Below are 60,948 nucleotides of genomic sequence, written 5' to 3' on the forward strand. Positions count from 1 at the left end.
ATGCCTTCAAGACAGTACTTACTTTAATAGATTAACTGGTAAAGAGGTGAATGCATCAAATAGGAGACTTTAATTGGAGAATTCACATCCACCTTAACCCATCTAAACAGCCTCACTTCTATGCCTGGGCCCAGTGCACAGAGAGTTAGGGCTCAACTCTACAAATGCAAATGTGCAATAGATGTAGTCATCTTAGTGAGGAGACAGGAAGAAACAATACATGGCTTAGCCCTGGGCAGGCAAAGGGCCCCAAGCCTAGTGAGGCTCTGATCTTTTACTGCCTTCCTTGGAACTATCTAGCTCCCCTTCCCCAGCCCTCAGTGACTGGAACTGGCTGCAGCCAGGAGTGCCATCTGAGAGGGCTCCTCAAGCTGAGACCAGGATACAAAGGATTCAGTCCCAGTTTTTCCCCTTCTCAGTGCTCTCTGACATTGACCCTGAAATAGGGGTCAACCAGATGTCCAAAGGAGCTCTGGGACTCATGCATATATGCCCCCAGTTCTACAACAGCAGCCGGGCAAGCATATCATTCTTATTAGTTGGTACAGTATTTCTCTATGGAATCATGCAAGATTAGGCCCTTAAAATCAGGCTAACATGCTGATTTTGAGTGACACATTTTTCACAGAATAAGTTCAGGACTCTGAACTACCAAAAGTTCATTGCCACATGTGTGGGCCCATGTGTCAAATCTCACCCTTCTACATTCTAGTGTCAGTGCTGCCTCAGGTCTACAACATCTGATCACAGCAGGTGTCATTTACCCTGTGTGTTCCCCACTGCTGGGACCAGAGCAGTTAGCCAAGCCCTCACAAGCTCCATGCCATGGATACAGCAGTCCTCTGAGGATAGTCTTACCTAACTGTATTCTTACAGGGCTTTGGAGACCCTTGCTCTGCCACACAAATGAGCCCTTCTGATTTATGTCCTCTCCTGCCACCTATCACTGTGGTGACATAGTGTTCTCCCAGGTCATTCTTCAGCTATGATGGAGAGTGTACAGACATGACTGGCACAATGCCTAAGCCTTGATTTTCTCACTCTGCCCATAGACCCCTTGACTATCTTGTCTGCAGGTGAGAGTGTGGTCAACATTGAAAGAGATATACATTCTAGAAATGCAATGATGAAAGCCTTAAAAAATTCAAGAGAAGATATGATCAGAAGATGTGTCATTCTACATTTGTGTTATAGAATTCCAAATGGCCGAGTAAAGACAGTCTATTCAGTAAACAGTGTTGGGGAAATTAAACAGATACATACAAAAAAAACTAGATCACATCCTTACACCATACACAAGAATAAAGTCAAAATAGATTAAGATTTAAATGTAAAACTCAAAACCATAAAAGTCCTAGAAGTAAACATAGGCAGTAAAATCATAGATATTTCTTGGTTTAGTAATTTTTCTGATCTTTCTCCTTGAGAAAGAGAAACAAAAGAAAAAATAAACAGGACTTCCAACCAAGATGGGGTGCTGCCTCAGGTCTACACCACCAAAAGAAAGACAACTACAAATTTAAAAACAAAAGCCAACCAGAACTGACAGAAAATCAAACTGTATGGAAGTCCAACAACCAAGGAGTTAAAGAAGAAACATCTATCCAGACCTGTAGGAGGGGCAGAGATGGGCAGCAGGTGGAGAGGACTTGCAGAAAGGCAGCAGCTGGAGGACCAGGGTGGGCAAGGTGGTGGTTGGAGGACCAAGTGAGGTAGTGGCTTGCAGACTGGGCAGTCCCACATTTGAATGCAGGTAAACCAGGAGGAACAACTGGAGAGCATGATAGACCACACAACCCAGGGTTCCAGTGGGGGGAAATAAAGCCTCAAAGCCTCTGACTGAAAAAACCTGTGGAGGTTGTGGTGGTGGGAGAAACTCCCAGCTTCACAGGATAGTTAATTGGAGGGACCCATAGGGTTCTAGAATGTACCCAAATCCACCCACACGAGAATCAGCACCAGTGTGCTTGTGAGTAGTGGGGAAAGTGACTGAAAACTGTCGGAGAGCTGAGCAAGCAGCATCGTCCCCCTCTGGGACCCCTCATCCACATATAGTGTCACAATGCAGCCACATGGGTTTCCCCACTCTGGTGAACACCTGAGGCTATGCCCCTGACTATGTAACAGGTGTGCTGAGACCCAAAAAATTGACCCAAATGAAAGAACAAATCAAAGCTCCAGAAAAAATACAACTAAGTGACGAAGATATAGCCAACCTATCAGATGCACAGTTCAAAACACTGATAATCAGGATGCTCACAGAATTGGTTGAATATGGTTGCAAAGTAGAGGAAAAAGTGAAAGCTATACAAAGTGAAATAAACAAAACTGTATAGGAAACCAACAGTGAAGGGAAGGAAACCAAAATGCAAATCAACAATTTGGAACAGAAGGAATAAATAAAAATTCAACCAGAACAGACTGAAGAAATGAGAATTCAAAAAAATGAGGAGACACTTATGAACCTCTGGGACAACTTTAAACATTGCAACATCTGACTTATAGAGGTGCCAGAAGAAGAACAGGAAGAGCAAGAAATTGAAAACCTATTTGAACAAATAATGAAGGAGAACTTCCCCAATCTAGCAAAGGAAATAGACTTCCAGGAAGTCCAGAAAGCTCAGAGAGTCCCAAAAAAGTTGGACCCAAGAAGAAACAGACCAAGGCACATCATAATTACATTAGCCAAGGTAAAAATGAAGGAGAGAATCCTAGAAGCAGCAAGAGATAAGGAGACAGTTACCTACAAAGCAGTTCCTGTAAGACTGTCAGCTGATTTCTCAAAAGAGACCTTGTAGGCAAGAAGAGGCTGGAAAGCATTCCAAGTCACAAAAGGCAAGAACCTACATCCAAGATTGCTCTATCCAGCAAAGCTTTCATTTAGAATGGAAGGGCAGATAAAGTGCTTCCCAAATAATGTCAAGTTAAAGGAGTTCATCATCACCAAGCCCTTATTATATGAAATGTTTAAGGGACTTATCTAAGAAAAAGATCAAAAATATGAACAGTAAAATGACAACAAACTCACAGCTATTAACAACCAAACCTAAAAACAAAAACAAACTGAGCAAACAACTAGAACAGGAACAGAATCACAGAAATGGAGATCACATGAAGGGTTCTCAGTAGGGAAGTGGAAGGGAGAGAGAGGGGGAAAAGTTACAGGGAAGAAGTAGCATAAATGGTAGGTAGAAAATAGACAGAGAGAAGTTAAGAATATTATAGGAAATGTAGAAGCCAAAGAACTTATATGTATGACCCATGGACATGAACTAAAGGAGGGGAATGCGGGTGGGAGGGGGTGTGCAGGGGGGGAATAAAGGGGGAAGGAATGGGACAACTGTAATAGCATAATCAATAAAATATATTTTAAAAAAAGAAAATATAAACAAATGGGACTACATTAAACTGAAACATTTGTATAGCAAAGGAAACCATCAACAAAATGAAAAGACAACTCACTTGAATAGGAGAACATTTTTTTTGCCAATGACACATCTGATAAGGGATTAATATCCAAATTTTATGAAGAATTAATACAACTCAACACTAAAAAAGTAAATGATCCAATCAAAAAATGGGCAAAGGACCTGAGTAGACACTTCTCTAAAGAGGACATACAGATGGCCAATAAATATGAAAAGATGCTCAAAGTCACTAATTATCAGAGAAATGCAAATTAAAACCACAGTGAGATATCATCTCACATTTGTCAGAATGGCTATCATCAATAAATCAGCAAACAACAAGTGCTGGTAAGGATATGGAGAAAGGGAAAACTCTGTGCACTCTTGTTGGGAATGCAGACTGGTGCTGCCACTATGGAAAGCAATATGGAGTTACCTCAAAAAATTAAAAATGGAACTTCTTGTGATCCAAAAATTCCATTTTTGGGGAATATATCCAAAGAAACCTAAAACATTTGATTCAAAAGAGTATATGCACCCCTATGTTCATTGCAGCACTGTTTACAATAGCCAAGATTTGGAAGCAGCCCAAGTAGCCATCAGTAGATGAATGGATTAAAAAGCTGTGGTACATTTACACAATGGAGTACTATTCAGCCATGAAAAAGAACCATTACCTTTTGCAACAGCATGGATGGACCTAGTGGGTATTATGTTAAGCGAAATATCAGAGAAAGACAATTACCATATGATTTTACTTACATGTGGAATCAAATAAACAAAATAGAAACAGATTTATAAATACAGAGAACAGTATGACAGCTGTCAAAAGGGAGTGGGATTAGGGAGTTGGATGAAATAGATGAAGGGATTAAGCAAAAATAATAACAAAAAGACCTGATAGACACAGACAGCAATATGGTGATTACCAGAAAGACAAGTGGGTAGGGAGAGAGAGGTAGGAGAGGGTAAAGGGATAAACGGTGACAGGAGACTTAACTTGGGGTGGTGAACACACAGTCCAAATGATGTACCATGGAACTGCACACTTAAAACCTATATAATTTTAGTAAACAATGTAACACCAATAAATTCAATTAAATATCTTTAAAAATCAGAATTATGCTAAACCTATAAAATAAATAAATAAATAAAATTCCAAATGGTAAATTTAACAAGACCAGGAAATAATCATTCTCCTTTTCCTGTGTACTGTCAACAAGCAAATTCTACAGCATTGAAGAGAGTCACGAGAAGCCGGTATTCAAAAGTGGTGTGATGCACGTGCAGCATCGTATGTGACAGTGTAACGAGCATTAAATAGCAAGTATCAGGAAACTGCAGAGACAAGTAGATCTGTGTAATGTTTCAGTACAAACAGCCACAGTGTAGAGAGTAAGGGCAGCATTGCTACCTTTCCTTCATGGTGAGGAGTATAAAATTAGGTGGGAATGGTACATTTGGCAACACAGAACACAGAGTGGTGATTCCTGGACCTGAGCGGGATGAGCTGGTGCCAGGACACTACAGAGTCTTCCACAGGCACTGACTGGACAATAAACAAATTCTAAGTACATCTTCTTCACCCATTTTTCCATGCTGCTATCGATAAATCATTGTATTACAGGTGAGCCCATAAATTCTATTAATTCTTTGTTTTAATCAAGTTGTTTATGTAGACAGCCCATAAAAATAATTTCCCTATGGCCCGGCACACACAGGGGTGTCCAACCCATGGCCTACAGGCTGCATGTGGCCCATGATGGCTATGAATACAGTCCAACACAAAATCATAAATTTACTTAAAATGTTATGAGCTCTTTTTGTTTTGGGGTTTTTTTTTTGTTTTTTTCTTAGTTTTAATTTTTATTTTTCATTCACAGTTGACATTCCATATTGTTTTAGTTTCCAGTATATAGCATAGTGATCAGATATTTATATAACTTATGAAATTATCCCCCTGATAAGACTGTACACACCTGGCACCATACAAAGTTATTACAACATCACTGACTGTATTCCCTATGCTGTACTTTACATTCCCATGACTGTTTTTTAACTGCCAGTTTGTACTTAATTCCTTTGCTGTTTTCACTGATCTTTTTGTTTTCATTAGTGTCTGTGTATTTAATGTGTGGCCCAAGACAACTCTTCATCTTCCAGTGTGGCCGAGATGCCAAAATGTTGAACACCCCTGGCTCAGAGGTTCTCCAGGGAAGGAGTGCATATTTCTGAAGCAGAGCAGAGGGTGTTGTGGGAACAGTTGGACAGAAACACTCTTGGGGAAGTGCACGCAAACCTGAGGACAGGAGAACCTGGTTATAGAGTTTATGTTCCCTTCAAATAATCTTCATTAAACCCCCAACCCCAAGAGTCCTCTCAAATATAATAAAAATTATAAAAAAGAAAAATAGACTAAATGTTGGAAAACTTTAGGCTAATGTCAAGAGGAAATCTAGCAATATAGTTAAAAATAGTAGCTACTAAAGTTAATTTTCCTGGGTTCAAACCCCACCACTATCATTTATAGTCATGTGACCTTGAAACTCTCTGAGCCTCAGTACTGCACTCTGTAAGTGGGGGAATAATAGTACCTCAATGAGTACTAAATTAGTCAATGTAAGTTGTTATTATTTACTTCTGGAGGGAAGTGGCCAATATTATGCACACACAAAAAAAAAAATCCTATAACTGCTTCTAGAAAATCCAGCTAATTTCTTTTACCTTTATTTACCTTTCTTTTTGGTATACTTCAATTGTTTTTTAAATAATTTTAAAGAAATGATGCCTCCAATTTAAAATCACACTATATTCCAGTAAGAACAGACAAAACAAATAAATTCATACTTATAAACACTATGGTGAAATTGTAGAGTTGCAGAAATAAAGAGAACATCATAAAATTAAATCAATGAAAAAGGCAGATTGACTACAAAGCAACAGCATTTGGGTTGATAATAGACTTTTCCAGAACACAACAGATCATATCTTTAATGTAACAGTGGATAGCAATTACCATCTTAGCATTTTATAGCTAAATATTCTATCATTTAAGAATAGAGTGAAATCTTTTTACTTTTTAATTATAATAGCATACAATCCAAGTAAAAGCATAAAACTTTCCTAAATTCATGCAACTTCAAGATGGGTCCTCTGGTGCCTTATCCCTCAATCAGATTGTCACCCCCAAACCCTTTCTACATGGAAATTAGCAAACACCTTTGACTGAAGACTGTCTTGAGAATGCCTAAATCCACACTCTAAAATGAGAAAAATATAAAAGTTTTGGGGGGTATTAAACCTATGTATTTTGCCACCAGGCTGAAGCAGCTAGTGAATAAAATTATGTGATCAGTTATATATGGCCTCATTCCAAATATTGATGGTCCAAGCCACTCTACCCTTCCTGAAGTAATAGGAAGTCCCATTTTTTACTGCAGCACCTACCCCAAACTTTTCAGATTTATTGTAATTTACATGTGAAACAAAATATACCTAGATCTGCCCATTGGTGGGTCCTGGGTAAGGTCATGTTCTCCCCCAGAGGGCCCAGAGTGCTTACATACACAGAGAACCTCCCCTGCATCCGCCCCCAGTTCTCACCCACCCTGTGACCTGCCACCTCCTGCTCATCTCATGGATGCTCCTCAGTTCCTCCACCCTGGAGACCAGACTACCATTTTCTGGCTTCTTCAAGGCCACCCTCAAACTACCATCTCCACCACTGCAGGTCTCCATCTGACCTCAGTGGCTCCTTTCTCCCCAAGAATGTGGCTGCTTCCCTTCTGAAATCCAAGTCACTCACAGAGGTATGTGGGCCCTTTGTAGTACAGCTGGGAACCACATAATTCCTAAAGGGCTTTTTCAAAAGTCATTTTGTTTCTGATATATATTAACGACAAAAGAACTAATTCTAAAGAAAAAAAGAGACAATTATGTGACAAACAGCTCAGAACCTTGAAATAGATGCTGATTATAAATATAGGCTTTAGGCATTATGAAATGAGGCAGCTCTAAATTTTCAAAGAACAAAGAAAAAGCCAGAGGATTTTTTAAATAGCAAAAGGACTTTCAGTTTATATTTAGTAATTGACTAACCTTTTTAAAGGTAAAAGTGAATTTCTAAAGCCTAAGGCATTCATGGGATTCTAGAACACTGTCTATGAGACCATCGCTGCCAATCTCCTCACTTCACAGGTGAGGAAACAGAAGTGTACATGACTTTCCCAAGGTCACAGAACAGTTTCATTGCTGTCAGGATTCGAATTAGAGCTCTTCCCTATTTCAGGTTTTTCCCACTCATTCTACAATAGGAGTTGCTTTCTCAAATGGGCAACAATCCCCAGAATTACATGGATGAATATATGATGGTGGCTGTTGTGGAGGTGCTGATAGTATCATGTGTATGTTCTGAAAAGTTAAGCAGTAGGGGACAATTAATGGACAATTCAAGGGCAACTCAAGGGCACATCAGCCAAAGCTGAGATTCACTTAAGATTGGGCATATCTAAGAAATTTTTGGAATGGGGAACGAGATGCAACAGGTATGAACAAATCAATTACATATATCTATAAACCAGAGAAATACTACAGCAATGGAGGAAGCAATAAGGTCATAGGATTTTTCAGAATGTTAAATTGCCATGCATGTTGGATATTCCCAGGATGGGGGAAAACCTAAAAGTGGGCTTCTTGAGAGCATAATTTCTGGAAACACATCGATATTTAGTGATTGCCTTTCCCTGCTAGGCCTGGGCAACACAAAGGTAAGCAGGAAAGCAAGACAAGTTCCTGTTATATACCCTATCTTTAAAAGTTTTTGTCTTTTGGGGTTTTTTTAATCATAAGGGAGTTGCCTGGCTAAATAAGACCATTTGCCAATTCCTGCCCACCTGTCCAGGAGTAGTGGTGCAGGCTGGGAGAACCCTGGTTATCTCTTGCAGGGAAGTCCACCCCTTTAAAAACCCATCCACTTTGTGGCCCACAACGCCACCATGTGGTAAGCACCTGTTGATTGATGGTGCACAAAATACAACTTGAAGCAGTAGGCTACTGTCCAACGGGAGGCCAACCAGCCACATACAGCCCAGGATGTCTGTGAATAAGGCCCAACACAAAATCGCAAATTTACTTAAAACCTTTTTTTCTCATCAATTTTCATTAGTGTTTGTGTATTTAATGTGTGGCCCAAGACAACTCTTCTTCCAGTGTGGCCCAGACGCCAAAAAGTTGGACACACTTAAACCAACATATCACTTCCGGTCCAGAAACTCAAAGCACCTTGTATGGATATTGTAGTGAACCATTGCAAAGAAAAGGCTGTTGAATCTTGTGGTGCAATGGACCCTTCACGATTAGATGTCAGGCCTAAGTTCTCACACATCTCCTCTGTAAAGTCTCCAATTATGGTCATAATCATGAAATCAATGAGCAGTGGGCAGCTCCCCACTCCCTCAGACCACCCATTTGATCTGTTCTGCTGATGGTCTCTGTTGAGTATGAAACACAGCTTCATCTTCCACGAGAGCCTAACAAGGACCAGCTAGTGGTAGTTGCAGAATGGTTCAGATCATTATTTATTCTGGGATCAGTTTCTTCCATTCACCACCCTCTACCTCTTGGAAACATTTTTTTCTGTCTGGCTCCTTGCTTAGGTTAACTCTTCTCTCTTGTCTTGCCATTAGGGGAAATAAAGTATGAAGACATTCCTGGCACAGTGAGTAGGAATTCTCCCAGTTCAGCTTACCAGGTGGTGAATGTCTGCTCTGTGCTGACATGACTGATACAGAGGTCAGCAACACATCCTCCCCACTTACAGAACTTAGAAGTGTTAGTGCCTGGCAGCCCCATTTTCTAAACATTGTGCCTGTATCATTACCTCCAGCAGGGAGACAGGCTTGTAACAGCCACCTGCATGAAAAGAGACATAATGCAGGCCAGGCAAGTGCTGTATGATTCCTTTCCTCCACAGTCTAGCAAGGACTTGATGGATCTTTGTAGCTCCCCACAGACACAGGGAAGAGACAAAAGTGCAGAATCACACTTGACATTCTGTTGACTTTAGAGGTTGCTTTACTTAGATTCTTTACAAACTTAGAGTTTGAGTGTTATATAAATCAACTAATTATAATATACATTTCACTTTAGATTTTACTAAGCTGAAAATGGCCTTAATTTTTATCTCAGTTACACACCACTACCAGGTTCCAACCACGAGGCCAAAACATCTTCTTTTCCCTAAATTGTGGGTTCAGATTTTTAGGTGGTAAAAACCATTTTCAGATTGTAACCATAAACCTATTTCAAACTTGTAGTCAATGTCATAAGATCAGTTCACCATTGAAGTTAACTCAGAAAATACAACAAATTAAATCTCTTTTTATATTGAATCATGCAATCACAGAATATAAGAGCCATCATGGTTCATAGATACAAACCAGTTCAGTGGTTCCCAAGTGCCAGGCTGTGGATCAGAGCTGGTACTCACCACGTTTTAATTTGTCCAAGGCAAAAAGAGAAAAACGAGGGGTGCATGTCATCGTGAGGGGACAAGTGTCTATTCTTGGGGAGTCCTGTCATTTATTCCAAGATGACCTCAACCTTACTTTTCTGGTATTAAAATGCCTATTATACAACATTTTACAATATTATAATAGTGTTAGTAGGTGGTGACAGTTGCATCCTTTCTTTTATGTTCTTACTTGGCAAAGCAAAAGTCAGTAGCCTTCGGTTGCCTGCAAAACTTTTTGTTAACAAGACCTACAGCACACTGCCACCCCCACACTACCAGGAATTTATACTACCAAATTACAAAGAACAAGCCCAAAGAGAATCTAGAATTTGAAGTTGGGGCATGCTACTTAGAAGTGTTCAAAGGAATCCCCCACCAATAAAGCTCCAAGATAGAGTTTTGTCAAGCCCCAACTTCAAATAAGAGTTCTAATTAGGATTCCATGCAGACACATGCCAGAGTCATTCAATCTTCATCCACACACAGGGATTGAGATGCCTTCATAAGAATATGAACTTTTTCAAAGTTCAACTTTGAAAAAAAGCCAATATAAAGATTCTGAAAAATAAAAATAATTAGGACATTTTTGTCTTGCAAGATGATAACATTTTAATGACTAAAGACATTGTAATACCAGTGCCTGAATAGTCAGATTAATACAGAAAAAGTCCAAAACAGACTCAAACACATATAACAATTTACATTATGTAAAGGGGATATTTTTAAAAGTAAAGAAAGAATGAATTGTCTAGTAGTAATGTTGAGACAAGCTAATGGAAAATAATAAAATAGATCCCTAAGTCACAGCTCACATCTCCCCCAAAAGTCTAGATATATTAAATATTCACATTTTAAAACATTTAATAAAAGTAAAAGACAATGGAGATGAACATGTATTAATCTTAGAATGAAGAAAACCTTTCTAATTCTGACATCAAAGAAATTATAAAGTAAAACATTGATTAGTTAGGTATATAAAAACTTAAAAACTCCTTATAGAAAGGAATCCATAAATAAAATTAAAAGATAAGTGACCACTAAGGAGAAAAAATGGCATATATAACAATGAATTAAGAACAAGACAAGGATGCCCATTTTCACCACTCCTGTTTAACATAGTACTAGAAGTCCTAGCCACAGCAATAAAACAAGAAAAAGAAATAGAAGGCATTCAAATTGGAAAGGAGGAAACAAAACTGTCACTGTTTGCAGATGACATGATAGTGTACATAGAAAATCCTACAGACTCAGCCAGAAAACTACTCAACTTACTAAATGAATTTGGCAAAACAGCTGGATATAAAGTCAATACTCAGAAATCAAAGGCATTTTTGTACACCAACAATAAAATATCATAAACAGAAATCAGGAAAAAATCCCATTTGATATAGCACCAAGAAAAATAAAGTACCTAGCAATAAACCTAATCAAGGAGGTAAAAGACCTGTACTTGGAAAACTCCACAATGCTGAAGAAAGAAATTAGTGAAGACACAAACAAATGGAAACATGTACCCTGTTAATGGATTAGAAGAACTAACATTATCAAAATGTCCATACTGCCCAAAGCAATCTAGAGATTCAATGCATTTTCTACTAAAATACCAATGACATATTTTGTAGATATAGAACAAACATTTCAAAAATTTAAATAGAACCATAAATAACCCCGAATAGCCATAGCAATTTTGAGAAAGAAGAACAAAATAGGAGGGATGGCAATACCTGATATCAAACTATATTACAAGCCACAGTAAACAAAACAGTCTGGTACTGGCATAAGAACAGACACATAGATCAATGGAACAGAATAGAGAGTCCAGAAATAAACCCAAGTCTCTATGGTCAATTAATATTTAATAAAGGGGGCAGAAGCATAAAATGGAGTGAAAATAGCCTCTTCAACAAATTGTGTTGGGAGATTTGGACAGCCACATGAAAAAAAAAAAGAAAAGAAAAAATGGAATGTCCATCAAATTACACTACACACAAAAATAAACTTAAGATGCATAAAACACTTAAATATAAGTCATAACACCATAAAAGTCCTAGAGGACAACATAGGCAGGAAAATCTCAGATATTCCAGGGAGCAATATTTTCACTGCTATGTTCCCTAGAGCAAGAGACATAAAGGAAAGAAGAAACAAATGGGACTTCATCAAGATAAAAAGCTTCCTGCACTGCTGAAGAAAATATAAACAAAATGAAAAGGGAACCATTCGTATGAGAAAATATATTTGCAAATGATACCTTGGACAAGGGTTTGGATCTCCAAAATACATGAAGAACTCAATCACAATCTTGAACCCATCAGGGAACCAAATTCAGTGGAGGAAAAGCTGCTACTTGGGAAGGGCAAAGTCTCCTTTGTGGAGACTTCCAGTGGAAGAAGGGCTAGAAGGCCATCCTGCTGGATATTATTGGGCACATACTCCATTTTCTAGATCAGATCTGTTAAGCTATGAAAGCTCAAACCCTTCTCACAGTGATGATCCTGCTAAAATGACTGACTTGGTTGTGTCAGTTTTTGCAACCTATCATCCCAATTGGGCAGACATACTAGACTTATTAAATCCTTTATTTATGGGGGATGAATGGAGGCTGGTGTTCAGTAAGGCAAATGAAGAGGCTTGGAGTTTGCACCAAGAAAATCCAGATGGGGCTCTTGGCCCTCCCAGGACAACACCTCTAACTGAGCACAACTGGGACCCTAAGGGGAATGGCCTTCCTCTCTCAGAACATTACAAGAGATGCCTCCTTCAGGGAATGGGGAAAGGTATCCCTAAGCAGAAACATCTGAAAACAGTGTAGGCAGTGCAACAAGGATCTCACCCAATACCAGGAAACAGTTAAGGAGATTCCTGGGAACGGCAAGCGACTGCCGCATTTGGATTCCAAACTTTGGGCTCACCTCTAAACCACTGTATGAAACTCAGAAGGGACTGAAATATAGCCCTTTAGGCCGGACAAGGCAGTGAACTCAGGCTTTTGAGTCTCTGAAGGTACACCTGGCTTCTGCACTGGCATTGGGGCTTCCAAACCTACTGAAGCTCTTTCAATTGTAAGCTCATGAGAAATAGGGCATTGCCCTAGGATTCCTCACCCAAATACTTATTGACATTTCACAGCCCATCACATACTTGTCAAGGAAACTAGATCACACTGTCCAGGGGTGGCCAGCCTGCCTGAAAGATGTGGCAGCCACCTGTGAGCTCTTACAGGAAGCTCAAAAGTTTTCTTTGGGACAGCCTGTACCACTTTTGCACCCCAGCAAGTGTGGAACCTGCTGGAGCAAAAGGAAAAATTTGGCTCAGTGCTGGAAGAAGGGGCAGGTACCAAGCCATTCTTCTTGGCAATCCCAATGGCTCCCTCAAAACTATAAGTTAAATCCTGCCTCTCTACTCCCCAGAGTCTGGCTTGGCTACATTAATACATCACTGTGCTAAAATAACTGATGAAGAGTATTGTAGCAGAATTGATTTACAGGACTATCCTCTAGAAGAAGCAGACTGGACTGTCTGTGCAGATGGAAGCAGTTCTATGGATGAAGGAAACACAGAAGCTGGGTATGCAGTTGCGGCTCTTGAAGGAGTAGTGGAGGCCAAGGCCTTGCTGCCAGGAACCTCTGCTCAGAAAGCTGAACTGATTGCATTGATGAGGGCAATGGAACTGTTGTGCAAAAAGAGCATGACTGTATATTGACTGCAGGGAAGCTTTCTTAACTTTGCAATCACATGGTTCAATCTGGAGGGAAAAAGAACTGTTTGCCTACAAAGAAAAAGGAGAATAACCATGCAGCAGAAAATTTAAAATTATTACAGGCTGTTCAGGTACCTTTACAGGTGACAGCTATGCACTGCCCAGGGCATCAAATAGAGGAAACTGAAGTGGCCAAAGGAAACAATCTGGCTGATTAGGCAGCAAAAGAGGCTGCTAAAGAAATGTATTTAATGACTTTGATACCTGTTCTGCACTTGTCACAATCTGACCCTGAATATTCCACTGCAGACTAAGAGAAAGCTAAGGGTTGGGGTTTTGATGAAGAAGGTCCTGAGAATGGATGGAAAAGACAATAAGAAAGGAGTTGTACTGCATTCCTGAACATCGAGTAGAGCCAGTCATGAAGCATTTGCATGAGGCCATGCACTATGGAAGAGACTCATTGACTACCTATGTCAAACTGTGGATAACAGGTCCTGCAATTTCTAAACCCATACGAAATGTAAATGCTAGATGTGTGTGTGCCAGAGAAACAACCCCATGACAGATCCGTACAATACCAAGGACAGTGCCCACTTGAGGACTGGCAAGTAGACTTTACTCAGATAGCAAGGGTCCGACAGTGGGAATATTTGTTAGTCTTGGTTGACACCTTTTTCAGGATGGATAGAAGCCTATCCTACCAGAGTGGAGAAATCCTTGAAGTAGTGAAAGTCTTACTGAAGGAAATAATCCCTCACTTTGGCCTCCCTGGCAGCATCCAGAGTGATAATGGACAGCTTTTGTTTCAGAAATTACACAGAAGGAATGAAGTGGAAACTTCAAACAACATGGAGACCCCAGCCTTCTGGGAAGGTAGAGAAGATGAATCACACCTTGAAGAAAAATACAGCCAAGCTGTGTCAAGAAACTCATCCCCATTGGCATCAAGCCTTGCCTATTACCCTGCTCAGGATAACAGTGGCTCATCGAAGGGGGATTCACTTTAGTCCTTATGAAATTGTGTACAGGTGACCATTTCAGGCTATGATTGGGTGGGTGATATGTATATAGATCAAGAAGTAAAGGTAAAGAAATATGTACAACATTTAAGTCAGAACTTAGGTGTAATGAATGGCCTCGACTGTATTAACAACTTCTCTGCCACAGGCTGCTGCCTTGTTTACATGCCCAACAAAAGAATGAATACTTCCATATTGAGCTGATCTCATAGAAATAAGAGTTTAATAATAATGATAGAGAATGACAGGGGACTCAAGAGTTGGAAATTTTTAGTTTAAGGTAAATAGTTAATATGTCTCATAGCTAAAGCATATGGTAAACCTTTTGTTTCAGAAACTACAGATAAGGACCATCCTGACTACTTGGTGAGAAAGCCGACCTCCTGGGGCACTGCTAGAGGCCACGACCTGGGGAACAAGTGGAGGCACCTGGGCCATTGTGTTCCGGGGAGAGACAGACAACCACCAGCCCCTGGGAACAGCTAACTGCCCAGAACAAGAATGCTGCAATTTTCTTTCACCTAATTTTCCCTGAATTTCAACACCCCTCACTACTCTTTGTTTATTCCCTGTTATAGAAACACTGGCTTGGAAAGAAAGTGTAAGACAGATTTGTTAGGGGGCTAACCCAATGTCTTCTCAGATTTCAAGCCATCTGAATAAAGTTCCCATAAGGTTCCCCACCCCCCAAAAAAAGAACTCACATGACTCCACTCCAGGAAGACAAACAATCCAATTAAAAAAGGGCAAAAGACCCGAACAGATACTTCATGGAGGACAGACAGTGGGCCCAGAGGCATATGAAAGATGCTCATCATCACTAGCCATTAGAGATGCAAGTTAAAACCACAATGAGATACTACTTCACACTGATCAGAATGGCCATCATAAACATATCAACAAACAACTTGTGCTGGAGAGGCTGTGGAGAAAAGGGAACACTAGTACATTGTTAGTGGGAATGCAGACTGCTGCAACCACTGTGGAAAACAGTATGGAATTTCCTCAGAAAATTAAAATGTACTGGCCTTGTGACCCAGCAATTCCACTGCTGGGATTATACTCTAGGAATCCTGAATCACCAAGTCAAAACAACCTATGCATCCCAATGTTCATAGCAGCACAATTTACTATAGCCAAGTACAAGGAAACAGCCTAAGAGCTCATTAGTAAATGAGTGGATCCAAAAACTGGTACATTTACAGAATGGAATACTATGCAACAGAAAGAAAGAAGGAGCTCCTACACTTCATGACAGCTTTGATGGATCTGGAGAGCATTATGCTAAGTGAAATAAGCCAGGCAGTGAAAGACAAATACCATATGATCTCACCTATAAGTGGAACCTAATCAACAAAACAAATAAGCAAGCAAAATACTACCAGGGACATTGAAATTAAAAACAAACTGACAGTCACAAGAGGGGAGGTGGGAGGGCATAATGGGGGAGAAAGGGAGGAGGGTTGTCAGGAACATGTATAAAGGACACACAGACAAAGCCAAAGTGGGGTAGTTTCTAGAGTAGCAGGTGGGGATGGATAGGGTTGAGATGGTGGTGGTGGGGAATGGAGACAACTGTACTTGAACAACAATAAAAAAAAGAACAAAAAACATTTAAAAATAAAAATAAAAAGGCAAATGAAACAGGTTAACTAAGACTTTGCAGAAATCTTCACAAGAGTTTTTCACATCATCATATTACATATAATTGCTGAAGGCCTTGTAAATGATAACGGCTAAAAGTTATCAAAAAATGTCCTAAACCCCAGCTGGCATAGCTCAGTGGATTGAGCATGGGCTGTGAACCAAAGTATCGCAGGTTCGATTCCCAGTCAGGCCACATACCTGGGTTGCAGGCCTTGGACCCCAGCAACTGCGCATTGATGTTTCTCTCTCTCTCTCTTTCTCCCTCCCTTCCTTCTCTAAGAATAAATAAATAAAATCTTTAAAAGAAAAGCGTCCTACATTTTTTATAATCTACACAAATGATTAAAGATTGGTATTATAATTATTCCCATTTTTCAAGTGAAAAACTAAAAGAATGAAGAAATTCAGTAATTTGTCCAAAGTAAGACAGGCAGAAGTTGATTTTGAACCCAGGCAATCTGGCTTCAGATAGCTACTCATTTAAACAAAACCATTTTGGTAGAAACTGTATGGATTAGTTAGTAAAGTGGTGATGGTTAGGGAACTAACCCAGAGACATAGAAGCTGGCCTGAATGTGGGCATTGAACTGACATCGGCCTAAAACCCAAGAGCTGCCCCCAGGGTGAGCACCAGACAGGGCATTAGGGTTCTGGTTCCTCACCCTGTCCCTCCCCCACAGGACTCAACCCTGGGCATCCTCAGGGGCTACACTTGCCAAATCAGTGCAGCACACCTGGTGCTCACCAGCAGCTGATGACACATTGGGCCACCTGAAACAGCTGGCCCCCAGCTGTTCTGAGGTGGCCTCTCTGGGTCAGCACATGCCACACCCAGCGCCTCCCCCAAAGGCAGTGATGTAGTGCCCAGCAGGACTTCAAAGCTGTGTCCCAAGGCCCACCTTGTCCCTAACACCCAACATAGCAAAGTTGAGGCACAGCTCAGAGAAACCCAAACTGTATTTCATGAAACATTAGTTCCAAGAAAATATTTACATCATCGTGAAAGAAGGTCTAAGCTCAAATAAGTTTGGAAAATGCTGGTATGAATCACATTAAAGTGTGTTTTGTTCAGAGCCTTTAATCTCCTCATGTGCATGATTAGTTTCTGAGAAATGAATGTAGTATGTAGCATCTCCCACCACAATTTGAGTAGAGATTTCTTTTCCCAAGGAGCAAACAGTTTGGGTGACCTTAGTTGAGTGGGGCACTGAGGCAGCAGGCTACCTGCTTCTGTACAGTCCTGGAGTGCCCTCTAGTGGGCGGGCACTGAGACCACAGGGACCCAGCAGGCACATGTGTCAGGAGCATGTGTTCCTGATATAGTCTTTCCTGTGAGTCAGCTGAGCAACCCCGCACCAAGGAATAGACAAGAGTCACACACAATAACTATGCTATTCACTCAAAGTAAAACAGAAATATATATTAACATCATATTCAAACTCTTATCTATCTAAGGGAAATATAACAAAAAGGAATCATTGGAAATAATAATCCCAACTCCAAGTCTCATCTATACATCCAGGAGGCAGCATGGTGGCAAGAAAGTGATCATTGTCTTTCAAGGCAGCTTTCTGGAGCCAGGTGGGCAGCAGGGCAGACAGGTGGGACCAAGTTCATTGGCCCTGCTCTATACAATGTGCCCGTCCCAGGTCCCTCCCCACCCCCACCCCTGAAAGTGGTCCACCCTGCCCCAGCCCAGGGACACATTAGTGGCCATTTGTTAGGAACCCTGTGCTGGCAACTGCAGTGAAATCTCGGTCTGGTGAGCACCTCCTCCTCACAGGTCCAGCTTTGAGACTTCTGGGCTCTTCAGAAGAAAAGGCAGGAAGCCTAGGATCTAAAGTCACATGGGGCAAGAGTGAAACAGATTAATTCCCTTCACTCCCCTTCCCCACAAACACACAGTCCCACACTCAGCCCTGCCCCTTATTCTAGAAAATGTCTCCAGATGACAGCACCCAGGGGCAAGTGTGTCCTCCACCCAGGAAAGCCCCAGGGGAATGAAGCAGGGTGGGGCCAGAGTCTCCCTGATTGAGACCTGAATACTGAGCTAGGCTGAATAACGGCCATGCAAAGAGGTATCACGTCCTGAGTCCTGGAACCTGTTACCTCTGGAAAAGGGTCTTTGCAGATGTGACAAACTGAGGATGGTGGGATGGGGGCTCAGAGGGGCTCCCATTCATCTTTCCTAACTGCCTGTCCCCTCTGTCCTCTGTACTCCCACCACCCTGGGCTTGGCTCCATCACATCACTGAGTTCTGTGTCCCAACAAAGATGGCAGGACCTGGTGCAGATCAATCTCAACAAATACTGTGTGAAGTGAGTGAGTAAATGAATGAACATTTGAGCCAGAGAGCTAGGAACTCAAATGGAAGTGTGAAAGGCAAGTTAGCAAGCAAGACAAATACACATCTTCTGATTTCTGTGCAAGACTAAGAACTGTCCTTTCTTCACACACTTTAAGACCAGAAGTTTAAAATGGACAGACTTTCCCATATTATGGACACAATTTAGCATATTCTCATTCCAAGTGTTCTGTTGTCTATTTGACATTTTGCATAAAGTGAAACTACCTTTAAACATAAAATACCCACTTTATACTTGTCCTCAAAATAATTTCTGTGAGTTCATGGATGGCTGTTACTAATATTCTTCTAATGCACATGAACAAGCAAAAAGATTAAATTTTAAAATTATTCATCCATGTACCAGACAAAATTATATTCCCTATTCCTAGAGAAACATAGGCTGTAATCTGGAAAATTCCTTTGCATGAAAGGGTCAAATTGGACATGCCTGGACACAGAGAGACAACAACAGTGACCTTTCTCTGGCCACATACATCCATGGATAAGGAGTTGCAGTGGAAGAAGCTGGGCTATCACCCTGCATGGGTGGACACAGACCCACTGAAGCCCCTCTACCCCACTCCAATCCTCCAATTACAGTAGCCCAGTGGAACTGGGAATTCTCTAGAACTGGGGAGACCCCCAAACCCAGAAACACAACTTCCCTTGTTCCCAAAGTTCCCTAAGGGCAGACATTGGAGGTTCCTTGCCCATGTCCTTTAACCCTCCACAAGAACCACCTGCCTTCCCTTGTCATGACCCCCCTGGGCAAAGCAGCAGCAGTGACCTCAGACAGGGAAAAGTCTGAGCTCTACAAGAGTATTTGTCCACAGACAGGACTGTCCCAGCCTTTTGCCCTCCCCCTGCTTCAGAACAGTGTTCGTTGATTTTTACCTCTGCCTGCAGCCGCAGCTCCCAGGCTGTGGGCCTTCTACCAGTGCTGCCTGGCCCTCTTTCGAGAGCCTGAAAACCAACGAGCTGCTCTCTCTGTGGGAGCAAAGTTCAACTTGTGGTCAAAGCAGGTGAAGCAAAGCAGAGCTAAACTGCCCAGCAGAGAGCCGATCTGAGCAGGAGCTTTTGGGCAGGCCACCTGCTGGAACTCTGGCTGTCCTCTGCTTCCCTGAGGGACCCTAGTGTCCACCCTGCCCCCCCCACCTCAGACTCTGTCTGTCCCACAGAAGGCTTTTGAAGTCACTCACCTGTGGGGACCCTACCACTGTGTCACCCTTTGGAACCACCCACCACATGTACAAACAAACCAGGACCCTCCCAGGTCAGAGCCCCCAAGCAAGCCCTCTCAGCAGCTTACCTGAAGTCTTGCTGCACCACTCAGAAAACTTCCCCTCCTTCTTCTCTTCCCTGACCTTCATGAAGTGTCTGAAAGTCCTTGTGGGGACTTCCTTTGCATCCTAGAAGAGACAAAAGGTCCCCTTTGGAGACAGCGGTGCCCATTCTTGCTCCCCTAAGTCTCTAAACCTGCTGTTGACCCAGGAGCCCCTGGAACTAGTACCAGCCACTGTCTGGGCAAGCAAGACAAGAGCAGCAGAGCAGGGCAAGCAGCAGCTTCATGCGCTGTAGAAAGGGTGCTGCTTTAGGGTCTGGGAGTCTCAGCAAAACACGCAGAGCAAGATGGTACAAAGGTGCTGCTCAGAATCCCACGGACATCATAGCATACACAGCTTACAGCATGCCTCTCCACCACCTGACTGAGTCCTCAGACAGGAGCCCATGGCTTCCTCCTCTTTGTATGTTAGGCACTATCCTTATGCCAGACACATCGATATTAGCAGCTACCAATGTTTGAAAAAACTACTTCCAAGAACAAATGCCAGGTACCCTTCTAAGACCTCCTGAAAGTTGCTTGGACATTTGACATCTACCCAGAGTCATGGGAAGTTCTTGGGAAGCATCTGAATTCAAGATGAGGATTCTTCCAAGGTTACAAAGAAAAGTTTTAGTTTTATTTTTTTAGAAGGACAACTTTTTTTATTGTTGACACTACTACAGATGCACCCCATTCCCTCCCAGACCCCACCATTGCCCACCTCACCCAGCCCCCAGCATTCTTCAGCCTTCTCCTCATTGTTGTCTCTGTCCAAGAGCTATGTGTATATGCATATGTGTTCTTTGACTAATCTCTTCTAGTTTCACAAAAGAAATGTTTTAATCAGGCCTGAACATAGGGCCAAATTTAGATTAAGCAGAAGTTGGAAACAGTCAAAGGTGAGAGCATCATTACTTCAGTAACCTAGGTGCCCAGCTTTCTACTAATCTGAGTGTACACAGATAGTATTTTCAATGACATCATATCCATCTTTGTTAGTAATAAGGGTGTTTTTATTTAACAATATTAAGAGATTTCAGCAATGCCTTTAATGATAATATGCATGCTCTGGTTAAGAAGGAACATGAGGAAGCAAAAGCATTCAAGTTCTAGTCCATACTAGACACGGCTTTCAGTGCCTGGCTCACCCACAGCCACCTGCTCAGTGTGTGCGGGTGCACTGGTGATGGACACTTAGCCCAAGAGACCCATGCAGAGGCCAGACTAAGCCAATTAAATTCCCTTGGTCAGAAGGAGAGACCTAATAGAAAATAACCAATGAGCAGGTAGCACAGAGGTCAGCACACAGGGGGGCATCTGAAGCAACCATTGGGAGAGACACCCCACTGCCATTGGGATGTGAGAGGAGAAGCTGTGTGGGTTTCCATTCCTAGACACCAAAGGTGCCCCCGTTGGAACAAATAAGATGAAGAAGCCTACAATGTAAAGAACCATGGTGCCTTCATCAGTTTAATAACTCCCTGTGTGGAAACCATGGCCCCAGCACTTACTCTCTTTCTTCTTCTGCTTCCCTGACTCTCTTGCAGGTCATTCCCGGGGGTTTGCCCAAACATCTTCAGTAAGCTGATGCTCTGCCCCTGAGCCTCCAGCACCTTCTGCTGTTCATCTTGGGAATCCTCTGACTCTGTAACATGAGACAATCACCAAGGTCAGCCTCGGGTACCTGAAACCTCCATCTCCAAAACCCCACTGTGCCCACCTGGCCCTCACTTCCCCAGGGGTCCTGGTTTTTGGCTCATGACCTCAGGGCCACTGACCCAGTCCACATATCTATCCTGGGTCAGAAGCTGCGGTGTTTCTCTTTCTGGGCACTTCTTCCCAGACCCCCTACCCACATTCGGGACTTTTATTCCCTTCCACTCTGGAACTCTAAGATCTTGGATCAGTCCTGCTCCCAGGACAGCTCAGGGCTGCAAGCTTTTGCCTCACACTTGAGCCCTGGCAGCAGCTCTTTCCCCGAATCCATTCTGATTCCAGATTCCAGGTCCTGTCAGCTGTCAGCTGCAGCCACAACTGGCCCCTCCTGATACCCTCACCCCATCACTGCATCAAATTTTATCTCTTTACGGGTATATCATGTTGTACAGGATAGACAGGTTCCTGCTCTCTTCATATTTATTGTCTAGGTCAAATGCTCTCCCTCCTATTTGGATGTAGTAAACATCCAAATATGCTCTGGAACCATTGGTTCTCAAGCCTGGATGTAGTAAACATCCAAATCCAAAGAGGTTCAAAGGGACATCATTCCCCAAGCCCCCTCCAAAGATGCTGATTCCATCAGCCTGGGGAAGGGCTCTGGAATCTGCATTTTACATTGCCCAGATGATTCTGGTGAAGGTAAGCCATAGACCACAGGTTAAGAAATACCCACCCAGAGGGTAACAAAACTAACAATTACAATGAAATGTGGCAACTACTATGAAGGGGCCATCCAGACTGAGTCTGGGAAGCCTCCCTGAGTGTGCTTTTTGTCCAGTGTGGGGGCCACTGCAGTTAGAACTAGACCAGCCCTTGGATTCACTCAGGGGACATTTACTGACAAGTCACATCAGTGTGAACAGGCCAGTGCTGGGTGCAGGGCTACATGAGAAAGCCCTCAAACAGTCACACTCAGACGTGGTAACCAACCCCAGCTGTACATCTGAACCATGTGGGCCCCAATCCCAAGCTAGTTCCATCAGAATCTCTGAGGGTGGGCCCCTGCCCTTCATATTAATTTTTAAAACTCCCCAGACCTTCTAAGAAACAGCCAGGCCTGAGAACCAATGGTTCCAGAGCAGTGGTTTTCAAAGTATGAGCCAAAGCATGAGACCCCGCTGCTAACTTGTGGGAAATGCAGATTCTCATACCCCACCCCAGCCTTACTGAATCCACAGTTTGCAGGGGAGCCCTGCAGTGTGGGAGAGAGGGGACCCCCTTCTCACTGTGTAGCCCTCACATTCATGCCTCTAGTTCCCTTCACTTCAAGGTCAGGAGGCCAGATACACTTAAGAAGAGACCATGGAAACAATGAAGAGAGCAGAAACTCTGTTTCAGCCTTGGTCACCAGGGAAGGAAATGAGGCCCACCTTCTATGAAAGAATCCTTGTCCATATTCACAGCCTTCGGGCCCTTAGCGCTCCCTGAAGAGAAGGAACACTTAGTGGCTCCAATGCATTGGACCCCATCCCCAGCTGAGAGAAAGCATTTGCGAGCCAGTCAGGAGAAGTAAGGCTACTGGTCACTTCCGTACCAGAGACGGGCAGATGGGCCCACTGGTCACAACCACAGACACTGGAGGCAGAAGGTGCAGTATTCACAGTCCAGTCCTGCCCCTCACTGGCTGGGCAGGACTTGGCCAATCTTTGAACCCCTCTAAGCCTCAGTCTCCTCTTCTAGAAAATGAAGATATCCATGCTCACCCCACATTAAACCATGGGGACAGGGTAATGAGACAATGAAACTGAAGTGCTGATGAAGCACATGGCGCTCATCTGAACCCCAGGTGGGGGAAGTTCAGGGCTGCAGGAATAGTGTCTCTCTGACACTACTCCTATCTAGCCTCAAGGCAGGGCACTGGAGGAGACTTGTGGGTTTGCAAGAAAAAGCAGAAGGGTAGTTACAGGCATAGGCAAGGGGAGGCGGGTGGATGGGGTACAAGAGGCCAGTTTCATAAGTGGATGGAGTACAAGGGGCCAGTTTCATAAGCAGAGGCCAAGGTCTCCAAAAAAGAGCAGTGCCCTGTAGTTTACTGCCTGCCTTTAGATGCCAGCACCTACACTGCATTACACACTCATACACTCACGTGCACACACACCAGCACACCAGAGTACTCAAGAGAGGAGAATAATACTCTAAACAGGCCTCATTCACATAGACCTGGGGTGAACTTGCTATATACCAGGAACAAGGTCAAGTCAATGGCCTAAACCACAGGCAAGGTGAATTAGAAGGACCCAGTTTCTGGACCCTGCCCATCAAACACTGCCCCCAAGAATCTTCTCCTGTCCATGTCTCCATCTTCCTACAGAGAAAAGGCCAGCCAAGCAACACAGCAGCTGAGGCCAGCAGCAAGGAATGCCCTCAGCACAAATGCCACATTGGAGCCCTGTCTGTCAAAAAGCAAAGGTCTTCCCTCTCTCCTTTTCCTACCTGCACAGCCTGGCACCTCATGCCCTCAGCCTCATCCTAGAGACTGACTGGTGAGGGACAGGAAACAGAAAAGGCCAAGACAGCAGCCAAGATTGTGACAAACCACCCCATGCAGACTTACCCTTCAGCTTCCTGTGCAGTGAGTTCTGGGTCTGCAAAGATGGAGAACACAGCACGTTACAAACAGCAGGGAACTCTGCTCTCAGCAGTGATTCTGTCTAGCTCCATGAAAAAGGTACACTCACTATTTCCATACCACCTTTTGGAAACTGGAAAGTGCTCACAGTTCACCAGCCCAAATACCAACACATCTCATGACGTCCGTATGTGAGTTGGATGGTACCGAGGTTGAATGGCAGCAACCAGAATGGCACCATGCTTAATTTCCCCCGGTGAAGAGGCAAGAATACCTCCTCTTCAGAAAGGGACTGTGGTTGGAAGATCAGGACCCCATGGGAGCAGAGTGGCACAGTTAATACTGGTGGTACACTGCATAGAAAACACACAGGGCAAAGTAGGCACCCCTCCTGCAATGTGGGCATCTGAAGTGAAGCTCCCTAGGAGGAAGGAGGCATGATGTGGACACTCACTAAACCATCTGCTCAAACCCCCTTTTCCAGAAAGTGCTTCTTACTCCTCTTCTGTCACAGTGAAACTTGCAATGGTGGGATATTGAAACCTACCCCACCATTCTTTTGTCATTGTTTCTGTAAGTGTTGACTCTGACTAATACATAGCTTATAGATAAACATGTGCATGTAAAATTCCCAGGAACTAGTTTCAGAAGATACAGACTCTGACCATCAGACATCCCAGTTCCAGGTTTGCTGACATTCATCCATGGAGCCAGGATGACATGAGGCCAGTATGATGTGAAGCCAAGATGATTAAACCAGGATGATGCACACTGGACCATCACTTACCTTGTCAGAATGGACTTCACATTAGCACCTGACTCTTAAGTATTAGCTTTCATAGCAACAGAGTGCCAGACCTGCTTTCAGCTACCCGTCCATGTGGATAGGGCAGACTCATGTGACAGCATGACCACACACCATAGTGAAAGTTTTGTCCAGGTCCAGGCAGGGAATCCAGGACTTGTAATGTGTAAAGCCAAAAGATGATGGCAGCCAACTGGTTTTGGTTTGGGGTTTTCTTGGTTTGGTCACTTGTTTGTTTTTGTCACATGATAAACATAACAGATAAGGAATGGAAGCTGATCTTCAGAATAACATAAAAACTGACTCAGACACACAGGAAAGAACAAGACACACAGCAGAGGAAAATTCCTCACCATATTCATGTCTCTAGTTCTACCTTATTCACACACTCAGCTGCTCTTCTACATTGAGTTCCAGGGACACCATATCTACCCTCATCAGAGATTCCCTCTTCTGCTTAAGTTGAGTTGTTTTCTATTACCTATAGGCTAAGATTCATCCATTTTCTCCTTTGTCTCCATCTTTTTTAGACACTATAAAACAAATTATTCATTTTCTAGGCTCCCTTGCAACTATAACTCTGCATGAGATAGAGCTGTATTGTTAATACAATATTAACAGAGGTCTTGGAAAAAAACATTTCCACAAACTTCTTCCATAGAATATGGTTGCAATCATTCGGGCTATGGCAGCAATCTTGCAACTATGAGAGCAAGCCCAAGAACAAAGAGTAAACATGTAGAAGATGGTAAAAATAGAAACAGAGTCTGGATTTCCAGTGGCATAAATGTGCTGCTAAAACAAGGACAGAAACACTCACTTCATTTGGTGTTAGGATTTAAAAAGCACCCTACTCTCTTCTGTTTAGCCAATATGTTCCTAACTGAAACATTTACAAAACAAAGAGTTCTGAGTAACATAAGGAAGAAACCTCTGGACTGAGACCTGAGCAGTTACAGCACTGAAGAGCTTACTGTTTTGGGGGTGACAGTGAAAAAAACAGCAGAGGAGTAGGTAGTATACGTGACTCAGGGAAGTGTGGGTGGGAGAACAGAAAAGCATCAACAGCAAGGGGGCAAGTACAGAAAGAGTAGACTAGACAGGGACAGTGGCAGCTCAGCCCCTAGGAAGTTGTGGGGAGGGTGTTGTCAGAACCAGGGCCAGGACCTGAGGCCACAGGAGGGGCTCAGCTGGGGAAAGATACACTTTTCTATAGACCTGGGGCTCAGGTGAGGGAGGTGAGCCTGGCTGGGCAGAGAATTATTGGCAATAGGCAAAAAGTCACAGGGCAAAGTCTAAGAGAGGCGTGCTTAGTAAATAAGAGAGGTGCCTTTCCATCAAACTAGTTTATATGACAACTGCCTCAGAGACTGTTAATTTATCAGAAGTCTATTGGTGAAAAAGTTAGGTCTGAGAAGCCAGTGAGAAGAGCACAAGCTTGTAGTCCACCTGTGATGCTGTGGTTGAATCTGCCCCCTGTCACTACAGAGTGCCCTGTGTGGACTCCCCTGAGCCACTTGACTTCTCCAGCCTCTTTCACTGTGGGTCAAATAACAACGAGAAGGTAAGTCTACCTTGAAGGGCAGGCATGAGGCTTACATAGAGCAACAACCCAAGTGTCAAGTGGGTGCCAGCATTGAATGTGGTTTTTGGTATCAGTGTGAACCTCTGTGCCCTCAGCCCCTGAGGACAATAGGCACATCTTTAGCCTGGAGGAAGGCAGGATGCATCCTTACCCCTTTGTGTCCCTCCAGCCTGAAGATTCCTCCCTCCTTAAAGAAACCTGAATAATGAGAACAATAGCAGGAAGCCCAGTAGAATCTAAGGAGGCCCTTGCAGGGAAGAGGCCTAGGGGCACCAGAGGTTGCCTGGGAGGAGGGACAGACCTACCATCTCCTGTGAGGTAATGAGCCTCGTTTGTTGTTGCATCTGGGTGCTGGGGAACATAGTGTGCTGCTCGGATTGAGAAGCTGTTACGTTCAGTTGACGAAGTATGTCATGCAGCCTCTCATTTTCCTTCTGGAGCTTCTTATTTTTCTTTTGTAGCTTCTCATACTCCCTCTGTAGCTTTTCATTCCCCTGTGGCTGCTCACTTTCCTCCTGTAGTTTCTCATACTCCTTCTGTATCTTCTCACTCTGTTTCTGTAGCTTCTCATTCACCTTTTGTAGCTTCTCATTCACCTTCTGTAGCTTCTCATTCACCTTCTGTAGCTTCTCATACTCCTTCTGTAGCTTTCCATTCCCCTGTGGCTGCTCACTTTCCTCCTGTAGTTTCTCATACTCTTCCTGTACCTTCTCACTCTGTTTCTGTATCTTCTCCTTTTCCTTCCGTAGTTTCTCATTCACCTTCTGTAGCTTCTCATTTACCTTCTGTAGCTTCTCATACTCTTTCTGTAGCTTTTCATTCTCCTGTGGCTTCTCACTCTCCTCTTGTAGCCTCTCATTCTCCTTCTGTATCTCCTCCTTTTCCTTCTGCAGCTTATTATTTTCCTTCCGCAGTGTCTTGTTTTCCCTCTTCAGCTCCTGATTCTCGTCCTGTAGCTGGTGGGCACAGGGTGGATAGTCAGTCAGTATCACAAGGACCTCTGAGTGTCCCATGTCCATGGGTCCAGCCCCTGTAGGCAAACGCTGCTCAGGGTTTCACCAGGAGTAGGGAAGAGGGTTTTCTGACCTGAGCAGGTGGCTTTCTGACAAGACTGACTACCCTCCAGTTTGGGAAACAATGTCAAGCTGTGTCTGAAGAGAAGAAACAACTGAATGCAGACTGCAAAGATTGGGGCACAGGGACTGTCTGTCTGGTGTGGCCACCCACAGAAGGGTAGTCAGGAAAGTGGAGGTCATTCAGAATCATCAAATAAATGTTTTTAGGTGAACACAAAAGGTGAAGGAAATGTGCTAACATGCTGCCTCTGGTTAAGAGCAGAGAGAAAATGAGTCTATTTCCTTATATTTGCATAAAGAAACTGTAGAAGAGTATGCAAGAAAACAGTGAAGTGGTCACCTGTGGACGGTGGGTGTAGGGGACAGATAGATAAAAATGGGGTGGAAGGGAGACTTAGTGTACCTTAATATATTCTTCCTACTCAAGAAAGAAACTGAAATGCATTTCCCATTTTAAAGTATTTCGAATGCAATACATTCATCAGATGGGATTACTGCAGTGGGGTGGCTACTATGCACCCCACTCTGATTCATGCACTTTGACCCTCTGAGCTCTCTGTAGGCAGAACCTGAGGCTGCTGTTAATGGGCTTCCTCTTCAACTTGCCTCCTCAGGGGCATTTTTATAGATGCTGCTTTCTCTGCCCTGAAGCCTGATGCTCTCTGTTCTCTGGTCCTGAGCCCTTCCATTGGCATTACCCCTGAACTATTATGGAAGTCCAGAGCCACCTGATTCTCTTCTGGGTGGGATTTCAAAAAAGGGCATGAACTCAACATGACCAGGCAACTCACCAGAGGTTTATGGCAAAAGCCTCCTTGGAGGGCCTCCCAGGGTCATTGCCCAGGGGACCACAGAGTAAAGGATGTGGTGGTTCAGAAGAGAAGGCCTGGAGTACCCTGTTCCTGGCCAGGAAAGCTGCTATTTAGCCAGCTGAGCCTTTGGTATGTTGATGAGGGTCAATAGCCAGGAGCAATATCAGCAACAAAATACTTGCCAACCAGTTCAAGCTCCCAGGGAGAAGGTGTGCTGGGAGGAGATCATGGGAACCACCTAGTTTGAACTACCTCTTTGTTGTTAGCTGCCAGCTCTTTTTCCAATTCATGAAATATCCTCTTCAGTTCTCTTTACTGAAAAAAATTACAGCTCCTTCACAATTAAAATATATTATAAAACTGCCCTGGCTGGTGTGGCTCAGTGGATTGAGTGCCACTCTGTGAACCAGAGGGTCACCAGTTCAATTCCCAGTCAGGGCACATGCATAGGATATGGTTGAGGACCTAGTAGGGGGTGTGAAAGAGGCTACCATACATTGATGTTTCTCTCCTTCTCTCCCTCCCTTCCCTTATCTCTAAAAATAAACAAATAAAATATTTTTAAATGTATATATTATAAAACTACAGAATTAAAAAGTCCTGGCTCATCATTACAAAGACAGAACTGTGAAAAAGAATAGGAAATTCAGACAAAGAGAAGAAAACATGAAATCTTAGTCTGGGGGAGGATGGATTGCTGAGTAATAGTGTTCACACAAGTAGCTAAGTGCTTGAAAAAAAAGCTATGAATTTGGATCCTTATCTCATATCTTTAACCGAAATAAAGTATAGGTGGCTCAAAGATTTAAACATAAAAATACTAGTGACTGTCAGCAAGATTGTGGGATGAGGTTCAGCTCTCAAACCACCCACAGAAGAGATGGCCTTTATGGGAACCTGGGAATCCAGCTGAAAGCCTCCAGTACCTCGATGGAGCAAAAAATCAGAGAAGAGATGCATTGACAGGAGAACTATTTCATATTTCTGCATCAACCCTCACCCAAGACAGCAAAGTTCAGTGCTCAGATGGACTTCATCAAGCTTGCAGTCTTTCCCACATGGGAAAAAGCATCCAACCACTGCCCCAGATGTGAGGGATGCTGCCCAGGAAGCCCACTTCTCTCTCACAACCCCCAAAACAAAGGGCGTTGTCATGGCTGAAATTGGTGTGCTGTTCTGATACACAGATCTCACCACCTGGCCACAGAGGCTACTGGCTGGCTTGTGGACACCAGATGGTATGGGAGGGCAGAAGATAAAAGGGTAGAGTAGTTGTCTGCAGTTGAAGTTCACTTGTTCTCAGCTCATACCAGACAGCTGGAACTATAAAGTGTTTTATGGAAGCCTCATACTAATCACAAAAAAATACCTATAGCAGGTACAAAAATGATAAAAGAAGAAAGGAATCAAAACACCATTTCTTAGTGGGGAGCATCAATTCACAAAAGAAGACAGCAGAAGAAAAAGAAAATAACAAAATAACTCCAAAAAGAGTCTAAAACAACAATATAGCAATAGTAAGTGATTACCTATCAATAACTACTTTTTATTTTTCAATTACAGTCTACATACAATATCATGTTAGTGTTAGTGTACATACAACTAAGTGATTACATACTTACATACCTTACAAAGTCATCACCCCAATGAATCTAGAACCCATCTGACACCATACATAGTTGTTACTATATTTTCGATGGTATTTCCTGTGTTGTACTTTACATCCCTGTGACTGCCTTTAGAAATGACAATATGTACTTCTCTATCTCTTCACCTTTTTCACTGATCCTCCCAATCCCCTTCAATCTTGCAACTATCAATTTGTTCTGTATCTATGAGTTCATTTCTGTTTTGTTTATTCATTTATTTTGTTTTTCAGATTTCACATGGAAATGAAATCATATGGTATTTGTCTTTCTCTGTCTGCTCATTTCACTTAGCATAATATCCTCTAAGTCCATCCATGCTTTCTCAAATGGAAAGCTTTCATTCTTTTTATGACTCTTTTTGAGCCCTCTCCCCATATAGAGCCACAAAGTGGTGATGCAGGCTGCCCTGCCCTGCCTAGTATCTAAGGCTCCACCCTACACAATTTACCAGTGTATTTTCAACAATAGGCCACACTACTAAGGGGGTCAAACCAGCTCTACCTAATACAAAGAAACAAACATAGGGAGGCTGTCAAACTGAGGGGAAAAAGAAATATGGCCCAAATGAAAGAACAGAACAAAATCCCAGGAAAACAACTAAACTTAAAGCTGATAACCAACCTATCAGATGTAGAGTGTAAACCACTGGTGATCAGGATGCACAAAGAGCTCAGTGAGTATGGCAAAAACACAAATGAAGAAATGAAGGTTACACTAAGTGAAATAGAGGAAAATATACTGGAACCATCAGTAGAAGGGAGGAAGCTGGGACTCAAATCAATAATTTGGAACATAAAGAAGAAATAAGCATTCATCAGAATGGCAAGAAGAAAAAAGAATTCAAAAAACCAAAGATTGTATAAGGACCCTCTAGGACATTTCCAAAAATACCAACATCTGATTCACACGGATGCCAGAAGAAGAAGAGAAAGAGCGAGAAATTGAAAACTTATTTGAAAAAATCATGAAAGAAGACTTCCCTAATTTGGTGAAAGAAATAGACATACACGTCCAGAAAGCACAGAAAGTCCCAAACAAATTGGACCCAAGGAGGACTACACCAAGACACATCATAAATAAAATCCCAAAGGTTAAAGATAAAGAATCTTAAAAGCAACAAGAGAAAAAGCACAGAGTTACCTACTAGGAGTACCCATAAGACTATCGGCTGATTTCTCAAAAGAAGCTCTGCAGGCAAGAAGGGACTGGCAAGAAGTATTCAAAGTGAAAAAAGCAAGGATCCAGAGAAGCTATCATTTAGAATTGAAGGGCAGATAGAGTGCTTCCCAGACAAGGTAAAGCTAAAGGTGTTTATCATCAACAAGCCATTACTCCCTGAAATGTTAAAGGGACTTATTTAAGAAAAAACAAGAAGATCAAAACTATCAACTGTAAAATGGAAACAAATTCACAGCTATCAACCACTGATTCTGAAAAACACAAACTAAGCAAACAACCAGAACATAAACAGAATGATAGATCTGGAGATTATTTGGAGGGTTATGAGGTAGGAGGGTTAAAGGGAAGAATGAGGGAAGGGGTGCAGGGGTTAAGAAGCCAGTCAGTGAAAGACAAATACCATATGATCTGAGCTATAACAAGAAGCTAATAAACAAAATTACCTAACAAACAAAATGGAACCACAGGCATGGGAACATGGAACAGACTGAAAGTGACCAGAAGGGAAGGAGAGGTGGATAATGGTGTAAAGGGGAAGGGATCATACAAAGGTCGTGGATGAATGACCCACAGACAAGGACAACACTGTGGGAATTGACTGTGGGAGCAGGGGGTGGGAAGGACAGAAGAGGGCAAAGGGAGAAAAATTGGAACACTATAATAGAATAAGAAAAAATGACTTAATTTAAAAAGGCTACTATGAAACATTGTTTAATCCCCTTAAAACTTTAATTTGAGATATAATATATTGATATTCTTTAAATAAAAAGAACTATTTTTTAGATGAACTGTAACTGTCTGGTACAAAATAGACAGAGATGTATTGAGAATAATATAGGAAATGGAGGAGCACCTGAATTTTCATCTCCTTGAGAATTCTCAGGGCCTCAAGCTCCTGTGTCTGCCTGAGCAGTTCCTTGCACTCTGCATCCTGCAGAGACCCGAGGTTGGAGCACATAGTACTGCAGGACTGCGGGGCTGCTGGTTTCTGAAAAGGCCAGGGCACAATTTTGTTCAGATGAAGATATAAAGTTGTTTTTTTGTTTTAAATCTGGAGCAGAGTCAGACGGGCACATCTTACCCCAACCACAAACCCCAACCTGTCTTCATTGGATATCAGCACACCTGTGAACATCCACACCAGTCTGGGTTCTCCTTCTCCAGTGTTCTCCTGAGGGCTCAGGCCTGGCCCAGGAGAAGCAGTTCCCACAGAAGAGCAGAAAATCGACCAACTTACAGTGTTTGTCACAATCACTCCAAATGGAATCTTACCTGGGTTTTTTTTCCTCTCAGAAATTAAAAAACGTATTAATAAACTTGTTATCCACCTACACAGAATTTGGTATCCATTTTCGGCCCTGTACTTCAGTGAAATTAAAATTTAGGAGAATGTAGCCCTGGCTGGCATAGCTCAGTGGATTGAGTGCGGGCTGGGAACCAAAGTGTCCCAGGTTCGATTCCCAGTCAGGGTACATGCCTGGGTTGCAGGACATAACCCCCAGCAACCGCACATTGATGTTTCTCTCTCTCTCTCTCTCTCTATCTCTCTATCTCCCTCCCTTCCCTCTCTAAAAATAAATAAATAAAATCTTTAAAAAGAATTTAGGAGAACATGATTCAAGTTCAAAGGAAACTACAGATATAAAAATTATGTTCTCATTTACCAAAACTCAGGATTTCCTAACTGAAGATAACCCTTTGACCTTTGATGAGGTGGTTTCTGAACAACTCCAAATTCAAATTCCTGCCTATGTATCGAATGCCTGGTCAGCCAGCACCTTGTCAGGGGAAGTGTGGAGTCAGGAAGTGTTAGATGAAGTCGGGAGTGAGGGTTGAGGAGCTGGGGGTGGAAGCATGAGGTCCATTTGGGGAAGCAGCACCTTATTTCCCCCAAATCATCCCTGACCACACTGGGGAAACATTCAGGACACCAGGGTCCTGGTCACTACAGTAAACACACACAGAGCTCTCACTTCAACCCCGGTACCTCCCACCCTCCACTTTCTGACTCAGAGTGAGACCACGGAGCCCCCAAGATTCCAGGCATAGCCCATGACAATCCCCTTCCAGAACAGTTGCCTTTTTAGGCAAAACCTGGAATGAGTGTGAGAGGCACTATTGGTTCATTTTCAAAAACCAGATTGTCCTGGATATGTTAAGGAACCATAGGAGTTAAATATATTCTGAAGATATTTCTCCTTAAAACTTACCTCCTATGACAGTTTTAGTCATATAGGTTACATGCTAAGACACAGTCCAGGGATAACTGTAATAAAGGGTTCCTGAATAAACTCGATAGTACACCCAGTAGAAAAGCAGGAACTTTGAGGTTTAAAGCACCAGGTTCCAACCCTAGCACAGCTCTGTCTCTTAAGAGCTGTGTGACCTTGGGCAAGCTATGTGGCCTCCACGTCTTGACTTGAAAAAGAAGAATGTCAATAGCTTTAAAAATACTTGAAAAAAGATATAACAAGTTCATGAAGTACCTACTTTGAGAGTGTTATGATGTGTGATAATTAGGAAGGTTTGAAGTTAATGCCTATAAGGTGTTCTGCACAGGTGCTGGAAAACAGTAGATACAGTTGATAAATGTTAGCTATTATGTGTGACCTCCACAGGCCCCTCAGTCTTCCTGTCATTCAGCCAGCACTCAACAAATTCATGTTGAAAGAAAAATACATTTGTTTAAATTTTGCCTAATTTCTTGTCCAGGGACAAAAACCCTTTGCATAAGGAAGAATAATATCTAGGAAGTTCTTGTGATATACCACACAATGTTAAGTGCTCTGTGCTTATCTGACCCTCTCAGTAACCCACCTCACAGAAAAGAAACCAAGCCACAGGCAGGTTCAGTAACTCCCTACTGTCACACGGCCAATGTGGAATAGAGCAGAGATGCAATCCCAGGCACTGGCCTCCAAAATCTGTCCTCACAGTACCTGAGTCCCCAGAGTGGCAGAGGAAATAAAACTAGCACAAACCAAGTAAATGAATTTTGAGAACAGAGAAGCACATTTTCAACAAAGGAAATTTGAAAAGTCTTTTCCACTGGGTACCTCTTCTAACGGAGAGTTAGGGAGGACAGAACTTTTCAGCTCATCCCAAAATACTTTTTTTTGTTGGTCTATTTCCTCATATAGCTCTTCTTTCCACTCCTCAAACATGGCTTTAGCATCTCTTTCCCTCTGACAGGTGGTCTTTGCTTCCTACAAAGAACATCAAGAACAACAGAATCATTAATTCCTCATTATGGCAAACATTTACTGAGAAAATACTAGTGCTCCTTGTCATGCAAGTCACCATGGAGACCAAAGAACATTTGTCCCATAGTTCCCATGGCTTGCACTTGGAGTGACCAAGTTTGATCTGAACTTTCAAATCCTTTGAGGATAGAGACTGTGTTGTTTCTGTCTTTCAGGTCCTCAGAATGGACTGGGCCTTACACGGTTGATGCTCAGTGAATACATGCTGAGAGACTGAATGGTGGATGAATAAAGGAAGGAATGAGTAAGACAATTTATGTATTTTCATTTACAAATATTTACTGAGAACCTCCTCTGGGTTGGATTCTGGAGCTTTCACAACAACACCCATGCTTTGTCCTAAAAAAACTGAGAGTGCAGTGTAAGAAGTTAACATTCAGGTTCAATACCTTCCAAGGGTGCTGAATAATGCAGGAAACTTCAACTCCCTGCTCTACTTTTTGGCCAGACAAGTCTGGAAATATAATTAAAGTTTCCTTCCCAGATGACCTATAATCATTTTTCACTTAGGGAAGGTACCACCCTAGCTCTGACTCCCAGCTCTGAGACCAGGCAGAGCTTGGCCCCGGGGGTTCATGTGCATCTCGGGTCTCCATGACTGGGTCTCCTGCTGTCTCTTCTCCACACCCACCTGCAGCTGCCTCTGCTTCTTCAACAGGGCTGTCAGCTCCTCTTGAGTTGATGTCAGCTGGGCCCGCAGGTCTCGTACCATCTCCTCCATAGACTCTTCCTGCTTCTGTTTCTCTGTGGAGTCCATGCAAGCAGAGGATTACCAGTTTAGGGGGAAAAGTCAGTGGAGTGTAGTCCCTCACCTATGTCCTCAATCACACACCCCGGTCTGAGACCAGCTTGGCTAGTTACCGTGTATATTGACATTGGGCAAACAACTTAACCTCTCTGACCCTCACTTTCCCAACTGGAAGATGGACATAATAATAGCATCTAACTCACAGGGTTGCTGTGAGGATGAAAGATGATCATGCAAAGCACTGAGCATAGTGCCTGTCGTGATGCTCAATAAATGTGGACTCTCACTGTCATTTAACAGAACTCCTTTGACAGTGCCCACTCAGACAAAGGGGAGTGCAAAGTTACTAGAGAAACAGCCACAGAACTCCCAGTAGTGCGCACACACTGACTATGAATAGAAAGAACATGTCCATGTGTCCTGACAGCACTCAGAGAGGAGTGTGAAATGATGGAATTAATTGTAGTTGTAAGTCCACTTTTTTTCGTTAATAGCATTTAAACCAATACTTTTAAATTTCAAGTGAAAGAAAGGCACCATGCATTTCGAGTGAACATTTTAGCCAAGGTTGCTTGAAGTATGTACTGAAATTTTTTAAGTGAAAAAGAGATTCAGAAAGAATTATAAAAGAACATTCTAACTAAACCACATACTGATAAAGCAATGGGGTTTGAGGGTTAATGAAAAAGACAGCAATTGCGCATTTATTACTTTTTTAAGTACACTGAGTAATTATTCAATAGATGGCACTGTTATTCAAACCCCAAGCCTTTCTTTGAAGAGTGAGATGGCTTTTCTTAGATTGGACTTTTTGGAAACATGCACTTTTTAGATGCAATATAAATTGATTTGGGTTAATAGGTGCCCTGAGGTGAGTGTAGAATAGGAGAGCTGAGAAGCCAATGAAAAGGTCCTGAACATTAATATAGCAGAGTTGCCTTAGGAACATGTTTTCCCTCTCCTTCCAGCACTTTACCTTAAGGAAATGATGAGGCATATGCACAAAGATTTACATACAAGAATGTTCATCATCATGTGGTTTATGACAGGGAAATTTTGGAGTAGCCCATATAAATTAGGAAATAATTCAATTGTGAAAACATTAGGGTCGCCATATGATGAGATACTATTCAGCCATTAAAAATTGTTTACAAAGATGACTTAATTACATTGGAATATGTAATATATACTTCATTGAAAATACACAACAATCAACACTGCATATTGTGCAATTACATATGTAGGCAGAAAAAGAATAACAGAAAGTACACAAAAATATTAACTGCAGGTACATGGTCCATAATTTTTATTTTCTCTCTTCTACATTCTGTATAAAAATTTTCCATATCTATGCCATTTAATTTGATTTTCTTATTGTGGTAAAATACATGTAACATAAAAGTTACCATTCTAAACCATTTGTAGGTGGCACTAAATACTTTCATAGCATGGTGCAACCAATACCACCATCCATGCCCATAACTTTTCTCCTCTTGAAGAGGAGAAAAAGCTCTATAATGAGCCTTTTCATAAAGAGGCTCTATAATGACTTAACAGTAATTTCTCCTTCCCCTACCACTGGGCCCTGACAACCACCATTCTACTCTGAGTCTATGAGTTTGATGACACTATGTACCTCATATAACTAAAATCGTTACAGTATTTGTCCTTTTGTGACTGACATATTTCACTTAGCATCTCCTTAAGGCTCATCCATGTTGAAGTGTGTGTCAGAATTTCTTTTCCCTTTAAGGCTGAATAATATTTCACTATATATATATATATATATATATGTATATATATGTATATATGTGTGTATATATATACATATATACATGTATATGTATACATATATACATATATACATATATATATATATATATATATATGTGTATATGTGTATATGTGTGTATGTGTGTATATATGTATATATGTACGTGTGTGTGTGTGTGTGTGTGTGTATATATATATATATCACATTTTGTTGATCCATTTATCTTTGAATGGACATTTGGCTTACTTCCATATCTTAGCTACTGCAAATAATTCTGCCATAAAGATGGACTTACAAATATTCTTTAAAGAAATATTTTTATCAGAAACATATTAAGAAGTGCAAAATCTGTTTTTCTTTAGCAGCCTCCAATGTAGAACCAAGAAGAGTTACATATGTAACAAATGCACAGTGACTAGGCCAATGGTGCTATTTTAAAACTCTAAGTCTATTCTTTGAAAAGGAAATTGAAGTGAGGGAATATAAGACAAAGTTTTATTATGGGATTTTTATATTTATGCTTTCAAGTTTATATTTCATATTTTAATAGCTATTTCTTATTAAACCTTTAAAAAATGAATACAAACCATGCAAAGCTCTCCATGGGGAAAACACACAGCTTGGTTACTCTCTTTGGAATTTGGAACAGTAAAATTAAAGTGATTACATCATAAAGAGATTATATAATAATGAAGTCAAAGAAGGGGCCTGACTGCTCATTAAGCCCATGTAAGCTCATTCAGAGTTAGCATCACAGAACAGCAGATTCACAGAAGGAGAGGAAGGAAGGACCTTTCTACTTCATTCTGTCTGACTGCCCCATTCATAGTGAAACACACTGAGACTCAAGGGGGGAAGCGCTGACCATAGTCACAGAACTGAAGGGGACAAAACTAAGACTGGAACCTACCTGTATGACTCCCAGCTCTTTAGCTCTACACACATGGTCAGATGCAACCCTCCCAGCCCCAAGTAGGATCTCCAGGATGGATGGTGAAATAATCCCATCCTCCAATGTATGATGAGGTTTCGAGGGCAGCTTAGGTGATGTATGTGCCGCCACCCACTGAATTCCAGTCAACGTCCTTCCACAGTCCCAGGAGGGCCACCTGCACTCACCACCTTGTGCTGTGCTCTCATGCTTGCGTTGCAGGTGGCTCCAAAGATAGGAGGCACTCAGGAAGGTCTTCTCACACAGATGGCACTACACAGAGAGGAAGCAGTGGGAAGTGCAGGAGTAAGTCACCTGAGTCAGCCTGGGATTCTCCCTATGTCAAAACTCCCATTACCTTGGGATGCCCAGGCTGCTTCTAACACACAAAAAAATAATTTACTGAGTAAGGCAGTCATGTTAACCCCCAAGATATATATACTGAGCTTTAACTCACTACCAGTATCCTAGGGAACTGTGAACACAGACTAAGAAATTTTGGTTGTTTTTTTACAGTGTGATGATGACATTCTAGTTAAGTTTAAAAGTGGGGATCCTTGTCTTTTGGAGATATATACTGAAATATTCACAGATAAAATCATGTGACTATTACACTGCAAAAACAGTTCAGGGGTGGGGGAAAGTGCGGGGAATAAATGCAACAACATTGGTCATGAGTTGGTAACTACTGGGCTGGGTAGTAAGGAAATGAAGGTTCATTGTTTACTCTCTGTATTGTTGTCTATGTTTGAAATTTTCCATAGCATAAAGGTTTCTAAAAGATACCTGTGTCCAGGTCCCACCACAGGGATGATACCAACCAAAACAAGGGTAGCTAATGACAGCATCTCTGATTCAGCCTCACTTTCCTTACCTATTTCAGACACTGCCAATCTACCACATCATCCTTTCACTGTGAAACTTCAAACTACTTCCAATACAGCCCTACAAGCTACCATTGCCAGCCAATACAGGAAGGGGACAGATTATCTGCACTCTTTACACAAGGGCAAATATGGCAGAAAGGGCCAGTGGTCTCCCAATACCCATTTCCCATTTTCCTGAGCAATAGAAACTGTGATTTTTAGCTGGTCATAAAGCTGATGAGAGCAAACACTGTGTGTCCTGTCCTCCCTTGCCAACAGGTGTGGCCATGGGACTAAATCTTGTCCAGTGACATGCAAGCAGAAGTGGTAAATGCAACTTCTGGGAAGCGTCATTCAAGAAAGAGACACAACATTCCTCCCCCTGCTCCACCCTGCTGAATTGAATGTGGACTTGAAAGGTGGAATGTAGGCAGCTATCTTGGACCACGAGGCACAAGTCACATGATGAGGCTGGCAGTGAAACCCTTAAAGAACTGGGTCCTCAGTGGTTGTGGCATTCCATACCAGCCCCAGAATGCTTCCCTCTAGACTGCATTCATAACAGGGAAAAATAGACTTAGATCTGATTCATACAACTATGATTTGAGGTTTTCTGTCACCCACAGTCACATGTGAGCCTACACACACACCCTGGATTGACAGATTTTGCCCACTCTGGAGTTCTAGAATCACACAAATGAGTTTCTAGTTGAGAGAAGGATTATGAGGTGGGTGGGGTGGGGAATAGTTTAGAAAACATCTTATTCCACATTTCAAGTCCTTCCCCTCATCTGCTTCCCCATTCCTACCTCAAGCAGTCCATGCAGAAGTCAGGCACCTGAAGTGGGACAGCCACCACTGCCTTCAGACTGAAATCCACTCTCTTCCACAACATATAAGGCCACTGTGACCTGGCTCTCCTCTCCTCTCCTGCCACACCTCTCACCAGTCTCCTGCCCAAACCCACCTCGTGCAGTCCACAGTCATTACCCTGAGCACCCTTCTCACACTGGCACCTTGGATACCTCTGCTCCCATAACATTCTTTCACAAAATTGTGCTCAACATTCAAGGCTTGTTTAAACACCACCTCAGGAAGGCTGTTCCTCTCCCACCTCTGTGCATCCACAGCTCCTCAGCCATCTCTCTTAACATTTTCTCCATCTACAAAGGATACAAAGGGCATCTGTTCATTTCTGGGAGTGCACTAGCCATACCCTCTTCCTCTGATAAGAGCACCCAGCTTTCTTCTGGGGACTTACCCTTCCCTTACTCTCAAGCCATGAGCTTCAGTCCACCCCAGCTCCATGAAACAGGTGACTGAGACCAAAGCCAATCAGAGTCCTGCATTCCCAGGGCCCTGTGACTGGCTGAGGCACTGAGACTGTGAAATACTACCTGAGGTGCTGGGAACACCTTTGGCCCTCTGGCACAGCAGCCTTAAATCCTGAAAAATGAGAAGTTGGCATTACTGTGGCCCGACTTGCTACCACAGGGTCAGGATCTTTCTCACAGTGCAAGGAAGAATCCACCCTGAGGAAAAGTTGCCAAGAGCTTCAGAGAAAGAAACAAGAATCTGGTGCTATGTTGTTCCTGGGACAAAGCCACACCTTCATGTCACCAAAACTCTGGATGTTTCAGTTAAATCAACCCATAAATCTCTTCTTGGCCTAACCCTGCTTAGATTGTTGTTGGTCACTTATTACTAAAAGGGTTCTGACCCTCATATCATAATTAACAATACATCAATTATATCAACTACCACTCTGTTGAAATGATTGCTTCTCTTTCACCTACCCTCAAACTATGAATTTCTTGGAAAATCGGAACCAGCATGACTTGTGACTATATCCTCAGTGCCTGGCTCCATGCCTGGCCAACATGACAGTTTATTATAGGGCAACTGTCCCTAAACCACACTTTCCATGGAAATACATGCAAATGGTCAAATGCCACTCAGGCTCATGAAATGTTACTTGGTTAAATAATGGAGATCCTTCTCCAGAATGGGCTTGACACTACAGTCCCTTGCCACACACTCATCTCACACACACACACACACACACTTCTTACATATACCCTTACACAGCACTCTCTATGTGCACACACAGCCCTCGTGCACACACACGTACATATACACTCACACCTACCACAAATACACACACCCTTAGACATATGTACACTCTGACTCATTCACACAACCATAAATATATCTTTATATGGACACTTCTACATACTCACAAGCACACATTACATACCACACACTACATGCACATACCATACACAAACGTAACCTCCAAATATTCACATACACACATCAGACACACATATTTACACTTTCCATAAGTGCACACCACACCCTTCATACATTCAAACATGCTTTAGACACAACCTCTCCATAAGCACACTCTATGCACACACATCCTTCATACACACATCTGACACACCTGTATAATCTACATGAACACACAGTAGACGTAACCTAAACAGACATTCAGACCCTCTGGCCATGAGCAATGTCTCTAAAATCTGCTCCTAACCAAGCACTATGGCCCATAGCAGCCTCAGGGCCCAGGGGATGGTGTTGTCCAGATGCCCAGGTAACTGGACACCCAGGCCTCCCACCCTCCTTGTCCTCTTGATATTCCTCACCATGTAGTAGCTCTGGCCACCTGACCGCTGGAGAAGCTGCTGCAAGTCTTTGGTCATCTTGTGTTGCTGGTGCCTCCCCTCTCGCAAACCCCTGAGCTCTTCAGCCTGGCAGTCCAGCTCCTGCTGACTCTGTGACTGCTGGCTCAGGCTGCCTTGCAGGTGCAGCTCCAGCAGGGTAACTCTGGTCATCAGGAAGTCCTGGCAGTGCATCAGGTACTCGATGGTGAGCTGTGCTAGGCGCAGCACATTGAGCAGTGCCTGGTCCAAAGGCTGTGAACAGTGGCTGCATACCTCCCCATCCAAGGTGCAGAAGGTGATGTCAGTGAGGTTCTCCTGCAGGGTGGCCACATCCAGCTCTTGTATCACACGGTCCACATCTAGGACACTCATGCGCCTCCAGTCCATGCTCCTATTGCGAGGCTGGAACCTGAAGGGAGGGATTGAATAGGCCCCAAAGATGGAATGTTGGGGACCCGTAACAATGGTAGCAAGAAACTGCATGGTCAGAGAAGCTGTGGGATGACCCCCTTGGCAGGGTGCCACCAAGGGCACTGTAGCCAGCAAAGGAGCTGAGATAGGACCTGAAAAACAAGAAGAGAGTCCAAGTTAGGCAAGGTGCATGGGCTGCATGTACCAGACACCTGGCCACCAAGAGCCTGAGTGGGGTGAGGTGAAGGATCTGAACAATAGCTGCAACGTTCATACTATGCACGGACATGGCCAGAGCCATGGGAAGCAAGGGTATGGATTTTACAGTCACTCTGCTGTGGAGTCAGATCCTCAGCCTTGGGCAAGTCCCTTCACATCTTCAAGGATTCTAGGTATATATATTGGGACTTATGGGGCTCATTTTGCAGGTTTGTGGTTAGGATGAGGCAAGTGAAGCACCTAGCCTAGTACCTGGCACCTAGTAGGTCCTTAGTGAAACCCCCATGTCCAAGGCCACTGCCAGAGGATTTTTTGGGGGAAAAGTGTCAATTGTATAAGTTGGTCTTATGCAACCCTACACTGACCTCAGGGTAAAGTGCTACAACTTGCCATGGGTTGCAGAGTCACCTGAGGTCTACGACACTCCCCAACCCCCTGCCCCAATTGTCCTCCAATTACAAGATCATGGTAGACAGGGCCAGGCTACATTTCCCAATTTCCCTGGCTGTAAGGTATATTCACATGACTATGTTCAGTCTAGGGGAATGTAAGTGAGATGGTGTCCACCACTGCTGGGCTGGGGTGGGGGGATGCGGGGAACTTAAGACAGTGACCGTGTCTCTGCACTCAGACAGAACTTAATCTGCAATTTTTTTTCTCACACCTAATGGTTTCCTGAAAAGAGTTCCAGTTTTTTCTCAAAGACTCAGATTCTAATCTCCACTTTCTAACTAGACATAGAGATTGTTCTCTCTCTTTGGAAAGTAATTTGGCAAGAGCAACAGGGATTTTAACCCAACATTCTACTTCAGATAAATACATACAAGTGTGTAAAAGGGCTTGTGTAAAAGTTGTCATTGCACTGTTGTTTGTAATAGCAAAGTATAAAAAGTATAAGAAAGCAAAGTACAAAGTGCGATAGAGGACACAGATGTATCTCTATACAATGAAACACTATGCATCTCCTGATGAGAATAATGCAGCTTCACATGTACTGATAGGGAATAATGGGATTACATGTATATGTGTGTGCATATGTATGAGGATATACATATATACACTTCTGCTTCTGTTTAAATGATATATTATTATATTACATTAATAACATAAATATAAGAAATATGTATGTCTCACACATATCTTTATGTATAAATATATAGAGATATATTTTAATATATATAGACATCACAATATAATGGTTGCCAATGTGGGGAGAGCTAAGTGGAAATGTGAAATAAGGATAAATAAATGAATAGAAGGGTGGTCCATAGATAGGAGATTGGTAACTAGTTACACAGATAACAGATCCACAGACAGGCCTTACACAGACAAATGATGATCATATATATATGTTAATTGTTCATATTTGCTATTCATGTATAATAAAATTCAATTAAATATATTAATTTATGATGGATGATATATTATTTCATAAGCCTAGACTATTTCTAGAAAAATAGACAAATCATTACCTCTGGGCATGAGAATGAAAGTTAGGGGACCTTTGTTTTTCATTTTCTACCTCTCCATACTATTTAAAGTTCTATACGTCATCATCTATTACTTTTATAATTTTTTTCCTTGAGGAACTTAGAATCTGGGGCAAGAAGAAGTACAAATAATTATCCTTAAGTTCTTTCTAGATCATGTGATTCAGAATTTGAAGTGCAATAGAAAGAGAAGAGAAAGGTCACTGAGGAAGGAGAAAGACCTTGAAGAAATAGTAGTGGTGACTTTGTAAAGAAGGAAAGGACCTCCAGGAAAAGTCCTCACCTCCCTAAGCCTCTGTCTTCTTTTAGGAAAGGGGGTTAGAGCCCTGCCATGCAGACCCCCAGGGTGCTGTGGGAACTGAGGACAGGCAAAGGGAATGAACTCAGTGCTAACAGCAGCTGCAGTGCAGCCAGTACCAGCCTTTGTGCCACATACCAGCTTTAAATACAAACCTACAAACAGCTTTTGCTATTCCCATTTTACAAAAAAACTGATTTCTAGAGACTAAGTGGTTTGACCCACGTAGCAAGATCAGAATGGAAAAAAGTTGGAGGTGCATCTGCTTCTAACACTTGTGAACTCTGAAACACCCAACATGATTTTTGAAACCATTTGTTCTAAAAATTTGCTCTGATCAGATCATCACTCCTTATTCTTCAAACTCATTCATTCATTCACTCCCTCCCCTGCATTTATAGCGTGCCTTCTTGGGCCAATCCTTGTCTGGGAGACTGCCCTCACGATGCCACTGGCCCACCTTTTCCATTTTGGCTCCCGTGCTTCCTTCTCAGACAGTCTTTCCCAAAGCACACTCAAAAAGCAAAGCCCTTCAGCCACAAGCACCTCCACTATGGCCATGAGGAGAAGACTGGCACATTTCTACTTAACATCTGATATTATTTGAAAAAAAAAGAAAAAAAAAGGAAATAAAAGTCAAGGCAAGAGAGCAAAACAGAAGTGGGCGAGATGACACCATGTTCAGCTCAAGCTACCACCATGTCACCAGAACCTCAGAGACAACAGTCACAACAAGCTGCACCTGGAGCAACAGCAGGTTACCAAGCATGCTCATGCTGTGGACCAGGGTAACAGGACACCTGCTTTCTGTCCTCCTTCACACCGGGAAACTCACCACAGAACTCACTATTCACCTGATTAAGCTTTATCCTTCAGATGCTTGCTCACAGTTTTCTCTCTAACAATAAGGCCTGGAATGTTCCATCCTCAGGTCTCTCATCTCTCCTCCCACCTTGCTCCTTCCAGCCTCTTTCTTAAACAGTTACTACCCTTTCACTCCTCCTTTAAGACTCAGTGTCCCAATGTCCCTGTCATAGTCTTCTCTTCACCCACACCCATCTCTCCCTGCACTGTCCCTCTGGGGATGAGCTCACACTACCCACAGCTTCAGCTACCATAGGCCTGCTGTAAGTACTCAGACACTCCCAAATCGATTTCTTGCTGGTCAGCCTGTCTCTTGGGACCATGACAACAAACCTTCCAATACTGACTATACCACAAAATGCAAATCCAAATTCTACCAGGCCCAGGAAGGGAGCATTAAATGCAGAAAACATGCCAGGTATAAGAGAAACCACGGTGCAAACTTGATGATAAATGGCAACTGATTCTCCATCTTGATGTCTGTGGTTTTCCTTATACCTGGCACATCTCCTAAACTTAATGCCACTTTCCTAGGCCTGGTAGAACAAGAGGCCACAACTATCAAAAAAATTTCACACATTGCAATCTCAATGCAAACAGTCAAATGAAACCCCAGTGATGAAAAAAGTAATTCAAATTACCCCAACAAACAACTGAAGTTTAGAAATATCTTCATATATCCACCAACAAATTAAAATGGTTGCCAAAAAACATAGCAAGTCAGAGGTCTGGTATTGATTTTAACAGGGCAACCACTTAGGCATTTCTATCACATTGAACATCAGTCACTCAGCCACTCAGCTTCATCCCATTCATCATCCAGCAGGCTCATTCAGCCACCTCTGATGACTCAGACTTAAACACAAGGCACCCCACAAGATGGAGAGTGGAGAATTTGTCTTTTAGCATCTTCCATGCGCAATCAAATGGGAGACTTCTCACAAACATTTGGCAGGCCTTCCTGGCCACCCCAGGAGCACGGCCTCCAGATCCACCAAAGGAACCCGTGAAGCTTCCTCCAAAGCTTGCTCCACACATACATATAAAGCTTTACAGATATTATCTCATTTAATTCTCACAACAACCCAGGACACTGATGAAGAAACTGAGACACAGACAAAGAAGACAAATGACTTTCCCACAATCACACCACTAGTAAGTGATGGTGTCTGGCTCCAGAGTTTGTTCTCCAGGAAGACAGAAAAATACATAGAAATTGCTGTACAGAGTGGTGTCAGGGTAGGAGCTCGGACAGGGTGCTGTGGAAGAACCAAGAGGGGCCTCACACAGCAGGTATTTCTGTCTCATCTCTCGGCCCATCTCCAATTCCTCCAGCTGTGAGGTCCATAAAGGCTGAACCTTGACTTACTTGCATTTGTTGGACTCCAGCCCCTGGCATATTACCCACAGCCCAGATTGCTATTAAACTAAAACAAAATTGTCAAAATCTTAGACTATCTGCCTCAAAATTCTACATTCTTGGGGTCTTGGAGAAATGAGGCTACAGACCAGCAAGAATTAGGAGAAAGTATAAGAATGGAGTTAGGAGTCCTTAATTTGGACTCCTCAGAGTCACAGGTTATCCACACTTACTAAAGTGATTGGTTTGTTGACCGACTGTGTCCATAGCTTAATCCTACTGGCCACTAGGAAAGCTCAGGAGCCCTTATGGGTGGGTTCAGACTCACCAGTGAGAAGCCCCAAAGCCCACACTCACTGTCGAGATAAGAGCACAGGGTCGTAGCTTGCCCCCCAAGCAGCCCTAAATCCCTCACGTTGACCCTCTGAGCCCACTCTCTAAAACTGATGGTGGCAGCCCCACTCCCAGTTATACAGCATTCTGAAGCAGTGGTCCTAGTTCATGAGGTTTTACTAAGCCCCAAAAGTCTCACTCTTTTCTTTCACTGAAATCCCAAGTCCAATTCTCAGTTGTCCTAAGTCTCTGACCTCAAAGTGTGAGGCAAAACCGTGGGGATTGAGGATTATGATGATGACAGCAGCCATCATTTATTACGTATCTATGTGCCAGGCACTGTGGCAGCCTTTCAGAGCTCTACTTCTAGCCATCCTATGGCCTTGTATGAAGCTGTCATTTGCCTCAACTGAAAAATGTGAAAACTGAGGCTCAAAAAGCTAAGGGACCTCCCCTAAACCACTCAGCTACTAAGTAAGAAAGCCAACCTTCAAGTTCTGTTTGAGTCTGAAGCTTTTGGAGTATGCCAAACTACCTCCCAATGTTGATGGTGATAATACAGCAATTATTTCTCATTATGGAAATTACAGTACCTGAAGTTTCTTCACCAGACTGCAAGAACTGAAAGTTTATAGTGATTCACAATACAGTAAGTGCTGGAGACCTTCAATTCTCCCTGGATCTCCACAGACTCAACTTCACAGCTGAGTCCAGAAGACAAAGTGAAATAAGAATGTTACTGGTTACCTGGAAACCACATGCCCTGTGGGGGAGGGGATGGAATCCTTAGTTTCTCCACAGGAAATGAGCAGGGGACTGCTTGTCCCACATCTAATAACAATAACAACAGACAGAAATGACTGTCATTAAAAAATCTGAAGTTTTGTCAACCATCTCTCAATGTTTTGATGGGCCCCAAGAAAGATCCCAATCCCAGGTCAATGTCATCAATTAGTGAGACCCAAAAGAATGGTATTTATGCTAGCATTTCCGAACTCCCTGCCTTGTTCAAGAGGGTTTCTGCCATGGGAAATCCACAGCCAAGGAAGGGAGCCCTGGCTTCGCAGGTTGCCAGTGAGGGGGGTTCACCACCACACAAGGCAGCAATCCCTCTGGGAAACAATTCCTGGAGCCTTTGCAGTTCTTTGAAACCTGTCCACCAACTTCTATAACACGGACCAAAGAGCTGATTGTTAAATGAAATTCTGGCTGATTCTTAAATATCAATCTGTAGCCCTCAGGGGCATCTGGAGCTGCTAATGTTTAGCTTCTAGCCACTGGTAGCACGAATTACTGGAACTGCACAGATGCTCCCCAGCTGTGCCCACCTGGGGCCTAATCCCTGGCAGTTTTCCTAAACTGCCTGACTCACCTAACTGTTTCGGGAACCAAGAGAGTGGGCAGAATTCCCCACCTACTGGTTCCACACCTCAGCCTGGCCCCGCCTCTGGGCTCACTCAGCTGTGGTCAACAGCTCAACAGCACCCAATAGCTTTTGACATGCCCAGGCCATTGCCAGAATCCACCTGGCTCTTCGTGGCTGCTCCAGGTGAGGATGCTTTCCCACTCTGGGAAACCTCCTACTCTGCAGGGTGGAAACAGCCACGGGCCACCTCATTGCTGCCAATGGGACAAGGACAAGAGAACCTCTCAGCATTAGTAGCTGAGGCCTGAGATGTCCAAGGAATCCCCTCTCCCCAGGCAGGCATCCCACACCTCTATGAGGAGAAGTGGAGCCTCTCCCCTCATTGCTCTGGGATGAGCTATTTTTAGATCTGATTGGAGGGGAAAGGAGGGAATGACTGGTTTAATCCCTCAGGAAAATCCAGGATCCATGTGAATGGCACAAAAGCAGGGGCACCTGCAGACTCTTGGGCAGACATCCCAGGCCACCAGCCCTAAACTAAAGGGACCTTCCTGGTTTCTGATCTGGCCCCACTCTAGTCTTTTGGGTGAGCCCCAGGCTTGGTCAGATGTCAATTATACCCCTCCCCCAACCTGCTGGCTTTCTCCTGTGCATCTAGCTGTGAAGCCCAGGACCAAAGAGCTCTGTCTCTCCAACACCAGATCTTCATCCCACACTATAGCTGGTCTTGGCTTTACTGAGACTCACATTTCTGGGAATTTTTTAAAGCCTTTCTCCCACGTGAGCCTCAATCTGCCAAGCTCTGTATCTTGGGTCAGCCAAAGCAAAATTGTGTGGGAACACATGTTGGCAAGGGTGCGGAAACATTGGAAGCCCTTGCATTGCTGATAGGAGTAAAAAATGGTACAGCTGCTGTGGAAAAGAGAATGGCGATTCACAAAAAATTAAACATAATATTGCCATAGGGTCCAGCAGGTCCTTTCTGGCTGTGTATTCAAAAGAATTGAAAGCAGAAACTGGTATTTGCATGTACAAGTTTATAACAGCATTATCTGCAATACCCAAAAGGTGAAAGCAACCCAAGTGTCCATCGACATATGAATGGATTCAAAAGTGCGGCACATACATACAAAGGAATATTATTTAATTAAAAAGGAATGGCATTCTGAAACATGTTACATGATTTCCCTCATACATCATCCCTAAAATAGTGGAACCCATAGAGATATTCTGGAAACTACAAGAGTGGTTACCAGGGCTGAGAAAAGGGTGGGCAGGGAATGGGGGGTTAGTGTTTAATGACACAGAACTTCACTTCAGGGTGATACAAAAGTTCTAGAGGCAGATAGTGGTGGTGTTTGCACAACAATGTGAATGTACTTAATGCCACTGAATTACACACTTTAAATGGTTAAAATGGCAACTGTTATAGTGTGTACATTTTATCACAATTTTTTAAACTTAAAAAAACCTGTGGGACGGAGACCAGGACAAAGTAGGAAGGTCTTTGGGCATCTGCCCTCATGGGGCATCTGTTTCTCCTCCTTTCAGAGTCAGGGCATGCTTTTCTCTCCAGGGATTCCTCCTGCTCACTGCAGGGGAGAGAACAGCCTGAGCTCTGGAGTAAAAGATTCATTTACATTCCATATTCCCAAGTTGTGCAACCCTGGGAAAGTCACTTAACCTCTTTCTAAAGTGGGAAAAATAAACTCTATTGAGCAAAGTCATTCTGAGAACTCACTTAGCTAAAGCATCCCTAGGCTCATCCCAGGCTCTGAAAGTCAGGGAGTGTCCTCCAAGTTCAGTCCAGTGGGAAATCTGTGGGGAACCTTTGCTTCCCTGCTCTCATCCCAACTTATCCCTGAAGTGTGCAGAAAGTAACTGTGAGGATGCCTGTTTGTGTTTGCCATCTCCACCAGCCTCTATCTCCCCATATGTAAGTGTAGTGCCCACTTTTGCAGGACTGTTGTGAGAAAGTGGATTTGACATGCACCCCAGTCTTCCTTGTCCGTGAGGCCAAAGAGACTCCAGCCTCAGCTGACACAGACCTGCCACGCACTACGCTTGAGAGTTCTGGAGCACTGCCGTGTGCCAGGCTCTGTTCCACGTCCCAAGGAGACCAAGAGTTGATAGAGGACTAGATCACATTGCCCTGGGGAGCTGTCACCTTCTGAGGTGCCACCTCTGCCATAGCACACACAAACAACTTGGTGGCACCAGGGTCAATGCCTGACACAGAATCAGGCCAAAGTTCTCTGGGACTTGTCTATGTCAGGCAGGGGAAGCTAATTGTAAATGACTTGTAGTTAAGACCCCACATCCAGGGGAGAGTGGTGATCAAGGGAAAGCATGGCTCCCCAGGCAGTGCTTAGTGTCCTGATGTAGCAGCAATGAACCAACATTGGCTCTATTTGTTCCCTGGACCCAACTCCCCAGTCACCAAGCCTGGGGGACCTTGAATCAGATCCCTTTAGGTCTTGGGACAGTGCTTTCGGTAAAGATTCTCCGCCAGTGTGTAGCTGCCTGTAACCACATCCCTCCCTTCCTGGTTCATGTAGTTCCACAGATGCAGGGCATAAGAGTCATTGAAGCTGGGGTGTGTGTCCCAGACTTCATAGTAGCGCCTCCACTCTGGGTAGGAGATGGGGTAAAATCTTTGGGGATGTAGAAAGGACAAGTTCGAACACCTGAGGTCACTTATCCCCTGAAAGTCTTCAAGTTTGCACCACAGTCTCAACATCCTTGTCATCAAATCAGGTCCCTGGTTGCCCCAAATGTGAGAGTTGTAGTGTTCAACAAAGTTCTCCATGCACTCCCACAGGAAGGTGTGCGGGGGGAGGAATCCAAACACGTCACTACTAGCGAACTGAAAAGCCTGTGCAGCCAAAAAGTTCTCCTGGGGGATGGGCCTGACCGAGATGACTTCGCTGTCCACACTTCCAGATGATGGCCAGTCGGACCCCATCTGAGCTGACCTGCAACCACTTTCTCTGTGCACTGCCATTGATCTGCAGGAGCAGGTGTGCATCAGCCCCCAGCAGCGGGGAAGGGAGCGGGGGTCACAGCAGTAGACCAGGACCTGGGGGCTGAGGAGGGGCCAGCAAGCCAGCTTCCCAAAACTTTATTGGCCAAAAATCCAATTTTGAGAATTTACCAAACTTACCTCTTCCACCCCAAAATGTTGACTTTAAGTAAACAGTTGAGAGCAATCAGTATTCATGGGAAGATGTTACTGGCTTTTAAAGATTTCATGAAATTGTTTTTCAAAAAATGAAAGCAGTGGAAAGGTAAAGTAGAAACCTAAAAAGGATGTCTCAATGAACTCTGTGAGTCAATTTCAATGGGTTGTAACATGTTGTGTGTTTGTAAGGACTATGAAGGAAAAAAGCTGAGTGAAGGGGCTATGAAGGGGGCAGGGTGGAGCACAGTCTTGGGTTCCAGCAGAAACTGGAAGGAAGTGAGTAGGTGAACTGTGCTGAACCTCTGAGGAGGTTCTGGATACAGAGAATGGCTAGTGTGAGGGCCCTGAGGCAGGAGTGGGAGGAAGGCACTGTGGACAAAGCAAACTAGTGAGGAAAGAGGGGTAGGAGATGAGATCAGAGAGGTAGTGGGTAGAGAAGGAGGGTGGATTATGTGGGCTGGGTAAAGACTAAACTTACGGACTTTCAGCCAAGATGGAGGCATAGGTAGACACACTGTGCCTCCTCGCACAACCAAAAGAAGGACAACAAGAGTTTAAAAATAAAAAACAACCAGAACTGAAAGAAAATTGAACTGTATGGAAGTCTGACAACCAAGGAATTAAAGAAGACACGTTCATCCAGACCAGTAGGAGGGGTGGAGTTGGGCAGCTGGGGAAGAGAGGACTTGTGGCAAAGTGGCAGCTAGTGGACCCAGCAAGTCAGCAGATTGTACAACAGGGTGCACAAGGCTGCAGCTGACCAGCAAGGCAGTGGCTGTCGGAACAGGTAATCCCACATTTGTATGCAGATAAACCAGGCGAAACAAAGAGGGAGCAGGACAGACCACAAAACCCAGGGTCCCAGCTCTGGGAAATAAAGCCTCAAACCACTGATTGAAAACACCTGTGGGATTTGAGGCAGCAGTGGGAGAAACTCCCAGCCTCACAGGAAAGTTCACTGGAGAGACCCATGGGGTCCTAGAACATACAAAATCCCACCCACACGAGAATCAGCACCAGAAGGGCCCAATTTGCTTGTGGGAAGTGGGGGAAGTGACTAAAAGCTGGAAGAGAACACAGCAAGCACCATTGTTTCCTCTTGGATCCCTTCCCCACATACAGCATCACAACTTAGTGATGTGGGTTACCCCACTCTGGTGAACACCTAAAGCTCCGCATCTCACTATGTAACATGCACATCAAGATGAAAAAAAAAAGGCCCAAACAAAAGAACAGATCAAAGCTCCAGAAAAATACAACTAAGCAATGAAAAGATAGCCATCCTATCAGATGTGCAGTTCAAAACACTGGTAATCAGGAGACTCACAGAATTGGTTGAATTTAGTTGCAAACTAGATGAAAAAATGAAGGCTACGCTAAGTGAAATAAAAGAAAATGTACAGGGAATCAATAGTGATGGGAAGGAAACTGGGACTCAAATCAATGGAGTGGACCAGAAGGAAGAAAGAAACAACCAAACAGAAAAGAATGAAGAAATAAGAACTTTTAAAAAATGAGGAGAGGGTCCGGAACATCCAGGACATCTTTAAATGTTACAACATCCAAATTATAGGGGTACCAGAAGGAGAAGAGGAAAAGCAACAAGTGGAAAAGTTATCTAAAACAAATAATAAAGGAGAACTTCCCCAAGCTGGCAAAGGAAACAGACTTCCATGAAGTCCGGGAAGCTCAGAGAGTCCCAAAGAAGTTGGACCCAAAGAGGAACACACCAAGGCACATCATAATTACATTAGCCATGATTAAAATGAAGGAGAGAATCCTAGAAGCAGCAAGAGATAAAGAGGCAATTACCTACAAAAGAGTTCCCATAAGACTGTCTGTCAGCTGATTTCTCAAAAGAGATCTTACAGGCAAGAAGGGGCTGGAAAGAAGTATTCGAAGTCATGAAAGGCAAGGACCTACATCCAAGATTGCTCTATCCAGCAAAGCTTTCATTTAGAATGGAAGGGCAGATAAAGTGCTTCTTTGATAAGGTCAAGTTAAAGGAGTTCATCACCACTAAGCCCTTATTACATGAAATGTTAAAGGGATTTATCTAAGAAAAAGAAGATAAAAAATATGTACAGTAAAATGACAGCAAACTCACCTAAAACAAAAGCAGCCACACCTAAAACAAAAACAAAAACAAACTGAGCAAACAACTAGAACAGGAACAGAACCACAGAAATGGAGATCACATGGAGGGTTATCAACAAGGGAGTAGGAGGGAAAGAGGCGGGCGAAGGCACAGAGAATGAGTATCATAGATGGTAGGTAGAAAATAGACACGGGGGCAGGTAACAATAGTATGGGAAAAGTAGAAGCCAAAGAACTTATACGTATGATAAATGGACATGAACTAAAGGGGGGGAATGGGTGGGAGAGGGTGTGCAGGGTGAAGGTGACTGAAGGGAGGAAAATGAAACAACTGTAATAGCATAATTAATAACATATTAAAATGAAAATAAAACATAAAAAATACTAAACTGCTTTGGGAGATTTGGAGGAAAGGCGGGATATGATCTGAATTAGTCTTCAAAGGGCCCCACTCGCAGCTCTGTGGAAAAAGACAGGGTGGGGGTTGGGAGGTGGCAAAGGCAGAAGTAAAGAGTCAAGTGAAGAGATTGTTGAAATAATCCAGCAAGAGGTGAAGGTGAAGGAGGGTGATAGTGGAGGCGGTGGGAGAAGGGGTCAAGTCCTGCACACGTGGCAAAGAACAAGCCATCCGATTTTGATGGACTGGACATGGGGCAGGAAAGACTGGATGACTGCAAGTGCTACAAGGTGAACAACATGGAAAATACTTTTTAAAAGAATAAAAATAACTCATAATAATTGGCAGTGCTTCCAGACAAATGCTAAACTCTGCAGGAAAACAAAATAGGTTTTTCTAAATTGAATTATGTTGATTAAAAATTAAACAGCAACTCTTGGCTTTGAAAAGCAACGAGGGGGTTGCCAGAGGGAAGGGGGTGAGGGGTGGAGGGGGCCTGATATATGGTGATGGAAGACGGTTTGACTGTAGGTGCGGGGCACACCGTGCAACATGCAGACTTAGTGTCATAGAAATGTACAATGGAAACCTCTTTACCAATGCCACCCCAATACATTTATTTTTTTTTAAAGCCAAATGAGCCTTTAGAGGGGAGATGGTGGAGGAGTGAATGGAAGCCATACTAACCACCTCTCAGGACCAATTCACAAGTCAAAGGCATTTTTGTATACCAACAATGAAATATCAGAAACAGAAACCAGGAAAAAGATCCCATTTGGTATAGCAACAAGAAAAATAAAGTACCTAGGAATAATCCTAACCAAGGAGGTAAGAGACCTGTACTCAGAAAACTATACAACACTGAAGAAAGAAATTAAGGAAGACACAAATGGAAGCATGTACCATGTTTATGGATTGGAAGAATTAAAATTATCAAAATGCCCATACTACCCAAAGCAATCTATAGATTCAATGCAATCCCTATTAAAATACCAATGACATATTTTGCAGATATAGAACAAACATTTCAAAAATTTATATGGAACCACAAATGACCCCGAATAGCCACAGCAATTTGAGAAAGAAGAACAAAGTAGGAGGGATCCCAATACCTGATATCAAACTATATTACAAAGCCACAGTAATCAAAACAGTCTGGTACTGGCATAAGAACAAACACATAGATCAATGGAAAGAAATAGAGAGCATAGAAATAAACCCAAGTCTCTATGGTCAATTAATATTCGATAAAGGGGGCAGAAGCATAAAATGGAGTAAAAGTTTCCTCTTCAACACATAGTGTTGGGAGATCTGAACAGCCACATGCAAAAAAATGAAATTCAACCACCAACCTACACCATACACAAAAATTAACTTAAGATGGATAAAAGACTTAAGTATAAATCGCAACACCATAAAAGTCTTAGAGGACAATATAGGCAGGAAAATCTCAGATATTCCACGCAGCAATATTTTCACTTAGGTGATATGCCCCTTAGACCAAGAGACATAAAGGAAAGAATAAACAAATGGGACTTTATCAAAATAAAAAGCTTCTGCATGGCTAACAAAAACATCAGCAAAATAAAAAAGGATCCACCTGTATGGAAAAATACATTTGCAAATGATACCTTGGACAAGGGTTTGATCTCCAAAATATATAAAGAACTCACATGACTCCACTCCAGGAAGACAAACAATCCAATTAAAAAATGGGCAAAGGACGCGAACAGACACTTCTCCAAGGAAGACCTAGAGATGAACTGGAGATATATGAAAGGATGCTTGTTGGGAACTGCCCTGCCTGGTTTCAGAAGCTGTAACCCCTGCCCCCCCCACACACACACACACACACGGCTAAGGCTTAGTGAACAACATTCAGCCCATAAGTCACTAAGGAGACAAAGCTTATCTCCCTGGCAGGGACACCGCTTCTGCTCCTTTTACTTCTCCCTGCCTGGCCCCCAATGCTTGATCAGTTAGCCAATGACGGGTAAGATTCCTCGAGAGAGAAATTATCTAAGACAGGCACAATCACGGGGAGCCCCCAGGGAAGGACTCGGGGGACTATAGTAAAAGGAGGTAATGGACCCTCGCCCCTTGGCTTTGACATAGCCTGATTCCTCATTTTGTCTGTGAGAAGTCTCCTAATCTCTTGGCTGCCTTACTTCCCTTGCCTGACTTAAGCCTGAAACAATGACAGAGGGTGGTGCAGCCCTGTGCTGGAAAGGGCAGATTCCCCAGGTGATCAGGCCTAAGGAAGAATATATAAAATCCTGCGAAACCTGCTTTGCTAAGAATTCTCTCAATTAAATGATAAGGGTCCTAGCAGGAAATGAGTTTGTTTCCCAAAGTTTTGTAGCCCTTTAGCTAACAGACCCTGACTCAGAATAAGCCCTGGTAGTTCTTTGTATGCTATCTATTGTTTGATCCTTACTGCCTGACAATGATTGATGAGCTTTACCTGTATTCCTGTGCAAATTGAAAGCCAATAAAAGCTTGTCAAGGCAAGGGTTAGGGCACTGTCCTCTTGAGAGAGTAGCCATGCCGTCCCTTTTCCTCCATAGGATTCAGTAGTCCATGTGAATTTGTCTAGTGTCTCATCCATAACGCCGCGGACTCTGCGGGCTGGTGTCCACTTAAGATGCTCAGCATCACTTACCATCAAAGAGATACGAATTAAACCACAATGGCATACCACTTCACACTGTTCAAACAATAAGTGCTCGCAAGTTTGTGGAGAAAAGGGAACCCTAGTACATTGGTGGTGGGAATGCAGACTGCTGCAGCCACTGTGGAAAACAGTATGGAATTTCCTCAGAAAACTGAAAACAGAACTCCCTTTTGACCCAGCAATTCCATTGCTGGGACTATACCCTAAGAATCCTGAAACACCAATTCACAGAAATCTATACAACCCAATGTTCATAGCAGCACAATTTACAATAGCCAAGTACAAGGAAATAGCCTAAGAGCCCATCAGTAAAGGAGTGGATCAAAAAACGGTGGTACATTTACATGATGGAATACTGTGCAGTAGAAAGAAAGAAGGAGCTCCTACACTTCATGACAGCTTAGATGGATCTGGAGAGCATTACACTAAGTGAAATAAGCCAGGCAGTGAAAGACAAATACCATATGATCTCACCTATAAGTGGAACCTAATCAACAAAACAAACAAGCAAGCAAAATATAACCAGAGACATGGAAATCAAGAACAAACTGACAGTCACTAGAGGGGAGGGGGGCATAATGAGGTAGAAAGAAGGAATGGTTGTCAGGAACATGTATAAAGGACACACAGACAAAGCCAAAGTGGGGTAGTTTCTAAGGTAGCAGGTGGGGATGGGTAGGGTTGAGATGGTGGTGGTGGGGAATGGAGACAACTGTACTTGAAAAACAATTTTAAAAAAGGGGGAAAAGATTAAAAATAAATAAAAATAAAAAGGCAAATGAAACAGGTTAACTAAGACTTTGCAGAAATCTTCACAAGAGTTTTTCACATCATCATATGACATGCAATTGCTGAAGACCTGGTAAATAATAATAGCTAAAAGTTATCAAAAACTGTCTTAAGTTTTTTATGATCTACACAATTATCAAAGATTGGTATTATGATTATTCCCATTTATCAAGTGAAAAACTAAAAGGATCAAGAAATTCAGTTATTTGTCCAAAGTCAAAGACGTAGAAGTTGACTTTGAACCCAGGCAATCTGGGTCCAGATATCCACTTATTTAAACAAAATGGTTTTGGTAGAAATTGTGTTGATTAGTTAGTAAAGTGGTGGTGGTTAGTGAGCTGACCCAGAGACATAGGATAACAAAAGCTTCCCAGAATGGGAGGGTGTGGAAGCCAGCCTGAATGTGGGCATTGGACTGATATTGGCCTGAAACTCAAGAGCTGCCCCCAGGGTGAGCACCAGACAGTGCATTAGGTTTCTGGTTCCTCACCATGTCCCTTCCCCACCGGACTCAACCCTGGGCATCCTCAGGGGCTACGGTGGTCAAATCAGTGCAGCACACCTGGTGCTCACCAGCAGCTGATGACACATTGAGCCATCCCTAACAGCTTCCCCCCATCGATCCTGAGATGGCCTCACTGGGTCAGAACATGCCACACCTAGCTGCCCCAAGGGTAGTGAGCTCAGTCTGGTGTAGTGCATAGCAGGTTTAGATGGGGCAGACACCTAAGAGCTGTGTCCCAAGGCCCATCTTATCTCAAATGCCCAACAGCAAAGCTGAGCTTAGAGAAACACAAACTGTGTTGCACAAAATGTTTGCTCCAAGAAAACATTTTCATCATCCTGAAAGTGGGTTCCATGCTCAAATAAGTTTGTAAAATGCTGGCATGAATCAAAGTCTCTTAGGTTCAGAACTACACAGAGCCTTTAATCTCTTCATGTGCATGATTAGTTTGTAAGAAATGAATAGTGTGTGGCATCTCCCAAAACAATTTGAGTAGAGGTTTCTTTTCCCAAGGAGCACAGTTTAAGTTATGTTAATTGAGCCCAGGAGTGGGGTCTGAGCCAGCAGATAGCCTGGTCTTGTACAGTCCTGGAGCACCCTCACACAGGAGAGCGCTGAGTGACCCACCAGGCCTATGCCCTGTACTGGGTCCTGCTCCCCAGTGGTCACCACCTATTTGTTAGGATCTGGTGCTGGCAACTGCAGTGAAATCTCAGTCTAGTGAGTCATTTTCCTCCTCCTCACAACTGCCTCTTTGAAACTTCTACACACTTCAGAAGAAAAAGTGGGAACACTGGAATCTAAAGTCACAGGGTCAAGAGTGAAATTGATTAATTCCCTACTTGCCCCCCTTCCCCACACATACACTTGTACACTGCGTCCTGCCCTTTATTCTAGAAAACGTCTCTAGATGACAGCACCCTGGGGCAAGGGTGGCCTCCACCCAGGAAAGCCCCAGGGGAATGAGGCAGGGTGGGCAGAAGTCTCCCTGTTTTAGACATGAATACTGCAGTAGGGTGAGTAACAGACGTGCAAAGATATCAGGGCCTGAGTCCTGGAACTTGCAACTGTTCCCTCGTGGAAAAAAGGTCTTTGCAGATGTGATAAACTGAGGATGGAGGGATGGGGAGGTTATCTCAATGGGTTCTAAATAGGATTACATGTGTCTTTACCCAGTGAGGGGGAGGGAGAGTTCTCACACACAGGACAAGGGGTGTAGAGAGGGAGGCAGAGACTGCAGTGATGTCCCCCCACCCCCGCTGGAAGGAAACTCTCCTACAGACCCCCCAACAGTGCAGGGAATGGGCCCTGCCAGCCCCTTGCAATGCACCCTGTGAACCTCATTTGGGACTCCAGGTCTCCATGACTGAGGGAACACTTGTTTGTTCTTCTAAGTCACCAAGGTTGTGGCATTTTGTTACTCACCCAGAGGAAACTAATGCAAGTGCCTTCATAAATGGCCTCAATTGTGCCTGTTGGCCTGCAGAACCTGAAGTCCTGACTTTCTGGATCTTTGCAGAGAAAAGGCTTTCTGACGTTTGATCTAGCCTAGGATTAGAACTTAGGACTTTATATGGCAAGCAAATGTTATCGTGTATGTTGATGTCAATTTTTAATTACTTTTAAAAAAACAATTTTATTGATAAAATTCACATATTCTCATCCAATAGATTGGGGGAGGGGCATTGCATAGGTAAAATCATCGTGTTTGCTTTACAACGTACGAGTATTTAATCCCACGTTGCAGTCTTCACAAGGTGACACAGTTGAAGCTGCACAGTGGAGTCACTGAGTGGTTATCCTGTAATTTCCTTAAATGCTACCCAACTGTGGGTCCTCATGAGAGAAATGTTTAACTGAGATACTATGTTCCTATTATGCTGTGTTACTAAGGTGGTGATTACAAAATTCCTGAGAGTTCCAGCAGTTTCTTGAATATATCTAAATATACCCAATCTCATATAGCTGCACTCCACCTGATCCTTTATGAGTTTTCTGTTTACATGATTTTCAAGTGAAATACTGCCTGGTTTCCCCTTCAGGTGCAAAGAAGTTTAACATGGATGAGTTTACAACTGACAGTAGAAAAGATATAGAAACTCATTCACCTAAGAATAGTCTCAGATGTAACCCAGATACTAAGGTAGAAAGCTAGACGCAAAAGTCAGCAGGCTAAAGGTGAGTGTAACTTAAGTCTCTCTTGATTACTTGCATCAGAACTCAACACCGTGGAAAGAAGACCAGGCAAGAGTTCAAGGATCTGGGTTCTAGTCCCACCTCTGACACTGTGTCCTTACCCTCAGTTTACCCATCTGTCAAATGGGTAGGTAGGTTGGACTCATTTTCTGTGGTTCCTCCCTACACGGGGACTCTGAGATTCTGTGAACACTTACTTGAGTGTACCATGGAAACAATGGTGTGTCTTCAAACAGCCTTTTCATATCCAAAAGGAAGAGGAAACATTGTCTATTGTTGAGAGGAGGGAAAAGGCTGGGGAGGTGGAGTTTGGAGGCATCTGCAGGGAATGACTGAGACCCTTCATAAACAACACCGCCAGCTGCTCAGGATAAACCTTGGCAGCCGACTCCACAGCGCAGGAGACCAGCGGGGGAGGCTCCATTCTCTCAGAGGTCTCTAGGAACACAATGCTGGGCCCCTGGCCCAGGAGGGCTCCCAGCCCCTGCTGGGACTTGTTGGGGGCCAGGCAGGAGAAGAGGCAGCTGCACTTCAGGGTGAGCTGATAGAGGAAGCCCCAGGAAAGCAGCAGGATGGCCAACAGGAGGAGCTGGAGCTCCTTCAGCATGTGCCTCTCTCTCTTCTGGCGTGCTCCTTTAAGTCAACACGATTAATTAGAAGTTGCATTCACAAAACCAGATAAAGACAGCACACAGAAAATAATACAAGAATGTGACTTTGAAGCTTACATTTTTTAAAATCCCAAATAAAATATAATCAGACCAAGTCATAGGGTATTAAAAAGAAAAATGCATTAACTAGAGATTAACTGGACAATTGAAAGGTGATTCAAAACAGGAAAGTAATTAATTCATTAATAGGAAAACTATTGATCACATGCATCATCTTATAGCCTAAAGAAGAAATGCTATATGATCATTTGGGGGAATAGATGCCAAGAACAGGACAAGATTTGACATCCACACATAATTTTTAAAATGCACAAGGAAACCTACTTAAGCTGACCACTAGAACACACAGCAATCATCATACTGAATATGAAGCATTTAAAACACCACCAGTAAGAGCGGGAATGTGACACGGGTCTGTCTGTTACCACTGTTTCCATTCAGAATACTGCTGCTACTTCTAACCAAGGCAAGGAAACCAGAGAAAAGAAGGTCT

The 60,948-nt window shown here is 43.2% G+C and overlaps 2 protein-coding genes across 2 annotated transcripts; both read right to left on the reverse strand.

Annotated features, from left to right (window-relative positions):
• Positions 1-19,550: 19,550 nt before the first annotated feature.
• DZIP1L (DAZ interacting zinc finger protein 1 like) lies at positions 19,551-42,087 on the reverse strand. The gene is made up of 12 exons (XM_045856582.1): positions 41,587-42,087; positions 38,273-38,342; positions 35,248-35,360; positions 34,410-34,559; positions 32,207-32,341; positions 28,778-28,825; positions 26,943-27,077; positions 24,233-24,263; positions 23,049-23,102; positions 21,471-21,604; positions 19,945-20,044; positions 19,551-19,622 (listed from the first exon to the last, which is right to left on the reverse strand). The coding sequence occupies exons 1-12, from the start codon at positions 42,085-42,087 to the stop codon at positions 19,567-19,569; spliced, it is 1,527 nt and encodes a 508-aa protein (XP_045712538.1). The 3' UTR covers positions 19,551-19,566.
• Positions 42,088-48,965: 6,878 nt separating this feature from the next.
• On the reverse strand, positions 48,966-60,405 carry A4GNT (alpha-1,4-N-acetylglucosaminyltransferase). The gene is given in 4 exon segments (XM_045857276.1): positions 48,966-50,881; positions 50,883-50,953; positions 59,982-60,049; positions 60,052-60,405. Coding segments are annotated over 4 exon segments (1,008 nt in total). The 5' UTR covers positions 60,392-60,405; the 3' UTR covers positions 48,966-50,352.
• Positions 60,406-60,948: the final 543 nt, after the last annotated feature.

This window comes from Phyllostomus hastatus, unplaced genomic scaffold (assembly GCF_019186645.2).
Source record: "Phyllostomus hastatus isolate PE091 unplaced genomic scaffold, TTU_PhHast_1.1 phas_scaffold_129, whole genome shotgun sequence".
Lineage (NCBI taxonomy): Eukaryota > Metazoa > Chordata > Mammalia > Chiroptera > Phyllostomidae > Phyllostomus > Phyllostomus hastatus.

Bases quoted from the DNA above. Each gene is read 5' to 3' on its own strand.
- DZIP1L (XM_045856582.1), bottom strand. From the start codon at position 42,087: ATGCAGTTTCTTGCTACCATTGTTACGGGTCCCCAACATTCCATCTTT. The intron at 28,826-32,206 runs GTGCTCCTCCAT...AGAGAACTGAAG, and splicing joins TCAAGGAGATGAAAATTCAG to AGGATATTTCATGAATTGGA. The intron at 19,623-19,944 runs GTAAGCTGCTGA...TTGCTCCCACAG, and splicing joins GTGGTGCAGCAAGACTTCAG to AGAGAGCAGCTCGTTGGTTT.